This window comes from Notamacropus eugenii, chromosome 1 (assembly GCF_028372415.1).
Source record: "Notamacropus eugenii isolate mMacEug1 chromosome 1, mMacEug1.pri_v2, whole genome shotgun sequence".
Lineage (NCBI taxonomy): Eukaryota > Metazoa > Chordata > Mammalia > Diprotodontia > Macropodidae > Notamacropus > Notamacropus eugenii.
The window spans coordinates 741,449,520-741,521,608 of NC_092872.1; positions in this window are offsets into that span (position 1 = coordinate 741,449,520).

Consider the following 72,089-nt stretch of genomic DNA (forward strand, 5'->3'; position numbering starts at 1 on the left):
TCTAGTTTTAATTTTTAAAAATTGCACACCCAATTCATCAGTCACCTCTTCACTGAGGTAAATGTTTAAAGACATAAATTTTTCTCTAATCTCTGTTTTGTTGTATCCTTTAGGTTTGATATGTTGTCTCATTATTGTCGTTCTCTTTAAAGAAATTGTTGATTGTTTCTATGATTTATTCTTTAACTCACATATTCTTTAAGATTAGGTTGTTTAATCTCTACTTTATTTTTAATGTTTCCTTGTTCTCTGATTTAATATAATTTTTATTGCTTTACAATCTGGAAAAGGATACTTTCAATATTTCTGCTTTTAACTGCACTTGAGCCTATTGTAAAGATGATTCTTGTTCATATATTCACTGAGATTCTTTCCCATCCTGAAATTCTGTGATTCTATGTTTCTTATTTTCTATCAATGGAGGTCATGAATTGGAAGGATGGTTGGTCACTTGTAGGGTTCACTGTAGAAAGGATTTGTATTCAACTTGAGACTGAAATAGACTGCCTCAGAAGTATGAGGACTCAATGTAAAGTCCAAAAACCTAGGCTGGAATCCTGTTTCTTTTGTCCACTCCCCATCTGTCCTTGGTCATCTACCTCTTTGAGTTTCTACTTTTTTCCTGTAATATGTATGCTACATTTGGAATTGATAATAATTTGAAGGAAATGAAGATGATGAATACAAGTCTGGTGGGTGGGCACTTTATCCAGATTTTAGTGTTTTCCAAACAATCCAGTCGAAGAAAATTAGGTAAGTTCTACTTTGCCCCAGAGCACAGAACTAGTAGTAAAGGAAGGAGGTTTAGCAGTACCAAATATTCAACTATATTATAAACCATGGATGGAATTTTCAGCAAAAGAGTTTTAAGAAAAATTTCCTAATAATGAAAGTTATTAAAAGTGGAAGGGGCTGCCTCAAGATGAATTGACTTCCCTATCTCCTTGGAGGCCTTTCAGCAGAGATTGATCGATGACTTGTCAGATAAACTATAGTGGGAATTATTTTTTCAAACATGTGTTTGAATAGAAGGCTTCTTTCTGGAATCATAGAAAAACACACAAAACTGCCCTATAGATTTTGAGGTGGAAGAGGCCTTAGAGGTGATCAAGTCCGTTTTACAGATGAGAAAAGTGAGACTCAAAGAGGTTAAGGGACTTGCCCAAACTCATACCATTAGTCAATGGTCAATATGGTATTTAGTGACAGTCCTCTGATTCTCTATATCTTTATCTTTTATCACCACTGTCTCAAAATTCTGCGTTCTGTGATCTCTAACTTCTTTTCAGCTTTGAATTCCTCCAACTCTGAGATGCTTGTACTATGTCAAAAGTCAAGTTATCTGATCCATAAAGCCATAATAGAAATTGAAGCCTCCTCCCAGAATATGATGCCAATGTTATACCAAATGATATAATCCTAATGTAATCTTTTTTCTTTTGGACTGAGATAGACATGTAAAAACTGCTAGAGGGAGAGGAGGAAGAAAACATCCATTTTGGAGTTACCTGGAATATAAATGTGAAGACTGACTCCTTGAGACTAAGAGATTCTAGAAAAGAACGGCAACATTTGAGAAAGACTTGTGACCCAGAGAAATGGAATTTTCAGGGTCACTAACTTTTATGGCTTCTTTGTGTTGGCAATACCAATCATTTTTACTCTTAAATTTACAATGTCATTTCTCTCCCAAAGCCAGGTTCAAATGCATCCCAAAAGATGGCTGATGTGTCCTTTTTTCCCTAGAAGGTTCTCCTAGAATAAGATCCAGTTGTCAACTTCCTTAATACCAACCTATCAATCATTGCCCTTGATGGGAAATGTAATTTATTTTCCTAAAAAAAAAAAACCCAAAGCCAATAGAATTCTAAAGCAATAAGGAGCTCTCTTAAGACAAGCGCTATACTTCTGATCTCATTAGCATCATTAATATTCCAAGGTGAGAAAACTCCCTCCACCAATGCAGGTTGGCACCTTCTCTGCAACTTATAGTCAAAGCTGGTAGCCTAGAATATTGAGAAATTAGGTAACTTCCCCTATGTTTCAGAAAAGGAACTTGAACCCAGGTCTATCTTGGGTTCAAGGCTGACTCTATCCACTACACCAGGCTGCCTTTCTCTTAATTGAAAGGACATGAAAAGTAATCAAGAAAGCAAAACAAATGCAGTTAATAAATGACTTTCTTAAGCAAGGAGTGAAGAATCTTCTTCTGTAATTAGAAACATGTCTGTGATTAAATGTTTTTATTCCCCTCTCCTTTCTCAAGAGAGATATTTCCCACCAAACTAACTTTATTCGGGGGAGACAAGGTGATGACAGTGTGGGAGTCATCATGGTAGAATATAAAACTGCTAAGAGAAAGCTGTTTCTAGCATCTTTCCCAAATATTGTTGATTGACTGATTTAGTGGAGAGCTGGACTTGGCATCAGAAGATCTAAAGATAAATCTCAGTAGTCCCACATAGCTACCTTTATTACCTCTGAATATGTCCCTTAATCTACCGATGCCTCAGTTTCCTTTTTCATAACCTGAGAAGGTTCTATTAGATGACCTTTGATGTCCCTTCCAGCTCTCACCTGTCATCCTATGACAGTTGCCTTCAGCTTCGACAACAGCAGTGTATCTTTCTCCAGCACTTTAAGCTTTCATGAAGGTAGTTAATAAAAGAATAAGGTAAGAGAACAAGCATTTATTAGGCACCTACTACCTGCCAGGCACTGTGATTTACAAATAAAATCTCCTTTTATGTAATTAAAGCATCATTATGTCCTTTTGCTGAGGAGGAAACTATCTTCTCCTTCATCCATTTCACATGAAAAGGTGCACTAGCAATCCCATTCCACCCTGTCTATTCCAGTAAATTGCCTCCTCTATCACTGCTACTCTTTCACAAATCTCTACACACTGTTCAATTTCTCCCTATCTACTGGCTATTTCCTTGACGCCTGTAAACATGTACAAATCTCCCTCATCTCCCTTGAAACATCACTTGATCCATCCACTCCCTCTAGATATTACCCAATGTCTTTCTTCCCTAAACTCTTTGAGAAAGCTGGTGATGAGAAGGTATGCAAAGAAGATGTCTCCATTTCATACCCCCCCTTCTAAATCCTTTATAAACTATCTTTTTACCTTATTGTTCAGCTAGCAGTATTCTTTCCCAAGTTACCAATGACAAATTGACCAACTGACAAATGAAATAGCCTCTTCTCAGTTCTCATCTGTCTTGACTTCTCTGCTACCTTTGACCTTGTTGACCACCCTCTTCTCCTTTACATACTCTTCTCTCTATATTTTCGGTGGTATTTCTATGTCTCAGTTGTCCTCCTACCAGTATGACAACTCTTTCTTAGCCTATTTTGCTGGATTTTCATCCTGGTTGAGACCAATAACCATGAGTTTCTCCCAAGAATTTGTACTTGACTTCCTTCTCTTTTCCTTCTATATTATCTCTCTTGGTGATCTCATTGTTTCCCATGGATTCAATTACCAAGGCTATGAAGATGATTCTCAGATCTGTTTTTCTATCCTAACCTTTCTCCTGACCTCCACTATCATCTCACCAGCTTCCCATTGGACATCTTGAATTGAATGTCTTGTAGACATTTTAAAGCTCAGCATGTACAAATATGAACTCATTATATGTCTCACCCAAACCCTCCTGTCTACATTTTCCCTATTATTATTGAGGACATTACCATTTCCCCAGTTATCCATCTTTGTAATCTAGTGGCTATACCTTACTCCTCAGTCTCTCATTCTCCATACTGAATCTGTTGTAAAGTGCTGTAAATTTCACCTTCATAATGTCACCTTTCATGTATGCTCCTTTTTCCCTCTGACACTGCAAACACCTTGGTGCAGACTCTCACCTCATAACTGGGCTATTGTAATTTGGCTTATGGTTGGTGTCCTTGCCTCAGGTCCCTCCTTACTCAAGTGACAAAATAATGTTCTTGAAGCTCAGATCTGACCTTGACACCCCATCCATCCCATTCAATAAACTGCAGTGCTTCTCTATTATGCCCAAAAACAAATGGAAAATCACCTTTTTGGTTTTCAAAGTCCTCCATAACCCAGTTCCTTTCCAGGTTTCCATTCTTCTTATATCCTATGCCCTTCACTTCCCTCTTCCCTTACTCTGTGATTCAGTGACACTGACCTCCTGACTGTTCTTTACATACCAAATCCCATTTTGTGCCTACATTTTCACTCATCCCTTCCTCCTCACTTTCCTGGTTTCCTTCAAATTTCAGCTAAAATTTCACATTCTGTAAGAAGCCTTTTCCCATTTTCCCTAATGCTAGATAGTGCCTTTTGTCTGAGATTGACTCCACTTTATCCTGTACATTTCTTGTTTATATATAATTGTTAGCATGCTTTCTCTCCCACTATACTGTGCTGTCCTTGAGGGCACAGCATGTTTTTGCCTTCCATCATATCCCCAGCACTTACCACAATGTCTGGCACATAGTAAGTGTCCAATATCTGCTTGTTGACTTGACTTTCCCCTGTATTGTAACATCCTGGGATATCATATTATACTGTCATTTTTTATTCAGAGTTACACAGCAGGATAGGATTCAAAAGAAACTAAACCCCATGAGAGCGGCTGATCGGTGAACTTGGCTTGACAAAGTAGCTCCTTTGGCAATAAAGATAGTTGGATGGAGACATGAGCCATAAGTGACTGGTGCAAAGAGATGATTTAAGATTTGATAGGAGGGAAAAATAAAGAAACCCATACACCCATTTACAATTGGACGTAGCAAACAGAGATATCTGGGATGATTCCTACCTCTTACATATACTGTGTGACCTGGGGGGTCACCTCACCTCTTAATGCCCCAGGAAGCTATGAATTTAAGTTGCAGAGGAAGTACTGATGATATACATGGTAAAGGGAACTTATCATCCAGAATTTCCCTTGATCATGAAAGCTCAGGTGCTGTTCTGTCCCAACAATTAGATCTATCCAAATGTGAAAGTTGATACCCTAGGACAGGGGTGCAGCTTTTTGACTGAGTCTAAGTTTTACAGAACAAATCCTTTTATTAAGGAGATTTGTTCTGTGAAGTTTGGATTCAGTCAAAGGGACACATGTGAGGACCTAGAAGGCCACATGTGGCCTTCGGGCTTCAGATTCCCCACCCCTGACTTAGGAGGTAATCAACTCCCATTCACTAGAGGTCTTGAGGCAAAGCATGGTTGGTAAAGATCACAGTTAGATAGCCTCTACCATTCTGGGATTCTGGAGCCATGACATCTGCTTTTAAGAGACTGAAAGGCTGCCATGTGAATGAAGGATTCTATTTTGTTTCCAGGTGGGACAACTGTGAGCAGTGTGGGAAGGTTGATTTCTGGTTCCGAGATTCTGGGATTCAGTGATAATATGAATGCAGCTCCTCTCTCCCCCAGATTTTTCATCTTTATCTTAATTTGCCTATCTTTCCCCATAGATCCCTTGCACTGGAGGCCTTCTTTTAGGTATTTTTACATTCTCTAGTGGCCAGGGCAGGCCTGAGTCACTCTTGTCCGTACTTTGTGGCAAGTCCATTTCCTTTTTCCAGAAATATATGCATGCCATGGACATCTTTTTTTTTCTTCTTCTGCTATTTCTTGCCTCTAAGTCATTTGCAGTTGTCAGTGGAGATGAAGGAGAAACATCCCAGAATGACCTTCCTGATGGAAATGATAGCAGGTTATTTTTAGACAATTTCTATTCAACAAGCCTTTATTAAACACTGACTACACTCAGGTCCTGTGCTATGTGCCATCTTGCTATGTTAATTGTTCAGACTCAGTCTGCTTTGTCTTCTGGAAATGAAAGCTATTTTTAATGTATTGGCGTAGAAACCTGATGATTTATGACATCCCCACTGCCCCTAGTCATGTTCTTGGAAAACTCACTCATATGCTCTGAAAAGAAGGTTAGGGTTCAGCAAACAAGTCATTGCCCTCCATGAGGTATTGATTGGTTTCTTGTGTATTTGACATGAGCTCTCCCTAAGGCATATCCAATTGTTCTTGGTCTGATGCTCTGGGGACCCTGCACCTCCTAGAATGAACCAGAGAGCTTAGCAATGATTGAGGAAGGCAGCCTTTGGGCTATGAGGAAGTGGTTTTGAGGATGGTCTTGGCTGTTTTCTTTGACTTTTCCTCCCTCTCTAGGGATGGCCCCGTGTGTGATTTTAATAGAGGTTGGTGGGAGGTCAAAACCAAACTCCTAGGCCTGACTTACACCTTCATCTGAAACTTCTGCCAGCATACCCCTACCCTCCTATATAGCCCAGAGCCTGGTATAGAATGTTGTTGTTCAATAATTTCAGTTATGTCCAACTCTTTGTAGCCCCATTTGGAGTTTTCTTGGCAAAGATACTGGAGAGGTTTGCTGTTTCCTTCTCCAGGTCATTTTACAGATGAGGAAAACACGATCAAGTGACTTACCCAGGGTCATACAGCTAATAAGTGTCTGAGGCTAGATTTAAACTTAGGTCTTTCTTATTCCAGACCCAGTGCTCTACCCTCTGTGCCATCAAACTGCCCCCTGGATTAGAGCAGATGCTTAATATTTGTTATTTGATTAACTGCTAAACTCCCCATCCAAACTGAACTACTCACCTATGAATGTCTTCCTCTCCTCACTTCGTCCGTATCATTGCTCACATCTTTTTCAAATATTCTACCAAATTCTTTCTACTGAAGTGCTATCCATATTTCAAAACCAAACTAAAATGCTGCCTCCCTCAGGAAACTCTCCAATAGAAGAATAACAGACTTGATATTGTGACCCCCATCCAAAATGACCTTTGCTTCCTCTCCAACCAGTTGCCAAGTCTTATGATTTTTCACAATTGTTTTCTTCCTTCCACTCGTACCGCAACTCCCCTAGTCTAGTCCCCAGGAATCAAGGAATTCCTAGAAAGGAATCAAGTATGGATTCCTACTTTGAGGCAAAATCTTAAGGGAGGAAATGGACAAGAGCTGCCCATGATTGATAGACATAGATGGCTTTTAATCTACATCATGATGATAATCTATATCAAAGAGCTCCCAGATTCATTTGGCTATCTCAATACTCCTGATATTAAAGTCAATGTGGTACAGAAGTTAGAATTCTGGGCTTAGAGTCAAGAAGACCGAGTTTTAAACCTGACCTTGAATATAGGAACTGTGAGACCCTTGTCACTTTACCCCATGCGTCTCAGGCTATAGCACTTGTTTACTATGTCACAAATGGGTTGCGATCTGCCTTGGTGGAAGGGGTCTCCACACTGGGAATTATTAGATACCCTCACAGGTCCATGATGTATTTGCATGTCATTGCAAATGGCCTTTCCTGCCAGGGTTTTCCACTCCCTTTGAAACTGAAGTTAACTCGGGTCCTCCTTTGCCCTGAGACATTGAGCTGAGATGACAAGGTTTTCCCAATCTGGAGTTCAAATCAGGGGAATTACACAAGACTTTCCAGGTTGACCCAAGTGAGTTTCTGAATTGGAATTTGGTTAGGAATGCCAAGGCCAAGTCAGGGTTTCTTTCTTTCTTTCTTTCTTTTTTTTTTTGCTGCAAATATTTTCCATTTTCTCTAATCCTGATACAAATTCCACAACTAGATTCCTCGGTTTCCCTAGAAGGAGGACTAATCTGTAGGGTGCTTGCTCTCTGATTGCTCCCACAATCAGACTTATTTTTAGGTCAAGTTGAGAAGCAACCTGGTGGTGTTCCTGATGCTTCCAATTTGCCCTTGAGGCACCCTTCCTCCTCCCCACTTGCCCCATTGCAGCTCCCTCCACCACCCATCCAGCTGCTCTAGTCTTTTGGCAGGGAGAACAATCAACTCATTCACACTAAGGTGTTTGTGACTAAATGCTTTCTCATCCTAGGGCTTTGGAATGTTCAAATATGGGAACAGATGAGGTCAATCTTTAGTTTAGAGGAATACAAACTCAAGTGATCACAGTTCTAGAATAGAGTAGTACCTCAGCAGCTAACTACTCCAGCCCCTTCATTTTACAAATGAGGAAACTGAGACCCAAGGAAGTTAGATGACTTACCAAATGTCACACATGTAAGAAAAATCAGAAGCAGGTCTTCAACCCATGGACTGACAATGGTGTAATTTCAGGTATTAGTAGAAAAGAATTTGTTTTCCGTTCTATCTAACCATCTGCCAGGTCTTAGTAATTCTGCTTTCACAACAACTTTTATATCTACTCACATAGAACAAGCATTAATCCAGGTTCTCATTAAATCCTATCTAATCGTCTACACAGCCAACAAATTGATATTTCTAAACACAGGCATGACCATGTTACCCTTGTGCTTAAGAAGTCTCAGTGTTTTGTTTCCCTTGATTTGACTTTTAATCCACTTTATAATCTGGTTCCAGTCTATGAACACACATTATAGTTCCTTAAAACATCTGTAATTCAACCAAAGTGACCTATTTCTTGTTTCATCTACAAGAAATTGTATCCCCCACCTCCACATCTTTGCCCCAGTATTTGGAATGTACTCCCTCTTTATTTTTATGTCTTGGAAGCCTTAGATCCCTAAAAAGTCCACATTCCTTCATTCTCCCAATAGTTATGCTCATCTCTACATCAAAATAAGCTTTTCAAAATATTGACTTATTTGTGCCTATGTTGTGCCTATACCTCATCCAATCCCAAGAGAATATAAACTCCCTGAGGGCAAGGAGTTTTGTCTTTGTTCTTTGTGTATTCAATTCATAGCCTGGGGGGTTGTGGGTTTTTCTTTTTTGTTTTTGTTTGCTCTTTTTAGAGAAGCAGGGGATCCAGATTTGTTATTTCTTTGCTTTAAGGAATTGGCAATGAAGAAACTCCTACAAATTGAGTACCTACTCTACAAGTTAATTTGAATGAGTTCCCTGAGGGAGTGCATTGAAAGGATAAGTGACTTTCCTAGGGTCATGTCACTAGGATGAATCAAATGAGGAGTCTTCCTGACTGAAGTCAGTTCCCTATCTTTAATGTCCTAGGTGTCTGACACTTGGCAGGCTTTCAAGATTCTCCTTGATGAATTGGATGGAATTGGTTTCTTCCAAGGATATAAATGGCACCTCACACATACTCATTTGAATTAATACTTGGATCAGATTGTCTTTGTCTTCCAGTACTGTTGTGGGTTGTTGTTCAGCAATGAGTGACTAAACAAAGATTAGAGCTTGGGGTTAATACCATTTCATCCAGGAAAAAGTCACAGGTGAACCTCTAGAGCCCCAGTTTGACTTGGCTGATCTTTTCTGAAAGAAGGACAATGGACTTTATTTATTTGGAAATGCTATAGCCAAGGGTTAAGCCTTTGATGTCTCTCCAGAAAAGTCTGGGAGTCCAATTCTTGTCTTCTGGGTGGCTTGATCTCTCTGTCTCTTGGCGTATCTTCTCAGTGTCTCTCCTGGGTACTCACACATGCTGGATGTTTGATCTCTCTCTCTGCTGATTACCATGGGTGTGGTTGTGCAATTTTCTTGTAGCCTTTTATACTGTCTTTTAATTACTTCAGTGATTTATTTCACAGTCAAGAAATGGGGCTGAGGATAATAAAGATCATTCACATTTCTCTAGGATTTTATCAGAAGTGCAAATTCTCCATTTTACAGACCTGTAAATTGAAATCTAGGTAAAGACTTGACTTGGCCACAGTCATGCAACTAATAAATGTTAAAGCTGAGTTTTGAGCCTAGGTTTTCTGTTTCTAAGACCAAAGTTTGATGGCAATGCAACTCAAGCACTATAGGGAGAATCCCCACCGGGAACCTTAGTCTAGGGACTCAGCTTTGCCCACATGAATTTGAGCTGAAACAACCAGCAGGTTTTCATAACTGGAAGGTTCATTGGAGTACATTTCCTCCTACCCCTTCCTGTATAGGGTTCCTCACAGGTCATCATCCAGCTTCTGCTCAAAAATCTTCGTGAGGTCAGTTTCCTGGCCTCCTGAAGCAGCCCCTTCCACTCCTGGACAGCTCTCACTATTAAGAAGTCCGTCATCCCTCCAACTTTAATTCTTCACTTAGGCTACCCTTCCTTCTCCTGTATATCTGACTTCTTTCTGGTTCCCTGAAGTCTAAAGTACCGTATTCTGTCTGTCCTCTAGGTTAATTCTGTGCTGCAAATTCACAGAGAAGTGGTTTTCTGGGATGATTAAATAGTATATTTAGTACAGACTCATCCATCCATCCATCAATCCATTCATTCATTCAAACAAAAATTTATTAAGCAACAGATGTTTGCTAGATGCTGGAGATAAAGTCAAAAACCACAACTGTCACTGCTTTCAGAAACTCACACTCTATTATAAGAAAACCTGTGCACAAATAAGGTTATATGCAATATAAAGCAGAAATAGGAACAGAACCTGTGGTTTCATTAGTGTAGGGAATTGCCAGTGAGGAAACTGCCTCTCCTGATAGAGATGTGTAACTTCTCTGCAATTAATAATCCTCCAGAGTTGTTTGGGGACACTGAGAGGATCTAGTCTAGGGTCACACAGTCAGTACATGAAAAGTATAGGACTTGAATCCAAGCATTCCTGATCACAAGGCCACCTTCATATACACTGAGTAACACTGTCTCTTTGATAAAATATATACAAAGTAATTTCCAGCTGGGGAGAAGGGCACTAGTTTATAGGATCATAGATTTATAGCCGGAAGGGCAAGTGGAGTTCATTTAATCCAACTCCTCCATCCCATAGATACAGAAACTGAGGTGTAATAACTTGGGTGATCAGGGAGATCTTTTGCAGGAGGTGATCTTTCAGCTGAGAGCCATAATGGAAGCTGGCAATTGCAATCTATCAGTTGGTCAACAAGCATTTGTTAAGTACCTACTATGTGTTAGTCACTGAGATAAGTGCTAAGGATACATAGAAAGGCAAAAAATAGGTTCTGCCTTGAAGGAGCATCTAATGTCCATCTAATGAAAGAGATAGCAGTTAACCAACTATATACATTCTCTGTCTCTGTCTCTGTCTGTCTGTCTCTCTCCACACATACACACACACATATATACACACACACACATACATGCATGTATACATACATATATTTTTATATACATGTGTACATAGGTATACACATATACATACATGTGTGTATATATGCATATGTGTATGTATATGTGTATGTGTGTGTGTGTATATATACACATATATATATACACACACACACACACACACACACACACATACCCACACATATACAGGGGAGATGGAAAGTTATTTCATATTCAGTCAGTCAACAAACATTTACTAAATATTATGTGCCAGGCACTGTGTTAAGTGCTAGAAATACAAAGAAAGGTAAGAAAGAAAAAGAAAAAGACCACAAATAAATTCCTACTGTCAAGGATTTCACAGTATAATGTGGGAGAGAACATGCAAACAATTATGTACAAATGAGATGTAGACAAGATAAACTGGAGATAACCAAGAGGGGAAGGCATGAGTATTAGGGGAGATAGGGAAAGGCTTTGTGCAGAGCTTGAGCTTTTAGCAGAGATTAGAAGGAAAGTGGGAAAGTCAGCAGGAGGAGAGGGGGAAGGAGAGAACTTCAGACCTTTGGGCTAGCCAGGAAAAATGCTCAGAATTGGGAGTCTGGTGCTAGTGTAGTGGCAGACAACAGGGAAGCTGGTATCACTGATCATGGAAGTAACATGGAGGTCAAGGGAGATGGGAGAGTATTCTAGGCAGGGAGAACAGCCTGGGCCAAGTCACGGATGATGGGGATGTTTGAAATGGGAAACAACAAGCGCTTAGCTTGTGCACAAGAGTTTGGGATGGGAAGTAATGAGCAGTGGGCCTGGAAGGCTAGGCTGCAGCCAAGAGAAGGCCTCCCCTCCCCAAATAGCTGTTGATGCAAGCAGATAATAAGCACTGATGAAGTGCTTGCTATGTGCCAGGCACTGTGCAGAATCATAGCAATACATAAATTTAGCAAATTTAATAGAAAAAGACTCACTTTTCTCCAGTTTTTCAGTCACCTCTGCTTACTTTGACTATACATGTATGTGCATGTATATATACACAATATTTATAGATAAACATACATACATATAATGCATATAAACACATACAAGCATGTGTATATATATGTGCATACACACATATGCATGTATATGTATATATATGTACATGCACATGCATATATGCATATATGTATATAGCAGTCAGGTGGTGCATTGGCTAGAGTGCCTGGAGTCAGGAGAACCTCCAAATACAGCCTCAGACACTTACTAGTTGTGTGATCCTGGGTAAGTCATTAATCTTTGTTTGCCTCAGCTTCTTCAACTGTAAAATGGGGATTCTGGGAAAGGAAATGGCAGACTACTCTAATATCTTTGCCAAAGAAAGCCCCATAATAATGGGATTATATGTAATGATACAGGCATGCATACACAGATACATATGTGTCTATACACACATATATCTCCAATATAGATACACCCATATATGTATTTTTCTCTCTCTATATCCAATATAGGCACAAGCATATCCATATGTATATGTATGCATATCTATGTATCCAATATATATATATCTCCATAGATATACATCCAAAATAAATACATATAACCATAAGTGTGTGTCTCCATATATATAGCCACATGCGTGTGTATTCTGTTACTCATCCATATATAAAATCAGGTTATTTCTTATATATGAATTTCTTAATTGGCTTTACAAAGCTCTTCTCATTTGATTTCCTAGGAGGAGAGATTTAAATTCGAAAGGGCTCTAAGAAGTTATGTAAGTTAACTCCATTATTCTATAGATGGAGAAACATGGACTCAAAACTCTCCCAAGATTGTACAAATTATACAAGGTAGAGACAGGTTTAAAATTCAGGTCCTCTAACTTTGAACCCAGTATTTCTTCTGGGGTGCCACACTGCTTCCCTTAGCTAGAGTCCAAATCAATGAAATAAGTAACCAGGTCTCATTTATTCTCCCATCTCCCAAGTGCGTAACATGGGACTCTGAATGTATATACTTGATGCACATATGTTAAATTGTATTTACTGTCTTTTCATGGGTTGCTTTTTGACCTGAAATGCTCTCTCTCTCTTAACTTTCCTTCTTGAACACCAAAGGCCTGTCTGATGTGAATGACCTTCCTTTCTGATGGCAGTCCTTCCTTCAAATTATGAATATCTACATAGCTGTGTGCATGTTAAATTTCTTCAGTAGAAAAAAAGTTCCTTGAAGACAGGGACTAGTTTGTTTTGTCCTTGTATCCCCAGCACCTAGGATGGCACCTGTAATAGAAGAGACACTCAATAACTTCTTGCTGGATTGGATTGAATAAATTATAAATGGATGGCTGACTTCCATGTGCTGGCCAGCTTTGACAGTTTCTAGTGCAGATATAGACCAAAAAGAAAAAAAAAAGGAAGAAAAAGAAAAAAGATTCAATGAGTCATCTTAGGAGGGAGACGATTTCCATTTTCTGTAAGCCTTTAGAGTTTTTGTGGATCATTTTTGAGCATATTGTAATAGGAATTATTTTTCAGGTTTGAGTAGGCCAGATAGCCCCTCCCAAGTCTGAGATTCTGGGATTCCATGTTTCCAGAGCCATTTCATTCATTGTAAAGGTTGATGTACTGAAAAGCATAGGATATTTCCTTCCCAGAACTTGTCAAATTTTTAAATAATAGCATGACACATCATGGGGTTTTAAGGTTTGCAAATGACTTCCCATACATTTTTTCATTCATTCCTCTTATTATAATTTCCATTCACCACCACCTCTTAGAATCCCAAGCGTTTTTCAAAGTGCAGCTCACACGCTTCCTCCTATGGGGCCTGGGCATTACACCAAGTTGCCACTCAGGAATTGCTTCCATCCTCCACTTAATTCTGCCTGAGCAAATATGCCCCATGCCCAGTATGGATTAAATCTCAATGGCCACATCCGTCTCATTCAACAGGCCAAGTTTTTCCTACACACATTTATTCTACTGTCCATACTGGCTAGACTAAAAAACTAAGGGTTTTCTTTTCTTTTTTTTAAGGCTGTGTGCAAATTTACTTTTCCCATTCTATTTCTAGTGGAAAAAAATATCACTTTCTTAAATGGGAAAGTCATTTAATCATGCTCTTCCTGAAGTCTGAATACACTAACTGTATAGACCAGACCACAACATAAGGATTTTGCACTCAGAGTTTTCCACCTTCTACCATCCATGATCAAGAGAGTTCCATTGTTTGGCCTCTTTTTGTTTGAAGTTGAGATTGGAGGAGACTCGTTTGGGTGGAGGATGTGGTGTTTCTGGTGTTCTAGAGAAGAGAACTGTGTGCCAGGAAACCCTGCCAACTGAAAGCAAAATGAACATGGAGTATTACGGAAGTTTCATTTCCTGCTAAATTATTCTCTGCAAGCTGTGTAAACTTCTCTCCACTGAACAAATACTCAGAATTTAAAAAAAGAGATGCTCTCGTCCTTTAGCAAGGAAATATTCACATCATTAGGGGGCCAAGCCAAGGGCAGGAGCACCAGCATTTTTTAATGGAGTTTGTACAAGTTATCAAAGACTTTCGGAACTTGGATGAGTGGGCAAACAAGTCTCAAAGTGAGGTTTGTTCTGGAGGATCTCGACTCATGGACTGGACTGTTAAGTTTATTAAATAATAGTATCTATTTGACTCCATTCAACAAATGCTTAGGTGTTAGATGTGAGCTCCATGAAAACAAAATGCAACAAAAGAACCTTGAACCTTCCCTCAAGAGACTTACATTCTACTTGTGGGGTAGAACACATACACAAGTAAATAAATGCAAATTGAGCACAAAATAACACAAATGTAGCGGGGGTATGGGAAGACCAGCCCCTTTAAACAAAGCAATTTCTGAAATACAAGAGTGTTAATAACTGGGGATCAGAGATCAGGACAGGCTGTATGTATGAAGGAGGTAGCTCTTAAACTGTGCTTTGTATGCAGCTAGGGACTCTTTGAGGTAAATGTGAATGAGTGTATACCAAGTATAGATAGGGTGCCATCTTGCTCAAAGTCACTGAGGTGGGAGGTGGAATGTTGGGTTGATTAGAATGGATGATGTACAAAGGGGAATTATATGAAATAAGACTGGAAAGATAGATGAGAGTCAGGCCATAGAGAGCTTTAAATGTTCACATAAAGAGCTTCTATTATGTCATGGAGGTCAAGTCCAGTTATCACTTTCCGATTTTTGTTTGGTTTGCTTGTAAGTATGCCATTTCCTAAATAGACTCTAAAGTCCCTGTGGTGAGGAATCCTATCTTATCAAAATGTTGTATCTTGCCCAGAGTTTAGTGAGCCCTACTGATTCGGAAACAGTTATAGGGGCACAGTGAAAATAGCCCTGAATTTGAAGTCAAAGACCCCAGGTTTGGATTCTGCTTCTATGCATTCATATCTGTATACCCTTAGGCAAGGCCTTCTGTACTTCTGGTTCTCAATTTCCTTCTCTATAAAATGAAGTTGTAGGAACAGATGATGCCTGGCATCCTTAAGCTTTTGTTTTTGACATGGAAACTTGAGCATACTTTGTGAGCCCATTGGTCTGTTAGATTTCATGAATCCTTTCTTTTCCTACTACAATCCCAGAGCTTTACCTACTTGAGGTGGCAGCAAGCCCCCAAAAGGGATATCAATAAGGGAAATCTTGGAATTTTCTGATGGAACTGGAGGCGTGTATATTTGTGAGTACATGGGTGGATGCATATGTGTGTGTGTGCATGCATGTGTATATGGGAGTGGGGTCACAGAGTAAGAGGGTGTTGCCCCACCCTATTTATTAGAAATAAGCATTTCCATCCATGTCAGAGAAAGGGATTTGGCGTCTTTCTCATGAGTCTCTGTTGTCAGGATAAAACACAAAATTTGCCTTTTGTAATTTAAATATCTTTGTAATCTAGGCCCACCCCAACCTCCTGTTCATATTACTTCCCTTTGAAAATTTCACATTCATGTGTAAGTAGCCCTGTTAGTGTTCTATCACCTTCATACAGTTTCATAGACAGTACCCAATACTTGGAAAGCTCCTGTTTCATCCCTTCTGCCTCTTAGACTGTTCCTCCTTCTTATATTGGCTCCTAGCTCATGGCCTGTTAGTTCAACTTTTCACTTTGCTCACTAGTAATGAAAAGTTCTCATCAAGAGAAAGACCGTTTCTATTTTCTAATTTTCCTTTCTTGTCCCCAATCCCAGGTAAATGAGAATAAGATAGCTCAGTATCTCCTATTTTGTTGAAGTGACCCTCATATCCTGATATTTAAGAACCACTGGGCCAGGCCCTCTTGAAAAGGGAGAGAGGATATGCAAAATGGTCAGAAACAAGTGTAAAATTAGTTATAAAAACACTTTTTGTTATAGCAAAGAATTAGACAAATGTCTGTCCCTTAGCTGGGGAAAGGATGGGATCATGGAATATTATTTTTTAAGAAATGACAGGTATGACAGATGTAGAAAATCTGAGAATATTTCCATGAGGAGCAGTTGGCCATGGATGATAGGGGTAAGGAGAAAAAGAAAATAAATATTTTAATGGAAATATATATTTAAGAAAGGACATAAGAGGAGATACAAATAAGCAGGGCAGTTATATTACTAGCATGTAAAATGATAATCATATCTAGAATACATATAGTGCTTTAAGGCTTGCAAAGAACTTTACAAGTATCTCATTTTATCAACAACTCTGAGATTTAGTACTATTACTATTTTTAGCTTACGTATAAGGAAACTGAGGCAAATGGAGTATAAGTGACTTGACTGGGGTCACGTAGGTAGGGTATGAAGCTGGATTTGAAATCAGGTCTTTCTGATAGGTCCAAGGTTTCATCCTCTGCACTATTTAATTGCCTGAAAAAAAACGCGTTTGTATGAGAAGTTTGTACTTTCGTATGTAACCATCTTTTCTGTTCTTTGTATATTGAAGTGTTCATGTTTGTTGATGTCTGTAAAGTTTATAAAAAATAAAATTTGAAGGTTTCCTCCCATAGCTTCCCAATTTATAAACCTAGAAAGGAAAAAAAAAGACAGACTATACAGTGAAGGTATAATTAAAAAAAAGAACACAAGACAAGAAGGTAGAAACACTGAAGAGAAATTTTGATCTCCTACCATATGCACATTTTCAGGCTTGATAAATGTTTTGCTAGCCTTAGTCTCACCACACCCATGGTAATGACCCTGTTTGAGTCTCTTTTTCCTGTTCCCCGTCCCCTGTAGCCCACAAGAGGCAGAAGAAATTCACTTTGTCTAGTCATATGAAACAAAGGTTATGGGACAGGGAGGCTGAAGATGAAATGATGAGAAATAGCTAGAGGAGAAGGGACTTTTGTGTTCAAAGGAAGGGTGGCTGGAAACTTAGCTGCAGTCTATCCTTTCATCATGCAGTTTGCTCCATGAAGGGAATCTGGACAACCCTTCTCTCAATTGGGGGCATCTACGAGGCCAGCTATGAAAAATGTGATGTATATGACACAGCAATGGAAAGAGGAGGGATCAAGAAGTCAGATGGGAATCCAGAGAGGTTTCCAGGGGTACAAGAAAGTGTCTGAAATACAAAAGGGCCAAGAGAAAAAGGTTGGCTCCAAGTCTGGCTCCCAATCAGAAGAACCAACAGAGAGAGCCATGGATAAAAAGAAATAAAAGGCATGTCAAAAAATTGAAAAGGCCACATAACACATCAAGTATCATATTATGAAAGAAAATGAACCAATATTCCCCAAATGAAAAAGAGAAACCTAAGAATCCCAGAGATCAGAAAACAAGAAGAAGAAACTTCAGTATAAGAGAGAGGTGAAATAAAACTCAGAAAATCAGTTTTATAATGGAAAGTCGACTGGGAATCAGAGATCTAAAAAACAGAGTCAATGAAGACCAACAGTTTAGATTGAAAGATGGAGAATGACAGATTTGGAATTTAAAAATATAGAAGTAGATGAAATTTTGGGGGTAGAGAAGCAAAAGACAATAATTTTCAAAGTATGTATGATTAAAATAGACGATAAAGACAAGATGGTGGACATAACGTAAGGATCACAGACATCTCTCCCCAGTAAAATGATGAAACATTTGAAAACTTGAATTATAGATGGTACAAAATAATACAAGAAAACTTCCCAGAACTTTTGATTAGGACAGCAGAAACAGTTATGCTTGAATGTCCAAGATGTTCATTTGTGAAATTCAGAATATCAAATGGCGACTTCTCCTCCAATCTCCCACGTGAGCTGCCAGGAGAAGCCTTCAAGAATGAAGGTACTTTAATTTCAATAGCCCAGGACAACTATGCAGTCATGCATAATCAGAGAAAAGAATGAAATGGTATATTCCATATGCAATCTGTTGCCAAGGGCTGGCAATTTCATCTTTGCAACCAACATCTTGAATCTACCCTTTCACTCCTCTGCTGCTGCCCTTATCTGGTGTAGGCCCTCATCACCTCATATCTGGAATACTATAGTAGCTTGTTTTGGGGAGGGGTGTTGGTGGTTGACTGCCTCAAGTTTCTCCCCACTCCAGTCCATTCTCTATTCAGCCACTAAAACAATTTTCCTAAAGCACAGATCTGATCATGTCAATCTACTCCAGACTCCCATTCAATAAGCTCCAGTGTCTTCCTATTCAGTCTAGAATCAAGTACAAAATGTTCTGTTTGACAAAGCCCTTCATAATCTAGTACCCCCCTACCTTCCCAGTTTCCTTACACTTTATTCTCTGCCCTTTATTCTATGTTCCAGTGACACTGGTCTCCTGTCTGTTCCATAAATAAGACACTCCATCCTCTCAGTTCAGGGCATTTTCTCTGGCTGTCTCTATGCCTGAAATGCTTTCTCTCCTCTACTCTAACATTACTGACCTCCCTGTCTTCCTGTAACACCCAACTAAAATCCCATCTTTTACTGGAAGCTTCCAAGTCCTCTTAATTCTAGCATCTTCCCTCTGTTTATTATCTCCTATTTGTCCTGTCCGTACCTTTCTTTGTATATATTTGTACTATTTCTCTCATTAGATTATAAACTTCTTGAAGTAATAAGATGCTATTTTTAACCTCTTTTTGTATCTTCAGAGCTTAATACTGTGCTTGGCACCTAATGGCTGTTTAATAAATTTTTATTGATAGATGGATTTCAGAAAGCAAAGGAACCCAAATAGAATAACAGAACAGTATGTCCTATAAAGCTGAGCCTCTTCATCAGGGGAAAAGAACGGATCTCCTATGAAAGAGAGGTGTCTTAGGCATTTCAGCACACAAAGCAAAAACAATGAGATATTACTAAGCTATTTGTAAACCCTCTAAAGAAGATAAGAGCAAACATAAAAAAGGACAATTATGAAGAAAAAAATAACCTATGCAATCAATTCTCTTATGTTTCTAGCCTATTATTTAGTGTTGTAGAGATTCTGGCCTTACTTACCTATGTTCCGCTTGTCCTGGCAGACTAGGTCGTCAGAAGGTGGTTATTACATTTTCCCTTCAAGGTTGTTGGGGTAACTTTGTTGATTAGGGGACTTTTCTAGTATGATAACTCATCATCTCCCATCAGTATGATTCTCTATTAATTATAAGTTGATGTTGATTAACTAGCTAGAGAAAATTAGCTTTTAATTAGGAGTATTTACTAAAATAATTTATTACAACAGTTGATACAAAAATTCCTCAAAACCAGGGACGTGCTCCCGCAGAAGTTCACTTAGCATCTAGGAGAAAGGGAGGCTCAAACTAAGAGAACACAATGACAAAATACTATTTCATAGCCCTTGTTTTCAGCAAGTCGTTTCCCCAGTTCACAGGGTCCTTATGACATTCACCTTAGATACAGCTCTCCCTTGGACTCCTTGCAGAGTCCTGAAAGTGTCTTTCCTCAGAGTGTCTAGACTGGCCTCAGCCATTGATGTTCCAGGAATGCTGCTACCAGTTCCTAAGGGAATCCATCCTTCTGAATTTCAGAAGTACTCAAGGTCTTCCTCTGATCAATGGCAGGGGAGACAGATGCTCCCTTCTTCTCCCCTCCCCCAGTCAATCATCCTTGGCAGCAGGTGCTCTTCCACTAGGCTGGTCCACCATGGGACTTCTGGATCCTGAACTCGCTTGTTTCTTTTATCCCAACTCCATGTGTGACTAGTGCTTTAACCACTCCCAATGTATTTCCTGTAGAGGCATCTCAATTTCATCCAATGACTCAAAATATGCCATTCCTTCCCAATGTGATTAATTGAGTTTTTTGAATAAACTTGATTTACTGATTAAGAAGAGATGCCTAAGTCTTGTTTGCACCTGGTTTATACCTTTCATTGATGTATTCAATCATAAGTGTTGACTTTCTCTATTAAATTGGAGTGGGATAGATTAAGGGGTTAAGAAAAAGGAATCCTCAAATTACCATTATTTGGATGGAGAAACATTTTAAATCTCTCAATAATACAGTGTAAGAATAAATATATTTTCTCTCCTCACTGTTACTTGGCATTGTTTTAGAAATGCTACCTGAAGCAATAAAAGACAGATATTAAAGGAGTAAACATTAGTGAAGAGGAAATGAAAATTATCCTGTTTCCATGTTACATCATGGTTTACTTAGAAATCCCTAGAATCAGTAAAGAAGTCCTGGGGATTGACTATTAGATATCTGTCTTTTTTTCCTTCTGTAAAATTAATTTATGAATAAATTCAAGTCAAATTTTAGGTATAGCTAATGATGAGGAATTGTGTGTGTGTTTGTCCTTTGTTGTCAAAGAAGACCATGCCATCAGAGAAATAATGACATGACTTGCACTTGACTTTGTTTTGAGTGAGGAAGGGCTGTGCAGGTCACCAACCTCACTTCTCCTCCAGAGCCATCTGAATCCAGTGACCAGATATTCATCAGGTTGACTGGAGATGATCCAGGATGAGGCAATTGGGGTTAAGTGACTTGCCCAAGGTCACACAGTTAGTGAGTGTCAAGTGTCTGAGGTGAGATTTGAACTCAGGTCTTCCTGACTCCTGCACTGGTGCTGTATCCACTGCACCACCTAGCTGCCAATGATGAGGAATATGGGCTAAAGGGATGGTACAGACTTTATTGTATCGATCATAGAAAATGCACAGGATTCAAGAATTATGTAAAAAGCTTCTAAGTAGGTCAAGGGGTTCTTCTAGGAAGATGATGACATTTTGGGGATCTGCTTAGACATTTTCCATCCTCTCTGACCTCACTAATTAATGAGTTATAGTTAGCTCATAACAATAGAATATTTTGCAGGTTGTTGCTCTCTTATCCCATTTGGCATTACATAAGTTCTTTTATTCCAGCGTGATTTTTTTCTTCTCTAAGAATCACAGTGTTGAGGACACATTCTCCCTCTGAGATGCCTGAACACTTGAACTTGGGAACTCTTAATTTAAACCCTTGGAAACTTTAGAATTTGGGATTATCCAGTGGTAATCCCCTGCTCCCTTCCCTGGCCCTAAATCAGGGAAAGCCCATTCTCAAGATCTCTCATCTCACTTTGTATGTAGGTACAAACAATTCGGCCACGTAATTCTACAGGGACTATAGTCTCTGACCTATGCTTAAAACAGGAAATAGCTCGTTTTGTGTGCCAGCACATACAATTCTGCCTTGTAATTCTACAATGACTTTAGTCTCAAAACTGTGCTTAGAAGGTGGCAAGAGGAGGCCAAGAACTTGAGTTCTAAAATTCTCTCAGGCCACTTAAGCAAGCCCATGCCTGCTTTATCCAGGTTCTTCTTTTGCACGTAACTGGTACTGCTCTTAGAGGTAGAAATGATCTCCCTTCTCCCATTTCTGCATTTCAGTCTGGAGGTGAGAGGATGATAGAGCATGAAAATAGTAAATTTGTGTTACAGTTTGTCTTTCTATATATCATGAAGACCTTGTGATTTATCCTTCATTTTCAAAGCAGACCAGTGGCATCACAGATGATGTCTAGACTTGTATGTGAATTGGATTTAAGTGAGGCAGAGTTGCACAAAATTCTCATTCTCACTCTCTTATCTTGAATCATTGAAATCCACTGGCAGGACAAAGGTCAAGATGACTGGCAATGGCCTAGGATGCACTGAATGACCTTGGTGTTTTTGATGCTCTAAGTATTAACTGCCTTCATGACCATTGAAACAAGTTGTTCCTATCCTCCCATTCTGCCAGGGATAGTCTTCTCATGCTTGGGGTAGACACTGTCTCATTAGCAGCTTCCGCGCCTATTGGTTATCCACAACCTCATAGAGCTTATCTGCTAAGATAGTTTTATTGGGGTATGACTGCTGCACATACTACAGTTTCTTGAAGGTACAGGTGAGAGTTGGGTGACAGAGAGGTAGACACCAAAGATGGATGAGCCATGGAGGTTGGGGTGGCGCAGAAGTGTCTTTTTTGACATCTTCCCTAATTCTCCCTTACCGGTTATCTTGGACGCAGCAGTAGTAGTAATAAATCAGTTACTAACTAACAAAATGGCTGAGGGGATGCTTGCTCAATCCCAAATACTCTATTGCAAGGGAGAGTTCAATTCCTGGGGACAGAGAGTGTCAGGGTTGGGAGACAAATCCAGAAAGTATTATGATGTATAACCTTTTTTTAAAAATTAAGACCACCAGTAAAATTGATGTGAAGGTAGAGAGTTTCAGTTGCATATCATACAATGTTGCTCCTTCTTTGGTTACCTCCCCAAACTTGGCATTCAAAGACTTACAGACTGAGTCTTCAGACTCTAGGGGAATAGTCTGTGATCCAGATCTAAAACTCATTCAAGCCCTATCCCTAACATACTAACATGTCAAGCATCTGTGAGAACCCTCTACACCAGCATAGATGGTAAGTTGGCCAGATATTTGCAAGAAGGTGTAAGAGAGTGACCCATGTTTCATAGAGGGAGACAGCTTACAGCTAGTGAGCTTTTAAAACTGGATTTGAGTCTGACCTTGACTCCAAACTCAACACTTGCTTTGCTACACTGTGATGTTTCTCTAACTTTTGTATTTACAGGTAGTAAATTTATTGATAGTTTCTTGTTGAGTCATTTTAATCATTTCTGCCTTTGTGATAACCCAAGGCCAGATTATGACTTGCCCATGTTATTACCAGGTAGGTGAACAGAGAACTAATGATTGTGATCTATATTTAGTTGGGACATTAAAATAGATAAATAACCTTTCAAGTTGGGTTGTAAGTAAGGTTTTCCTTAGTGTAACCAAAGCTTTCCCCCAAGGAGTTGACATTTGAGGGTACTAACAGAAACATAGAAACATGAACACAGTGCACTAGAAAGAACACTAGTTTTATGATAAGAATATCTGGGTTTAATTAAATCTCACTTCTGATGCTTATTATCTATGTGATAACCTTCATTTTTGTCATCCATAACACGAGGAGATTAGAATGAATGACTCCTTCTCAATTTCGACTCTGGGTGCTCCAGAGCTTATTACCTAGTAAGCAAGAATGATTAGTTAGGTACCATATGATCTTGGTGACTGCCCCCTAGATAAATTGTCAGTCTGGACCTGTTCTTTACCAGTCAACATATTCCCCAATTGTTCTTATGCTTTTTGAGGAGACTTTATTGAAGTGTCTTTCCATGGTGGCTTTTTGAAATTTCATTTCATATCAATTGCTGTGAACACAAGAATTTCTGTTTGTGGCTATTGTGATGCGTTTCATATGACATGAATATCCCTTGTGTTATTAACACCATGCTGATCTCAGCAATTTAGGTGACTTTCTATGACTGTAAGATGGAGAGTTAATGCAGACCTGCATTGGTGGAGGGACTTTCTTCATCTGAGAGTTCTCTATACTAAGCACTTCAAAGACAGAACTTCTTCACCTTTGTCTATGGATGAAGAAGTTAGATCTCAGAGAGTTCAAATGAGTTGCTCATGATCACATAGATCATCAAATATTACCAGTGGGACTAGGGGTTGACTCTCCTGACTCTAAAGCATTATAGTGGGATATTTTGGCTAGACACCTGTGAAGAATCACCTCTCCCTGCCTTTTGATTTTATGATAGATGAATCTGAATGATTTCTTATACTCAATCTTCAAACACAGAGATATTCAGCCATTGTACTTTCCCTAGCTGACCTCATTAGCCTTCTGATTTTTATTCTCGTTGTTTCTAATGTGGTATAGCAGTTGGACAGATAAACTCAAAGTCCAGATCTGGGTCCAAATGCCCCTTTTGGCACTTCCTAGCTATAAGCTGCATAAGTTGTGTGAGTCTTGGGGAGTCAGGAGATCCGGTCCCAAGTCCCAGCTATAAGACACAACAGACTAAGTGTTCATGAACAAGTCATTGAGAGTCTCTACTTAACATGCTATTGTGAGTTTCACATGAGATAATCTAGATAAATGCCTTTGTAAACTGTAAGATATTATGTAAATATCAGCTATTATTATTGTTAATATTAATAATAATAACAGCAATAAGAATAAATACTGTGAAAATCCATTGAGAGTAGGAGGGTAGTGATCACCCAGGAAAATTTCTATCTGAACTGCCTTAAAAAAGATGAGAAGATGAAACTAATAGTTACCAAGACAGTTTCCCATGGATGTAATCATCTGAGTTTCCCTATGAGTCATCTGTTTCTTTGTGATTCAGAATACTTCCCTGTAAACTGTTCTCTTCTGGGGCAGACCCTCTAGGGAGAAACAGCTAGCTGTCTTACAGGAATAGCCTTTGATCTCAATACTGTAAGGAACTATAGAGACATGTTTTACATGCACAGACTGGAGTCAGTGAAGCTCAGGGACCATCACGTTGAGCACTGGTGGCAAACCACAGCTGACAGTGATGGATGACTGGCATGAGATGGTGCTTCTGTAAAAACATGGCTACCAGCAATAAAAAGGAGGAGGGAAAGATGTTTTCAGCCAGTCATTGATGCATTTAATTATATTTTAAGTGCACAGACATGTTCAGTACAGGTAGAACCCAAGCTCTTTGTCCCTTTTCTCCTGAATAGCAAGAATCATTTATGGGAAGAGACCTGTGTAAGAGATTAGAAGAGTGGGGGTAGGAGAAAAGAGGGTGTGGTGCCATGGAAAGAGACATGATACCTAAATGGAAAGAGATTGATGTAGGTTTCAAGTGGGCCCATACATTTGCTTTCTGCACTTTAAAATTCTCATCTCGGAAATGAGGAGGATGGAGTCGGATACTTCTATGGTTGCCAAATCATCTGTGACTTAAATGTCTGCCACAGTGGACTCGAGGAAATCTGCCATCCCTCTCCCCTCTTCTATATGTTGTTGATTTGGAGATTTGTTCACCAAATATGAATTTTTAAAAATTTTATTTTGAATTTATGCAATAAAACAAGCATCTCCATAACATAATACAATAAAAAAAAGATGATGGCATTTGAAAATAACAAACATATATTAAGTGACTTCTCCAGCCTCCATCCTCTTTCCTCTTCAGGTCATCCTGCACAGAACTACCAGTAGATATTCCAAAAGCGTAGATCTGATCATTCTTATGAAACTCCCAGGACTTTCTATTGCCTATAGAATTAAATACAAGCTCTTCTGTCTATCAGCACTTAGCATAGTGCCTGCTCTTTCCTTCCTTCCTTCCTTTCTTCCTTCCTTCCTTCCTTCCTTCCTTCCTTCCTTCCTTCCTTCCTTCCTTCCTTCCTTCCTTCCTTCCTTCCTTCCTTCTCTTCCTTCCTTCCTTCTCTTCCTCTATCCACATGGGAAATCATACCCTTGGATGTGAGTGTTTCATGTAAAAGAATATAAATTTTGATCGCTTACAATTTGCAAAATATCTTGTAGTTGGGGACTAGATTTTTTCCTTACCTACTGAATTATTCTATTATCGTTTTGTTTTTCTCTGAAAAACTGGGGCAATTAATCCTTTTTGTCATTTATTTTTTCATTTATGATTTCTGGAAAACCAGGCTTTGATAAAGTCAATTGAGATTCAAATGGAACTACTTGACTGTGCCTTTAAACCCAAATCAGTCTGTCTCTCACTGATTGGCCAATAATAGGGCTCCATACCAAGCCTCCTTTGATCATTGTTTAGATTTTGATGGCTCAGAGTAAGTGTAAATAGCAATTGCTTCTGTTCTGGCCAGAAACCCTGAGGGTCTGCCCTGCCCACTTTTATTTATTTATTTTTTGAGAAAACAAACTAAGCCACCTTTTGCCTCAATTTTTACCTATCCTTAATTCACTGAATGGGTGTTGCCTCAGACGAACTGGGACTTGGGAAAGACCTTAGCTAAAAAAGGCTAAGGTCTCTCACTGCATCTGGGGCCATCTCCAGTCATCCCAACCTATGTTTTGCCACTGGACCCCGATGGATCTGGAGGAGAGATGATGACCTTTCCCAGCTCTGCCTCTCATGTCCAATTCACTTGCAAGTCAAGACATCATCTTCCTGATGTCACTGGTCCTCTTAGGGAACATAAGAGCTAACAGTAAGAACAGCAGCATGGTACCTGGCACAGAGTAGGCACTTAATAATTGATTATTCCTGGCTGTTACTGCTATTTCATGATCTTAACAATTTGACCCCACCCTGCTCTTCTAGGTTTATTTCCCATTACTACTCTTTGCACAAACTCTATCACAATCAAACTGGTCTCTTTGCTATTCCTTGCCCAGAACAATTTCCTCTTCTGTCTTGCCCTTTATTGTCTCTGGCTTCTTAGATGCATCAAATGTGATATCAAGATCTTTCCTGGTTCCCTCAATTGTTAGTGCCCCCTCCCACAAATATTACTCAATTTTTATTTATCTCTGTACATTTTCCCAAAGTAATTATAATAGTTATATTTACATAGCACTTTAAAGTTTTCAAAGTGATTTGTAAATATTATCTCATAGTAAATGCCATTATTGCTCCCATTTTAAATATAGGGAAACTGAGGCTGAGGGGTTAAGTGACTTGCCAAGAGCCATACAACTAGAAAATATGAGGTTGGATTTGAACTGAGTCCACTGAGTTCACATCCAGCATTCTAGCAACTGCTCCACCCAGCTAAGCTCCTTTTGGGCAGGGACTGCTTTGTCTTTGCCTTTGTATTTCCAGATCCCCCGACTGCACCTGGCACATAGCAGGCACAAGGGAAAAGGGAAAGAGATACTAGAGATGATTCTAAGTTTAGAGATCTGTGTATCTGGAAGAAAGGCAAAATAACATTATGGGAGTCTTGAATTTGGCTTAAATTTTTAGAAAATGAAGAAATTCTGAGATTTTTTTTTCCATTTTCCTTTTTTTAATCAAATACAATATAATGTGGTTCCAGACTTTTTAGTGATGTTATTCCTCAGTATTTAAACCTTGAAAAATCAATGGGTTATTGTATTGTTGATGCATTTTTAATGGTATGAGAAGATTTTTGCCATCCCTTAATAGGCCTATGTGACCAGCTTATGTCACATGGAAGCCTAAGTCACATAAGTTGTCACATGAAGCCTGTGGTGGGAGGAGCTTTCTGAACAGCTGGAATGGGAATGGGTGGAACAGGAAGAAGCATGACTGGAGCAGAGCTGAGAGGAAGTTGGTCTGACTGGTCAGAGCTGGGAAGGACAGAAGAAGCAGGCAGCTGGCTGTGAGTGAGAGAACGAGGCTGTTTGTGGGAAGGCTTGATAATGTGTATAGACTTCTTGGTTACTATGATGAATTTCTTTGTTACTATGATGAATTTGGCTTTCTGGTGTTTGAATAAATGTTTTAGTTCTGCCTTCCATGTGGAGAGTCTATTGTGTTTTGTGATTCGGAACTGTGCTGACATATTCATGGCTGCCATAGGCACTGTGAATATCGCATTGGCTCTACATTGAGCTGTGGAGTGTGGAAGTCAGCCCTGAGTCAAGATGAAAGAAGACTTTACTTGGACATTGTGTGTTGATTAAGGAGACTGTTCTTACAGTGACCTAGGAGTGAATGGTATGATATTCTCTGCTACCCCTTATGGATGCATCATGCTAGGAATGGAACCCACAGGACAGTATTAAAAAAGTTAGAGACTAGGATGTATTCAGCCCCTATCTTCTGTCATTACATACATGATAGGGAGGAACCATGGTATAGTGGATAGAATACTGGAGCAGGACTCCAAAGACCTGGATTGAAATTCTGGTCCTTGAAACCATCCCGCCTCTCTTTTAGTTTTAGTTTCTCCCTATCTCCTGGCCACTTTGTACAGCCCACAAATATGCTCATGCCTCCCCCATCATCAAAAAACCTTCACTTAATCCATTCATCCCTGCTTGCTATCATCCCATGCCTCGTCTCCCTTGTTCTGTTAAACTCTTTGAAGAGGCTATCTACAACATCTGCTTCCACTTCCTTTCCTATCAGTTTGTTAATCCTCTATAGTCTTTGATCATCATCACTCTTCTCTTCAAAATCACTATCTCTTAATGGCTAAACATGTAGTCTTTTCTCAGTCCTCATACTTTTCGAACTCTCTACAGGTTCTCATATTATTAATCACCCTTTTGTCCTCGATACTTTGTTTTCTGTAGATTTTTATGGCATTATAAAAATAATAATCCTATTACTATTATTAATCCTCCCTATCTCCCTGACCACTCCTTCTCAGTTTCCTTTGCTGGGTCTTTATCCACATCACTTCTGCTATCAGTGGGGGCATCCCCTAAAACTCTATCCTGGATTGCCTTCTACTCTCTGTCAATACTATTTCATTACGTGATCTCATCATCTCTTACAGATTAAATTATCTTCTCTAAGTAAATGATTCACACATATGTTTATTCAGCCTTAACTCCAGTCATATATATTCACCTGCCTACTGGAGAATTTGAACTAGACGTTCTCTAGACATCTTAAATTCAACAGGTGCAAAATTGGTCTCATTATCTACCTACTGGATAAGCCCTCTCTTCCTTGATTGCCAGTACTGTTGAGGGTACCACCATCCATCCTCCCAGTCACCTAGGCTATCCACCTTGGGACCATCCTCTGTTCATTCTTTTTTATCCACCACATCCAATCCACTGCCAAATTCTCTCATGCCTTTTCTACCATTATAATATCTCTCATAAATGCTTACTACTTTGACCCTAATACCATTCTAGCACAGATTTTCATCATACCTATATTAATCTTCTAATTGCTTTCCCCGCATCATCTTTCCCCACTCGAGTACTTGCTCCACTCATCTATGAAACTGATCTTCCTGAAATGCAGGTCTGATCATGTCAGCTCACTCTTGAAAAAAACCCCGTTATTGTTCAGTCACATCCAACTCTTCGTGACCAATCCGGGGCTTTCACTAATGTAAAAAGAGATGACATTTGTGTGTACACACACGTACACACACACAAATATTGACCTATACGGGAATCCTTAACTTCCTTCAAGCATGTCTTACAAGTAGCTATTTCTGTTCCCCTGAATTACTACTATGTTTCATTTTCTTTGTTTTTTTTTTAATTAATTTATTTTTTTAATTAATTTATTTAACTTTTAACATTCATTTTCACAAAATTTTGGGTTCCACATTTTCTCCCCTTTTGTCCCCTCCCCCCACCCCAAAACACCGAGCATTCTAATTGCCCCTGTCTGCCAATCTGCCCTCCCTCCCTCCCCACCCCTTCCCTTTGGAAGGCAAGCAATTCAATATAGGCCAGATCTGTGTAGTTTTGCAAATGACTTCCATAATAATAGTGTTGTGTAAGAACTAATTACATTTCCCTCCATCCTATCCTGTCCCCCATTACTTCTGTTCTCTCTTTTGATCCTGACCCTCCCCATGAGTGTTGACCTCAAATTGCTCCCTCCTCCCCGTGCCCTCCCTTCCATAATCCCCCCCCCCCGCTATCCCCTTATCCCCCACTTTCCTGTATTGTAAGATAGGTTTTCATACCAAAATGACTGTGCATTTTATTCCTTCCTTTAGTGGAATGTGATGGGAGTAAACTTCATGTTTTTCTCTCACCTCCCCTCTTTTTCCCTTCACTAAAAAGTCTTTTGCTTGCCTCTTTTATGAGAGATAATTTGCCCCATTCCATTTCTCCCTTTCTCCTCCCAGTATATTTCTCTCTCACTGCTTGATTTCATTTTTTTTTTAAGATATGATCCCCTTCTCTTCAGTTCACTCTGTGCACTCTGTCTCTATGTGTGTGTGCGTGTGCATGTGCATGTGTGTGTGTTATCCCACCCTGTACCCAGATGCTGAATAGTTTCAAGAGTTACAAATATTGTCTTTCCATGTAGGAATATAAACAGTTCAACTTTTGTAAAGTCCCTTATGACTTCTCTTTGCTGTTTACTTTTTCATGCTTCTCTTCATTCTTGTGTTTGAAAGTCAAATTTTCTTTTCAGCTCTGGTCTTTTCATCAAGAATGCTTGAAAGTCCTCTATTTCATTGAAAGACCAATTTTTCCCCTGAAGTATTATATTCAGTTTTGCTGGGTAGGTGATTCTTGGTTTTAGTCCTAGTTCCTTTGACTTCTAGAATATCCTGTTCCATGCCCTTCGATCCCTTAATGTGGAAGCAGCTAGATCTTGTGTTATCCTCCACAATACTTGAATTGTTTCTTTCTAGCTGCTTGCAATATTTTCTTCTTGATCTGGGAACTCTGGAATTTGGCCACAATGTTCCTAGGAGTTTCTCTTTTTGGATCTCTTTCAGGTGGTGATCTGTGGATTCCTTGAATACTTATTTTGCCCTCTGGTTCTAGAATCTCAGGGCAGTTTTCCTTGATAATTTCATGAAAGATGATGTCTAGGCTCTTTTTTTGATCCTGGCTTTCAGGTAGGCCCATAATTTTTAAATTGTCTCTCCTGGATCTATTCTCCAGGTCAGTTGTTTTTCCAATGAGATATTTCAAATTATCTTCCATTTTTTCATTCTTTTGGTTTTGTTTTGTGATTTCTTGGTTTCTCATAAAGTCATTAGCCTCCATCTGTTTCATTCTAATTTTGAAAGAATTATTTTCTTCAGTGAGCTTTTGAATCTCCTTTTCCATCTGGCTAATTCTGCTTTTGAAAGCATTCTTCTCCTCATTGGCTTCTTGAACCTCTTTTGCCAGTTGAGTTAGCCTATTTTTCAAGGTGTTATTTTCTTCAGTGTTTTTTTGGGTCTCCTTTAGCAGGGAGCTGATCTGCTATTCATGCTTTGACTGCATGTCTCTCATTTCTCTTCCCAGCTTTTCTTCCACCTCTCTAACCTGATTTTCTATGAGCTCTTCCATGGCCTGAGCCCATTGAGTGGGCTGGGATACAGAAGCCTTGACTTCTGTGTCTTTGCCTGATGGTAAGCATTGTTCTTCCTCATCAGAAAGGAAGGGAGGAAATGCCTGTTCCCCAAGAAAGTAACCTTCTATAGTCTTATTTCTTTTCCCTTTTCTGGGCATTTTCCCAGCCAGTGATTTGACTTCTGAATATTCTCTTCACACCCACTTTGCCTCCGGATCCTCCCAGCCAGTGCTTGGGGTTTGAGATTCAAATGCTACTTGCCAGCCTCAGGGCTTTTGGTGGGGGCAGGGCTGCTATTCAGTGTGTGATTAAGTTCAGGTGCTCAGGTTGGGGCAGAGCCACCTCACGGGCTCAGTTCCCTCAGGGGGTTTGTGCAGAGACCTTCAACAATGCATCCAGGGCTCCTGCCTGCTTGGGGAGCCCCGGTCTGCTCCCGTCTCTGCTGTTGCCTCCCGAGGGGGCCTGAGTTATGGGGGCACCCCACTTCCCTCTCGACCCACCGAAGAGACCCTCTCACCGACCCCCATCACCTGTGGGTGGAGGGACCCACGTGGCCGCTGGAGATCCCGTCCCTGAAGCCCGCTCGGATCTTTTCCTCTCGGTGCCGCAGCCGCGGCAGGGCTGTACTCAGCTCCCAGTCCTGGCACCTAGTCCGCAGTGTGAGGGACCTTTTGCGAGAGGTTTGCAGGTCTCTCTGGAACAGAAATCTCCCTCACTCCAATGTTCTGTGGCCTCTGGGTGCAGAATTCACCGTGAGTTACTTTTTTGGAGATGCTCTATGGGTTGTGGGTTCGGAGCTATGTGTATGTGCATCTTTCTACTCCACCATCTTGGCTCCACCCCTCATTTTCTTTATAAGCTACCTTTATTACACTGTACATACTCAGTGTCAACTTCACTGTCTTACATACATATTCCTCAATTAAAATGAGAACTGTTCATTGGAAAGAATTAATTTTTTTTTTTGCAGGGACAGGAAAAGGGGGAAGAGGTTACTAGCACCTAGCACAATGCCCAGAAGGTAGTAGAAGCTTAAGATATACTGACTGAATCCCATGCAAAGCTGAATATCATAGAAACAGAGGGAAGAGTCAAATGAAGGTCTTTCAGAGAAGCTGAGGAGGAAAGTGAACCCTCTTTAGACCGTGGGCAGCAGGGAAGGCATCATGATGGAGGCAGCCTGTGAGCTGGGCTGTGACAGAAGGATTTTCTCAGGTCATGAGATGGAAAAACCTGAGGGAATGTTTGGATTTAAACCTTAGCTCAAAGCACAAAGCTGAAGTATGGAATACTTGGGATTAAATCTAGCTTCAAATGCTCCTTGGTAATACAACCCTTAGGAAGTCCCTTCAACACTCTCTGCCTCAGTTTCCTCATCTGTAAAATGAGAATCTTAGTACCTACTTCATGGAGTTGTAGTGAAGGTCAAAGGAGAAAGCATATTTAAAGTACTATAGAAATCCAAGCTTTTATGAGTAGAGAAGAGAGTACTGGGCCCCAGATAGCCAGGGGAATCCAAATTAAGTAAGTATGTGAGCCCTCAAAAAGCTTTGGCTTATTTTCACAGCTGGATCAGCCAGCTGTGCTCTCCTTTCAGTCACTTTTGAACATTGACAAGTTAGCTAGGACTGTGACCCTGTGAGAGATGTCCTGATCTGCAGCTGGGGATGCTCATCTGATCCCAGATTTAGGGATGGAAAACACCTTAGAAATCACCAAGCCCCAACCCCCAATTTTAGAGGCGAGGAAAAAAAGGCAAAAAGAGCTTATGCTATGGGGCGGTTGGTGAACTTCCTGCTCATTTCCCTTATCTATGAATGCCAGCATGTATCCCCAGGTCCCTCCCCATCGTTGCTAATTTTCTGGTTACCAGAGATCAAGAGATTATAGGGGAATCTAAAAAAACACCTTGTTGCTCTTATTTGTCCAACCAGTGCTGTTTTCAGGGCTCTTGGAGTTTGCCCTTGGCATAGGGTGAGACCCATACCAGCCAGTTCCCTGGGCTGGCCTGTTTCCTACACTAGCAGCCCATTCCTGCTCAGACATTCCAGCAGAAACAAAGTATGGCTCAGTGCGCCTGCCCAAGGATAGATTCCCAGCCACCCTAGCTCCTAAATGGTCTAGTGCTTAGCCACAGGGTACAGTTAGCACTTCATCAAAGACCACCTGCCTCAGGTTCCAGATTTGGCAGAGGCTGATTCTACCTTCACATGTTCATAGCAAATCCTTTGGAAGAGAAAAATCCCTGTTACTCAAAGCATCCTTCTTCTCTCTGGGTCATAGATGACACAGCCCTTGTCACAGCCTCTCTGGGCATTTTAGTTGACAAACCTTGTGACAGCTGCTGCTTCCATCCATCTCCTCCCTTCGTTTTGAAAAGGGGGCACAGTCATTATATCTGACGACTTTGCTAAGTGCATAGGGTAAGAGCTGTTTGGTGTCACTTCCAATTTCATAATGCTTGCTTCATGTTCCATCCAGCATCCATTCAGGTCATCTTGCCAGCTGTCCTGCTTCTCCTAATTGAGGCCAATCCATTGCATACTGGACTTAGGTTTCTGAGTACTACACTTCTGGAATCCATGCCTCCAAATCCGTGGGGGAGTTAATTCACTCACCTTTGAAACTCTCCTCTAAGTCTGTGTTTTCTTAATTTGTCACTGAATGAAAACAAATTAGTCAATTATATCTACTAGGTGGCTATAGATCCCAGAGCCCAGATTACATTTTACCTTCACACCTTATTCAGTCATGTAGCTGTCCACTAAGCTCATCTCATTATCTGTCAATCACTACACACATCTCCTTTCCATTCTTTCCCCCAAAACATTTCTACCATTTTTTTTTTTTTTGCTCTGGGCATAGTAACCAAATCAAAAGTACCTTTCCTTTGAAATCCCCTATCTGGGCCATGAATCCCCATATGTTTTGTCTTCCTCATTGAAAAGTGAACTCTGAGGACAAGGATTATATCTCTATGTGTATTCATGGCATTGCTGCTTAATTCAATCTCTGTCAGGTAGTAAGTACTTCATAATTTTTATCTATCCATTCATCTCTTTGCAAAAGGTTGTGTTTTGTAGCTTTAAGGTAGATGAAAATAGTGTGGAAATGGGGGAAGGGAGCCTCAGAATTCTATTCTAAAATGTGTGCATAGACAGACTAGTCTGGTATGAGGTCTCCTCTGACTTCTCAACCCAGAACAGTTGTTTGATTCTACCTGGCCATAGATAGAGACAACAGTCTCCAGAGAGGTTCATGCACTGTCAGAACACAGAATATGTAATGGATTTATCTCCATTGAACCAGTGTTTCAGTTGCTGATACAACAGCTTCACTAGGAGGGAGCAGATCCTCTTTTGGGCAAGTGCCAGAAAATAAATTTAACCAGCAAGTGAAGCTGTGAGCCACTAGCCTGATCCTACTTAACAGAGAAGTTAAGAAGTTGGGTGAATCTCATGCTTATGAACATGTACATTCACATAACTGAATAGAACAGTTCTCTGGTTCTCGGAGAATGAACAAACTTTTCTCTCCCAGCTTTGCCTCTCTCTCTGGATGGCTGTATCACCTGATCTGCTTTGGAAATATACTTAATGGATTTACCCAATAAACATCAAGTCCTTTTCCTCTTCCCAACTTTAGTCATGTTGTGAAAGAAAAAAAAAAAGCAAGAAAAATGAAGTAAAAGAAAATATGCTTCAGTCTGTACTCAGAATTTATTAATTCTGTCCTGGGAAGTAGATAGTGTTTTTCATCATAAATCCTTTGGAATTGTTATGGATCATTGTGTTCAGAGAAGCTAATACTTTCACCGTGTATTGTCATTACATTATTGCTGTTACTGCGTATGATATTCTTCTAATTCCACTCATTTCATTTGGCATAAGATCATATGTCTGCCCAGTTTTTTCCTACAACCATCCATATTGTTAGTTCTTATAGAACAATAGTATTCTATCCCACAACTTGTTCAGCCTTTCCCAAACTGATGGACATCCCCTCAGTTTCCAGTTCTTTTTTTAATCACAAAAGAACTACTATGAATATTTTTGTACATATGAGTCCTTTTCCTTTTTCTTCGATCTCTTGCAGGTACAGACCTAGTAGAGGTATTGCTGGGTCAAAGGGCAAGTTTACTTTTTATAGCCCTTTGGTCATAGTTCGAAATTACTCTCCAGAGTGGTTGAATCAGTTCTCAATTCTACCAACAGTGTATTGGCACAACTATTTATTCTATAGCCCCTGCAATATTTGTCATTTTCCTTTTCAATCATGGTAACACATCTGAGGGGTGTGAGGTGGTACCTCAGAGTTGTTTCAATTTGCATTTCTCTAATCACTAGAGAGTTAAAACATTTTTGTATAACTATTGATAGATTTGATTTCTTATTCTGAAAATTCTTGTTCATATACTTTGACCATTTATTGACTGGAGAATAGCTCTTATGTTTACAAATATGGCTTAGTACTCTCTCTCCATATATATGTATGTGTGTGTGTATGTATGTGCGCATGTATGTATGTTTACATCTCTATATACAAACACACACATACACACACACATATATATATATATATATATATATATATATATATATATATATGGAGAGAAAGAGAGAGAGAGAGAGAGAGAGAGAGAGAGAGTCCTATACTTATATAGATATGGAAAAATGAGACCTTATGGAACACTGTAGCTTCCCCCTCCATTTCTTGCTTTTCTTCTAGTTGTAGCTGCACTCATTTTGTTTATGCAAAATCTTTTTACTTTAATGTAATAGAATTTATCCATTTTCCCTCCTGGGATCTTCTCTGACAATAGTCTGGTCATAAAGTCTTCTGTTCCATAGATCTGACAGGTATTTTTTTCCCCATGCTCCCAGAATTTGTTTATGATATCACCCTTTATGTCTAAATCATGTACCCATTTTGAGTTATCTTGGTATATAGCGCAATGTGTTGATCTTTGTCTAGTTTCTTTGCCAGACTGCTATCGAGTTTTCCCAGCAGTTTTTATTGAATATTAGTTTTTTCCCCAATAATTTGGACCTTTGGGTTTATTAAACTTTAGTACTGTGGTCATTTACTTCTGTATGTTGTGTGCTTGATCTATCCAACTGATCACCATGAACATCTGCTCTTGAGACTCCCATAGTGGCCTTGCCCTGCTTCTCCCTGACCTTACTATGGTTTATTAAACCTTAATTGCCACAATGAAATTCCTCCCACAAAGAACAGACATCATTTGAGACTGTGTATATCAGTGTTGTCAAACCGAAATAGAAGTGGATCCCTTCAGATTTCATTTTCACTTAGAGAACCACAAATTAATATTATCTTTGTTGCATTATACCTTTATTTGTTTTGCTAAACATTTTCCAATTACATTTTAGTCTGGTTCTGACCCGCTTAGGGCCATTTGTGGCCCTGGCCATGAGTTCAACATCTCTGGTTACAGACTTTCACTCTTGACAGGAGAACAAGAAAGAAAATAGACAGCAAATCAGAAACACTTGACTGCATGTCTTTGTGCCTTCAGCCTTTCCCAGATCCATGGATACTGTAGGCACTTCACAGACTACTCTGAACTCAGGAGTTCTAGGGAGCAGACAACTTGCTTTATTTAGATTCCTATGGCTTCATTGCCAGCAAGTGAGAAAAAAAAGAGTATAGGGTAAACAGCTCAGAGGTACAACCTCACACGCATCAGATTGGTTAACATGATAGAAAAGGAAAATGACAATCCTCAACCAGTGCTCTACTCTTGCTTCTACTACAGACTGTCTAAAGATAAAGATTCAGGCATTTGGAACCTGACAGTCAGCTTCTCACTGCACAGGGAAAAAGTTCTTGGATCTATGGCACAGAAATTCCTATAATCTGTGCTTTTCTATTTAGTCTACAGTGGCTGGTAAAGTCCTTCCAATCCAGAAAAAGGCAAGCTGGGCATGGAGAGGAACTTTCTTTGTACCACTCACAACCTGGCCTCCTCAACATCTGTCTCTGACCTTGAGACCTTCAGTTAAAATTTTGAATGGCTGAGATGTCTGCCATATTCCCTATGCTCCTTCCATTCTTTAGTTGAGTTTGACTGTTTCTTCCTCCTCCTTTTATCCTTTTGTCTTGGGAGAGGGAGGGGAAAGGAGAAGGAAGAGCACTGCATCATGATAATTCTCACTTCTGAAGTTCTTCTGAGATTTCGACTACCTCCCTGAAGTAGGTTCCACAAAGATGAGTTTATCCAATTTTATGGATGAGGAGAAGCAAATGATATCTGAGGTGAAATAGAATAGGGCATCTCTGCTAGGATGAGAGCAAGTTTCACCAGTAGCTTAGTGTAATGAACCTAAATTAATGAATGAGGCTAAAGAGATTGTCATTGTGTCTCCTCAGATTATTCTATGTCAGTTTCCAGAGGGAACAAGAGATGTCATATTTGTCACTGTCACAATTCTGAGTGTCCTAGAAGACAGTAAAGAAGTCCAAAACCCAGGCCCTGCTCTCAAAGGCACTATAATCTAAATGTGTAAAAGAGATTGGCACCTGTGAAATCATTGTACACCAGACAGAATATAGCCAAGTGCCCAAGGGCAACTTTCTACAATTCTAGGCTGTGGAGCAGAGATGGCAAGATGAATGAGAACTGAAATGATCAAAATGACAGGGTCATCTTTCAGACTGGGCTTTGCAAGTAATATATCCTTAGACAAATCTCTATACCTGTGCAAGCTTCAGTTTCTTCATTCTTCACCATTAAAATGGATGTGTTCACATCTGTACTCTCTACCTCCCAGACATGGGGGTGGGTGTGGGAAACATTAATGTACTACATATTAACTGTTTTATTGTTTATGTTCTATGAACAGCAATAGCAAAAGCACGAATTTCTTCCATTTTTGTAGCACTGTCCAGTCGGGAAGGGGCTCTTCCATACACTATGTTGTGCAGTGATGTCTATGATCCATTCCTTTCCCTTTGTTTATTTCATACCTGAGGGTTTTGTACATTGTCTGACTGTGTCTCCACTTTCTTGTGTGTATCCTTATTAATATTGACAAATAGTGTTCTTCTGGCCCAATCTTCCTTTTCAACATTATTTGGCAAAGGCACAGAGAAGGGAGATGGAGAGTCCTGTGTGAGGACTGCAAGAGGGTCAGTTTAATTGGACCACAGAGTGCATAAAGTGGATTCAGACATGAAAAGGTGTTACTGGAAGCCTTTTGTGCTTCCAGTCATCTCTCTATAACCAGAGGTGGGGATGAAGGGATTATGATAAAGCTGCATGGTGTGAGGGGGCAGGATAAAGATTTTGGGAAGTACATATATACATATATATATATATATACACATACGTATATATACGTATACACATATATGTATATATACACACACATATACGTGTATGTATATATATGCATATATATGTGTATATATATATATATATATGTATATATATTTGTAGATCTGACCAAGGCCTTTGACACTGTTGGGCTTATGGAAAATTAAGTCAAAATTTGGTTGCCTGGAGAATTTCATCAGTATTGTACATCAGTTTCACGATGGCATGTTTGCCTGGGTTCTGGACAGTGGACAATGCTCTTGTGCCTTCTTAGTCACCAATGGAGTGAAACAAGGCTGTGTGCTTGCTCCCATGCTTTTTAGCATGATGTTTTCAGCCATGTTGTCAAATGCTTTCAATGAGGATGAACATGGCATAAAGGTCAACTACCATACTGATGGTAAGTTCTTCAATTTGAAAAGGTTACAAACCAAGATCAAAGTGAAGGGAGTGTGGGTGCATGATTTTCTGTTTGCAGATGATTGTGCACTCAATGCAGCCTCTGGAGATGAGATGCAACAAAACACAGATCAATTCTGTGCTGTATGTGCTAATTTTGACCTAATAATTAACACCAAGAAAACACAGGTATTCCATCAGCCACCACCACACCATCCATATGTGGAACCATTGATTAAAAAAAATGGAAAAGTTTTGAATGCTGTGGATATGTTCACTTACCTGGGTACTGTACTTTCCAGGGATGTACATGTTGACAATGAATTTGATGCACGCATTACCAGAGCTAGCTCAGTGTTTGGGAGGCTCCAAAGACAAATTTGGGAGAGAAGAGGTATTAGACTGACTATCAGACTGAAGGTCTACAGAGTTGTTGTGCTGACCTCCTTGTTGTACATCCGTGAAACATGGACAGTCTACCAGCTCCATGGCAGGAAACTGAATCGTTTCCTTTTGAACTGTCTTAGAAAGATTCTGAGGATCACCTGGCAGAATAAGGTACCAGACACTGAAGTCCTTGTTCAAGCTGAACTGCCAAGTATTCTAACAGTGCTTCAGAGAGCACAACTCTGATGGGCTGGTCACATTGTTCAAATGCAAAATGTATGCTTTCCAAAAAGACTATTTTATGGAGAATTCACATGGGACTGGAGATCACATGGTGGCCATAAGAAGAAAAACAAGGACACTCTCAAGGTCCCTCTCAAGAACTTTGGATTTGACTGTGCAACATGGGAGACACTGGCACAGGACTGCTCAGCATGGCGTGCCCATATCAGAAAGGGTGCTGTGCTCTATGAGCAAAGCAGAATTAAGACAGCACAAAATAAATGTACTATGAATAAATTTGGAGTATCCACCCCCAAAATTGATATGGACTATGTACCCGATCTGTGGTAGAGCATTCTGAGTTCATACTGGTCTGATCAGCCACACTGAAATTTACTTCATCATAGTGATGTCATTTTGGTCCTCTTTGAGAACAAAGGACAGCAACCAACCAATATGTATATATGTATGTTTATATATGTATATACTTAGGTATATATGTGTGTGCATATATATATGTGTGTGTATGTGTGTGTGTGTGTGTGTGTATATATACATATAGGCATATCTAGAAAGAAGCACAGTGGGTCTGTGTCCAAAGAAGATAAATATCCCGTTGAGCTATGATTTTTCATTTAACTGTACTTCATAATCTGAGCCATCTTACTGCATTTACTCTGCATGGGGGTGAACAGGTGACACTCTTTGGAGTGACTACAAAGGCTCTGTTGTGTTCTGCAAACAGTGCTATCTGCAAAGCAGAAGGTGCTCATCAGTTAGAGGACGTCCCTCTGTGACTGAAGTTCAAAGTTGAATTTTCTCCATGATGCAGGGAATACTTTTGTTGAGCACCTCTCTGCTTATTTACTCAGGTAACATGAATTATTGGAGAGCTGCTGAAAGTAGTTAACTCTGCCATTAAAACCTTAAAAAATCATAAATATGTTTATATAGGTGTATTATATCATACACAATTTTAGTATAAATATGGAAGACATTAGTGAAGGAGAGTATTTAGGTAGAGGTATACTCAAATAATCAAAAGCTTTTTGTTGTTAACTAATAGAATGTACAAAAATATTTATAGCAGCTCTTTATGTGGTGGGGAAAATAAATCTTAAAACTAAGAGAATGTCCAGCAGTTGAAGAATGTCTGAATAGGTTGTGGTATGTGAATGAGATGGGAATATATATTGAGGGAAAAATGAGGAAATGCATTACTTCAAAAAACATTCAAATATCTATTTGATCTGATGCAGAGTAAAGCAGAATTAGAAGAAAAATGAATATTTTAACATCAATGTTATAAAAATGAACATTCTTGAAAACTTTTATAAAGTTTTGGAAAAGAATGAAAGAGAATAATTTAAAAAGTAACAACTGAAAAAACCAACAACTTTGAAATCGATATGAGCTATGATCAGTACAATAGCTATTCATGATTCCAGAAGACTGATGGTGACCCATGTTCTCCAAGACAGAGAGGTGATGGATTTAGGGTGCAGAATGAAACATTTTTATTTTAGTATTTAGCTACTAAGGAAATTGGTTTTGTCTGACTATACATATTTGTTATAAGAAATTGATTTTTTAATGAGGTGGGGAGTGAGAAAGAGAAAGAGAAAACACATTTTTCTCCTTTTTTATTTTAAGTAGAGAGGTAGGGGGTATTAAGTCTGTGAAATATTGCATGTTGTTATGTGTTTGTTCTTCGTTGCCAAAGAAGACCATGGCGTCAGAGAAGTAATGACATGACTTGCACTTGACTTTGTTTTGAGTGAGGAAGGGCTGTGCAGGTCACCAGCCTCACTTCTCCTCCAGAGCCATCTGAATCCAGTGACCAGATATTCAGCAGGATGACTGGAGATGACCCAGGATAAGGCATTTGGGGTTAAGTGACTTGCCCAAGGTCACGTAGCTAGTGAGTGTCAAGTGTCTGAGATGAGATTTGAACTCAGGTCCTCCAGACTCCTACACAGGTTCTCTATCCACTGCACCACCTAGCTGTACATTCAGATAAAATTACTATCACCAGTGTTACTTAACTGGTTCAATTTGTTATAACAAGTTTCTCACAAAAAGTAGACGCTATCTACAAATATTTGTAATGTAAATTTAAAACATTGCTAAAAACACAGAGGATTCGAGTTCTCTACATCTTTCAGTCAATTATATTATTATAAAGATGTGCTATTCTGTGAGATATCACCTGCAAAAGCCTTCATATTCCTTTTGAATATTGTTCTCAAATGTGCTCTCTCTACACAGACGTATATCTATCTATCTATCTATCTATCTATCTATCTATCTATCTATCTATCTATCTATCTATCTATCTATCTATATCTATATATAGAGAGAATGCTTATAACAATTACATAGAAAGGAAATAGTCATATAGATAAATAAATTTTGTATTGCTTGAGGTTGGAATATATTTTCCACATCTTTGGATGATCACTCTTCATTTGCAATAACAACCACCACCAATAATTAAGAAGAAGAATTTTAGTAATAAAGCAGCTACGTGGTACAGTGGATAGAGTTCTGGACTTGGAGTCAGGAAGTAACATCTTCCTGACTTCAGATCTGACCTCTGACACTTAATAAGTGTGTGATCCTGGGCAAGAGACTCACCCTTCTTGCCTCAGTTTCCTTATCCATAAAACGATCTGGAGAAGGAAATGGCAAACCACTCCAGTATCTTTGCAAAAGAACTCTAAATTGGTTCACAAAAAATCAGACACGACTGAAAATGAATGACAAAAATACCAATAACTAACACTGAGTATTGGTACCTCTGTGTCATCACTATTATGTTGCCTACAGCACAGACCTCCTCAACATACACTTGGTCTACTACAACTTCTTTCTCCATCTTTTTCCCCCTCTCCAATGTCTCTGGGACTACAATATTAGACTCTTAAGTGTAATGCCGAAACTGAAATAGATCAAGAGAAAAAGTGTTATAAAACCCTTTGTAGATCTTTTCCATCCTTTATTTGCTTACTGTTCTCATTTCATCTTTCAATATGCTCAGGATGATTTTGCTTAGTTGGGTCTCTTGCCAAGCTTTCTTTAACCTAGTTTTCCCTTCCATTGCTTTTCTTTGTTTTATGAGGTGATATTGCTCATGATCTTCCAATCTCCTTTCCCATAATATTTTTGCAAAAGAGTTTATATTCGAAACTGCTGTTGTCTTTGGCTACCATATTTCTGTTTGGCAAGGAAGTCAAATATTTGCTGACGAAGGTACATTTTTAGGCTCTTTGAGTCTCTTTGTTATATATTTGGGTTAAATAGGTTAACCATATGAAATTATTGCAGTTAGTGCTGACATAATTGACTTTGTCTTTCATCTACATCCCAGTTTCAGCTTCTAATATCTCATTTGAATAGGTCAATTTTGATTTATTTTACTTACATTTCTATGTTTTTTTCTTTTCGATTTTCTGTCTTCCAGGTTTCCATCAATTTTGATCGTTTCTTGAACATGTTGGCTGTCTGATTATTCTCATACAACTGAAGCATAAATAACTTCCTCACTAATGAATCATTTCCTGTTTCACAAAATACAATCAATTTCATTTTAATTTTGTTTGTTGACGCCATTTTGTGCTTGACACATTAAGAAACTATTCACGGTTGATAGCGTGTCCCCAAAGTCCCAAGTGCAGTTTAAAGCTTTAAAAACTTTAAGTTGTACTAAGACTTTTGGGGCATCTTGTGTGGATAGGAAGTTACTGTGTAGTCTACCAGTTGCTGCTCTACATCAGTCCTTACTTCTGATCAGCATTTTCCAGTATGCATGGCATCATGGACAATAAGTAATCCTGGAGCTACTAGCGACTGGGTGTAGGTCTTGCCTTTGTCTAATCCTGGGCAAATCAGTTAACCTCTCCATGCTCTAGGCAGACTTCTGAAACCTATGTTGGTAGAGTGTTGCATCATCTTAGAGTTTCCTATATCAATGAAACTACAGGTTCAGACCTTCTCCTTCTCCTTTTTTCCCCCAAAGTTCTTTCATCATTTTTTCTTTTCAATTTTGCATTTAATTTACTAGAATCAAAACATATGATGCTTTATTGGAAGCTTTTACTGTATTCTTTACAGAAATCCTTTACCTCATCATTATTTACAACTGATGTTCCATAAACTGTAATTGTTTTCACTGTAGCTTTTCTACTAATAGCTATCAAACTTTGAGATGACCAAATGTCCCATGAAATGATGTTTCTCACTGCAGTCAAATGTATGGTGAAAAGAACTCTTTTTTTTCTTCTCTAAGGAGAACCTATAAGTCATCTTTCCGGTTCTCTGGAACATCTGGAACAACCAAAGTATCTTCTGGTTGTGTTTATAGCATGAGTGTCAAAGTCTGTACTATTCACTTTCTCCATCCGTAGGATCATCCATAAGGATATCAGATTTAGAATGTTATCAGTTAAATTAAAATTTATATTCAGTCAAGAAACTGATGTGGTTCTTAGCATCTCCCACTCCATTTCCACCACTCTGCAACCTTACTACACAATTAGAAAGGGGCAAAGAGACCTCACAAGAGCTGAGAGTTGAGCCCATGCCTTCCCACTCCAATGCTACTGTTTTCTAGTTTAGAATTCAAATATAGTGATGAATTGAGTCCACCCAGATGATAATTCATCACTATGAGATATTGGCCACAGCAACTTATGTGCTAAATTACATCATTCCTTCCCCCATCATTTGCTGTCAGGTATAAAATAGAAATATTATTATACTCATTGTGAAGATGAACAAATTGAAAGACAATCAAACTTTTTTTAAATCACACAGCTGGGAAGTGGCAAAGCCAGGACTAGGTCCCAGACTTTCCCACTCCAAATTTGATCCTCTTTCTATTATATTTCATTGAATTTTAGAGACAATTAATAGAATCATAGAATTTGGGAATTGGAAAGGATGTCACAGACCTTTGATTTCCTTCTGTACCTTAAAAAGAAATGGTTCCACAGCAGACTCATAAGTGGTCAATAGATGTTGTTTCAAGCCTTCTTATGGCCGTTAGATTGTGAACTCCTCATTAGACTGAGAACACCTGAAGAGTAGGGATTTTTTTTCTTTTTTTTCTTTTTTTTTTGCCTTTTCAATATAGCCCCAACCCTCAGTACAGTTTCTGGCATTTAGTAGGTACTTAATAAATGCTTCCTAACTTGTCTAATGATAAAGTTTTTTGAGCCTTCTTCTTATCATTTCCCAGCCTGCTGACTTCATGATCTTCAGAAATTCACAATTCTGCAAGATGAAAGAAACTCTGAAACTCTCACCTTCCTTAAATCATACTTATCCACAGTGTGTAGCACTTCATCATTTCCTTCTACTTTGTACACTCCTTGCTTTTCATCTTTTTTCTCCCTCATTAAACTAGGAGCTCCTTTAAGGCAAGGGCTATCTTTTGTCTTTTCTTTTCTTTTCTTTTTTTCTTTTTGTATCCCCAGTGCTTAGCAAACTACTTGACACATAGTAAGTGCCTAACACACATTTCTTGATTCTGACTCTGATCACCCCAATATAGTCCATTTCATTTTTTGGTAGGGCTGATTGTTTGAAAGTTTTCCCTTCTTACTTTCTGTGGTTGTTCTTCATTCATTTCTCTGGAAGGAAATAGAACCTGTTTATTCATTCTTCCATATGGAAAACCTTTAAATACTTGAACAGAGTTATTATTTTCCACCTCCCGGTCTTTGTCTTCATGTTAGATACCCTAATTCCTTCATTTAGTGTGAAGGACACCAACTCCAGGCATTTTCCCTTCCTAGTTGCTCTACTTCAGACATTATTTTAAAAAATGAAATCAATAAATATTAAAAAAGATTTCTACATATAAATGTACATAAATAGGTGGTTATGTGTAAAATGGAATATTTATTATGTACAACTAATGTTTTAAAGTAAATGTTAAATTTACCATGGCACTACCCACAATACCCGGCACCTCTTTGCCTCTTTCTGAACTTCCTTCACTTCTGTGCATTTTTTCAATGTTTCATTGATGTTCATTTCTTTCTTTGAAGACACTCTCCATCTTATCAATGCCCTTTCTAATATGTGCCTCTCAGAACTGAATACATTCCTCCAGTTTTGGTATGACCAGGGCGGAATATAACTTGCTGAGCTCACAACCCATTCAAATGCCTATGTAATACAACCTGTTCTTTAAAAGATCACATTTTGAATTTGACCCTATAGACATCATATCATTAATTCCTCATAACTCTGTGATCCATGAGATTGCAAGTTCCATGAAGGCAGGGACTGTCTTTTGACTCTTTTTGTATCTCTAGAGGTTAGCACAATGTGTTGTTTAGTTGTTTTCAGTTGTGTCTCACTCTTTGTGAGACTTTTTGGGGTTTTCTTGGCAAAGGTACTAGAGTAGTTGGCCATTTCATTCTGCAGCTCATATTACAGATGAGGAAACTGAGGCAAAAATGGGTAAATGACTTCCTCGTGGTCACACAACTACTTAACGTCTGAGGCTGAATTTGAACTCAGGTCTACTTGACTCCAGGTCTGCCACTCTATCCACTGTGCCACTTAGCTGATACCCAGCACACAGTAGGTCATAAATAAATGCGTATTGGATTGGATCAAAAGGTGAACAGGGCAAGATTTATTACAACTATTTTGTATATCAGGAAATGGGTTCATAGTGGCTTAAATAATTTGTCCAAGATCAAATAGGCAATAAATCATACATTTGAGAATCAAATTCAAGTTTTGGGACTCAAAATTCACTTTCTACTTTGGACACTGAGGGGGAAGAGTTGATTTTTCAGGAAATTTGCAGAGAAGTGAGGGTATGAAGAGTAAGAAATTTGAAAGAACAAATTTTACATAAGACCAAAAAATCCCTTTGGTGCAAATCTCTAACTTCTCTCTCTATACATCAAGTTACCCTTTACTCTCTTGAGGGCAGAGTCAAAATGGAAGAAGTATATGGATAGTGAACATGTCTCTACATATTAAATATTCACTATGTTGATCCTATCATGGTTATGTTTACACAAGGCCAAATCACCCATTTAATTCAGACAATTCAACTCTAGATCATTTTCAAGTCCTGCTGTAATCTTATTCTAGCTTTTATCTTATAACACTCTCTTCTGTATATCATATGTTCCTGAGAAATTGGCCTGTGTGCCCCAAACATGCCCTGAACTTTCCTACCCCAAACCTTTGGTTGCATTTGTCCTTATACCTGGAATAGCCCTCCTTCTGTCTTTTTCTGTGGAATGTCTACCTATCCTTCAAGGCTAAGGTCATGCTACCTCCTTGGAAGATTTTCCCCATCCTATCCCAGTTATTGGAAGTTCACTGTCACTCATCTAACTTCATAACATTTCTATTTGTCTTATGTTCATATCATATACTAAAATGCATTGAAGTTTAGGGAGTCTGAGATGCAAAAAAAGGCAAGATCATGAAGGGCTTTAAAAGTCAAGCAGATAATTTTCTGTTTGGTCCTGGAGGTACTAGGCAGCCACTCCATTTTATGTGGTAGGGAGGGTGACATGGTCAGACCTGCACTTTAGGAAGATTATTTTGACAGTTGATGAGAAGATGGGCTGGGATGGGAAGAAATACCAACTAAGAGACTATTGTCATAATCTAGGGGTGAGGTGATGGGGTCCGTACCAGGTGATTACAGTGTGAAAGGAGGGAGACATTTACATTGGCGGTTTGAATCTCTGTCCTAAAATGAATTTATAATTCCTGGTCTCTTTATGTTTAAGAGAAAAATCAAGATAAAGGAAGCATTTAGGTAAAAGAAGTAAGTAGATTGGTAGACTGGCTATTCTAGTCAGGCAAAGGGGAGATTTGGAGAAAGAACAGACTTTATGCTTTTTCCCTTTGGAAATTTCCCAAGTCCTTGAAGTGGTGGAGACAATTGATAGCTTCAGCCTGTCTTCTGCTTTATAATTCCCAGGGTGTTCTTGACCTATTTCCTCTATGTCATTGATTCTTTCTAGCTCAGCTTGATAAAAGCATTGAAACTGCATCCCAATTCTTAGATCTCTTCTCTTTTCTCTTGGTCTCTTTCTTGTAGACTATTTCTTACTGAACTTCCAGACATGACTTGTCTACTTTCTGGTTTAAAGACTGATCATGCTAGATTGCTCTCAGGTTTAGAGAGAGAATGTTTGACCTTCTGAGCTAAAAATTTCAGATGGTCTCAAGCACCTGTTCCATTTGGTTAAAAGTGTAAATGTTTTGCCCATTAAAATTTGTACATAATGCAAAGATGAGGAGTGCAACTATCATAGAGATTGACAGTCAGAATTCAAAGTATCTTGGCAAGCTAGAGCTTTGGGTTGAATTTAAAAAATTAAACTCTGCAGGAATTATTGTGAAATCTTGCAGTTGGGCAAAAAAATCAATTTCAAAAGCACAATATGGAAGAGATAGGGATAGATGGCATTCCTTCTGAAAAAAAAATCTTGAAAGTGATAATCAGATTCAAACTCAATAAGAATCAGCAGTCATGAGGCAGCTGAAAAGACAAAAATAATGATTCCATCTTCAGCTTCATTAAGAGTCACATAGCTTCCAGGAGTAGAGGAGTGATAGTTCCACTTCACTTTGCCATAGTTACATTTTACCTAGAGTATAATATTTAGTTCTGGGTACTAAAGTTTAAGATGAACTTTGATAAGCTGAAGAGTGCCTGGAACAAGGTAACTATGATGATTAAAGGTTTGAATCTCTGAGGGATATTTAGACTTGATATCAGGGAAAAGAAATAAATGCTTTTTTTAACCAGTTAAACTTATCAAAAAGTAGTATGGGATGCCTGGAGGAATAGTGGTTTCCCACTTATTAGAAGTCTCCAAGTAGAAGGCAAACAACAACTTGTCAGGAATGCTACAATCAGGATTCCTTTGTTATATTGTTGGACTAGATCAATGATTCCCATTTAATGGTTCAAACCCCTCTCCTCCCCCCAAATTGTATGATAATGATCCAGGGAGGTCATGCAAAAGTTTCTTTAATGGTGCTTTAAGAAGTAAATAATTGCCCAATGATCTTACAAATATATCTTTCGTCTATGCCAACAAGCATGTGAATATTAGAACCATTATAGGTTTGTTTCTGTGTTGGTCTGACACCATCTTGATCATATACAGAATGAATTAGATATTCGTGCAGCAATTACATCAAATTCCAACTGCTACTCATTGAGCTGTGATGTGTCCTTGCAGTTTCTCAACCTGTCATCAAATTGTTTCCAAACCACCACAAATATTTGACATTTGAGTGCAAACCAATTCCCAACAGATGTTCAGACACATGCACATACCCTCATTTGCCTTCTGTGTACTACACCAGAGCAGCTTCCTTGATTCTCCTCTGTTATTCTGTGAGTATACCTCACCAGCTGTGTAATCATGTGATAGATATGTTAGAGGCTTGTGTTCTTGGAGTGCAAATGTCAGGCTATTTGAAAATCATGATCACTGGGCATGAACATTACAAGCCATATTGAAACCATCATGGACAGTCAGAAATGTTTTGGAAAAACAAACTTAATATTTTCTCTCATTGCATTATTTAGGCTGATTTCTAGTTTAAACTCATCTTTTATTTATGCTATTCTATTTTATTATTCTGTTTGGTTTATTTTCAAATGAACTGACTGGAAACACTAGTTAGTTGTTCAGTGAAGTGTTTTAGGGAGTTTAACTGGTACGTCAGCGGTAGAATTGAAGATGGTTTGAAGAGATTTTTTTTCTTTATAAATGGTAATTTATTTATGAAGTTTCATAGGTAACATAGTAAGCATATGAGGTTTTAATGATCTCTCTTAATTCTTACAGAATATTCCCCAAAATATTTGTAAGTATTCTGCAATTAGAGTTTTATAATTTTATGTTAGGTTTTATAAGTATAGGAAGAATAAAAGTTTATATGTTACAATTATGATTATATAATGTAAATTTTAATTAACTTAATCAATTGAAGTTTTTAAGAGGTGAAAGTTATTGCTGTCATAATAATAACTTAATGAATAAATTAAAAGAATGTCATTAGTTGCATATTAAATAACACTAGGCTTCAAAACACAGTTTTTTAATGAAAGATTCACAAAACAAAAAATGTCAAGAACAACTGGACTGGATGGCTGCTGGTGTCCCTTGAAACTTTAGATGACTAGACAGATAGACAGGTATATAGGTAGATAGGGAGTATGGGATGCTCAGAAGAATTACCAGCTCTGATAAAAGGGCTTGCTTAGCCCTTTTCTAGGTTGCTTATCTATCTTTGGGGTGCGCTCAATTCACCCAGTTCTCAGCTGTGTCTCCAAGAAGCTTTAGCATGTGCAGTGTCCACAACCTAGTAAACCCTCTTGGAAGATGGGCTAACCCAGACTGAGGGTAACTGATGGGCCTCAGACTTGTCAACAAATTTTGGAGATGCCTACCCCATGCACCTGAAGACTTCCCCCAGCAAAATGGGTGGATGAGAACAACTTGTTCTGATGACCATGGAGATGGTTGAAACAGATGCTGTGGAGAACTTAGAGCTTGGCCAGACATTGAAGATGCCATGCTCATTTACTCTATACTGGGTCATTGACAGTTGTCTTAACTTTTGTCCTACCCCAAGACCTCCACAACACTGGAAGAGAGAGTGAAGTTGATGACTTTGCACAACTTTGCCTCACTTAAATTCAATTCATGCCCAGTTCAGAACATCAACCGATGATACCACTGATCTTCAAAAATGAAGGACAAACATTAATGAAAATAGGGTAGATGGACAGATAGATTGATAGATGAATATAGATAAATTATCATAGTGCTGTGTGTATTTATAGTCCATCCACACCTCAGCCAATTTTCCCACTAGGAAATATCTGACCAGTTGTCATTCAGTCTCTACTTTAAGAGTACTAGCAACTGAGAGCACATTACCCCATGAAGTAGCATATTACATTTTTAGATGAGGAATTTTTTTCCCTTTTCATTAAGCCTAAATCTACCCCTCTGCAACTTTCATTCCTTATCTCTAGTCTTTAATTCTGGGGTCAAGGAAAACAAATTTTATCCTTCTTTCATGTGATAGCCCTAGATATACTTAAATATAACAGTCAGGTTCCCCATAATTCTTCTTTTTTTAATATTCAAAATCTCCAATTATATTAAATAACTTTTACACATAGGATCATATTGTATGGATTTCTTTCTGCTTACCAGGGAAGGCTGATTTCTTAAACATGCCCAAGGTTCTATATTTAAAGGGCAAAAAGGAAGATCTTTGTCATCATTATCATTAGAATTTTATTCTTTTTTCCTCCTCCTCCTCCTCCTCCTCCTCCTCTGTCTCCTCCTTCTCGTCTTTTTGTGCTTCTTCTTCCACTTCCCTCTCTCCTTTCATCCTCCTCCTTCTCTTGTCATCTAAATATTATTTAGCTGGCAGAAGCTTTTTAAGGAGAATGGCAACTTTTAAAATGGAAGTGAACTTATTCCTGAAAGCACTTTTGCCTTTTATGGATTCCAAATGTCATAAAGAAATTGCAGGGTCATCATTAATTTTGGTTTATTTGCTGTCATCTTAAATGATCTTGTTATTTGTAGCCACTGAAGAGAATATTTGGATCCCCTGTGGATGCACTGTCCAGTGGGTTGAACTTCCTCCATCACAGCTGTTAAACAGATCTGTTCCCTTTCCAATGGTTCTCTCACCTTTCAGACTATTACTGGAAGAAGACTAGGTTCATTGTTCTATGGAATGAGATGGTGGCTATTTATCTTTTGACCAGTCAGCTGGAACTTTACAGAAGAATCAGGTCATTGATTCCCTCTGGTTTTATTCTAGTTCAGGTAATTATTTTCTATCTTTCCACTGTTTATTCTCCAATTTTTATCCTATTTCTTGAGTTAACAAGATTCAAACCCTGAAGTCAATGAAATAAAAAGCAAAAACAATAATTGTGTAATAACTTGTATAAAAGTCCTGGTTGTCAGAGACTTATAGGGAAATGCCCTAACACCTTTCAGAGAAACAGAGATATAGGAAATTTCTAAAGATGCTTGGAAGAAAGTAGCATGAATTCACAGGTGTTTTTGGAAATCTATCTGATAACACCTCTGTTTGAAGGCTGTCAGCCTAATCTAGACAAGTCCACCAAAAGAACCACCTGGTGCTGATGGCCTGACTTTGTTCTCACTGATTTAATGTCAACATGAGACCAAGTCATTTTAACAGTGAGGATGCATGAGTTTATTGCCAAAAGTTTGAAAAGTGGGTAACTCTGGAAACTTTGCACTTACGATAAGATGATTATCTTTCTTTTCCTTTGGGATGCATTTCTATGCCTTCCAAGGGGCAGCCTAGTTTGGTTCATTTCCAGGAAGGTGGGTTCCTGGGTAAGAGAGAAACATGCTCCACACCATTTACTTTTGCTTTTTATATAAAGACAGAAGGAATTAGATATCTGCTTTCAGTTGGTTGGATTTTTTAAAGAGGCAGTTATGGATGAATTTTGGCTACACACTCAGGTAATGAAAATTATATTTAAGAATTCATCCTTCAGCTTCCCCTTCCTTTTATTGCCAGGAAACTATACCCAGGAAAGGAAATGTTTTTTCTACATTATGACAAGCTGCCTCTTCAGCAGGTGCATTATCAACACAATTACTTAACCTTAGCATGTGTCACTGTCCCTATGTATAAATGGCACTCCATATCCCTGTGTCAAAAAGACACTGGTGAAATAGACAAGACCAAGTATGTAGAGAACTTAATGGCCAATGGAGATGCATAGTGTGAATGCCAATTAGATACTTGTTAACGAAAAGCTAATATTAACCATGGCCACTGGCCTAAGTCAATGGAACTGTAACTTAATGCTGGTGATTATATGCTTCTGAAATGTCATTGTGCCCACACATTAGAAGGGATAAATGTACATCTGCTGCTGGGACTGGTCTTGCTATCAAAGAAAGTGCTGTCCTCTTATTTTATAGTGGCATCACTTTAAGAGTTGGCAGCTTGAACTATTCTCATTCAGTTATGATCTCCATATATTCTGTTTTCTTGTTTCTTTAAAGGTAGAGACTGTGAGTCTGGACTCCTTCCACAGAGCCCTGCAGTATTGAGATGGTCAAACTAACCCATCCTAGAAGTTGTTAGTGATACAGCTTTCCTTCTGAAGATTATCCAGGAGTTTTGCTAACTGGTTCTTAGAATTTTGGAGTTAGAAGAGATCTGCGGCCCATCTAATGTGATTTTATATGATTAAGAACCCTCTGTAAGATATACCTGATAAGTGTGTCTAACTTTTACTTAAAGATCTCCAATGAGGGTGAACTCATTACTACCCAAGGCAGTCAATTTCACTTTTGAATATTATGAATAGTTAGGAAGTTTTCCCTTATTGTGAGTCTAACTTTTCTATTTGATAACTTCTGCCCTCCTTTTCCCTTTTCCACATGACAGTCTTCAAATACTATATGATACCTATCATGTCTCCATGAGTTGGTTTGATTACTATTGTCTCCATATCGATGTTTTCATCTACTCTTGAACAATATGTAAAGAAATCAGTAAGCATTTAGTAAGCATCTATTGTATTTCAAATTGGACAATCACTGGAAATACAAAGAAAAAAGTGAAACAGTCCCATATGTAAATGCACAAAGTGAACACAATATAATCTTGGAGGGGAAGTCACTAACATTTTGGGGTAGGTCTAAGTAATGCCTTTTGCAGAAGGGAGTCCTTGAGATGAGTCTTGACAGAAACCAAGGATTTCATTTGTGTGTGTAAACATTTCTGTTCCCAAATAGCCTGTTTGAAAATGTCTCAGCTCATCTACAAAGTAGCATAGGGTATTTATCCAAGGACAGAGAAAAGATTGATTTGGACAAGAAAAAAACAACAACACTTTTTATCAATTTCAGTCAAACAAACAATTGGTTTAATAATACTTTAACTAAAAAATTTTAATGTAATCTGCTCAAAAACAAAAACTATCCAAAATAAACTTTTCCTTTTTGTAGGAAGATAACTCAATTCCAGTGACTTTTTCTGATAAACAGAAAGAATAGATTTACATGGCCCTTCACTTTTGTGTTAATTCTCCCTTCTCTATCATCAGCTATTTTAATTCAGGAAGAAAACTGATGCTTCTGAATTATCCCACTTTCACCAGAAAATAGCAAGTGTTGAAGGTAAAGTTGTTTATGATTCAGGTGGATAAGATTTGTCCCTACTGAAGGGAGTTACAAAATTATAGATTTTAAAAATGTATGTTAACAGCCACCTACAGGTCATTTTTAGAGAAAGTCATTAGAGCCAAATCAGTAAGCATTTGGTGTTTTGATCTCATAGTTCAGTGAATGGAGTGTTGGGTTGGGAAAGAAAAAGATTTGAAGCTTCTGGGTCACCTGACCAATAATGTGGAAGATTAAACATCTCTGATCATCATAAGCTTTCAGACCTCCATGAGACAGGAATTAATTTTTAAAAATTTATTCTAATCTTAAGAATTAAAACAGGCATTCCTATAATACAGAACTGAAGCAAGTGATGTAGATGAACCTATAAATTTATTGTATACAACATGTTATTCTTTTTAAATAATAATAAATTAATCATATACTTTCCACTATTTTACCCTCCTCCCTGCGCTAGAGATGGCTAGCATACAAATATGTATGTATGTAAAACTATTCTATTCAAACTTATATTTATCAGGTTTCTTTCTTTTTCTGGAAGTTGAGCGTGTCTTCCTTCATATGTCCTGTAGAGTTAATTTGGGTATTTATAATATCTAACATGACCTCGTCCCTCGAACTTGTCCACAAAACAATATTGTTGTTGCCGTATACAACATTGACTAAGTTCTGCTCATTTCACTCTTTACTGTTTCATGCAAGTCTATCCATGTTTGTTTCTGAGATCACTGAGTTCATCATTTCTTATAGCACAGTAGTGTTCCATCACAATCCTATTACATACAAGAGATAAAGCAGTTTCATATATCTCACCAGTCTAGGACAATGAGAACCCAATCAAGGTAAAGGACCAATGAAGTAAAATCAGATAATTCAACTGTGTTCCCTAATGAGCTCCCTTGAACATCCCCTTCCTCATTCTACAATACCCTATCAGGACTGTACAAGCTGAACCATGGGCTTGTTACAAAACTCAACTCTACCCATTCATCCTTCCAGTTCCAGGGAAAACCAAAAGGCAGAGACTTATTCTAGATTGTCCTAGCTCTATCCCCCCAGCTGGGATAGCAGCATGACGCTGTTCTATACTACAATAGAGATCAGCCATAGAGAACTGGGGTAGAGCATGTCAGTGACTGTGTGACACTTCTATAAACTTGAGTGGCAATGTATAGCATCCACCTGGGGCAAGTTCTATCCCCACCCCAAGTCACATGGTACAGAGAATGAGTATGATAAAATGTGTATATTTCATAATGGGAAGAGGACAAGACAGCTACGGGGTCTAGTCTCTTGGGAAATCTCCACCAAAAAGAAAAGTATTAAAAGGTAAATGATGGTGGGAAATAAGGAAGAAAAAATGTAAAATTACCAAAGATATCAGAAGAAAGAAAACTCAGTTAAAGACTTTTAGCATAAACAGATAAACCAACAAAGATGATATCAAAACCAGGAAGGAATACAGACTCCATATCAGTTAAAAGAATCCAGATATTTATGAATAATTATTTCAAGACAAAAGAAAATAAACCAACGCCTGATGAAGGTTCTCAAGGGATCTTGGAATCACACCAGGATATTCCTTAATGACCTAAAAGATAAATAAGAATTGTGAAAGCAGAGTTGATGCCCTTTACTGAAGAAATAATTGGCAGATGGGAAAAAACAAAACAACTTGAATCTATATTGGAAAGTTCCATCAATGAAACAAACGACAAGTGCTTTTGGGGAATACTGGTTCTTGGAAGTGAAGGGCAATCTGGACAAAAAAGAGAAGCAAAAAACCAGTGATGTAAAAAGGAAACAAAACAACATAACCTCCATATAAGTAAAACACTCATCTCTGAGACAGGCTATGTAGAGTCAGTTTAATGGCTATAAATCTTCCAGAAACACACGATAAGTACAAAAATGTGCAAGTACAAATTTCATAATGCAAGAAAGGCTTAAATCAGGTATGGGATGAGCCTTTACATCTTCTCCTCCTCTCTCCCACAAATGCTAATACATAAGAGACTCATAAATATACACTCACACTAAGCCTTAAATTAAGTGGCAATGCCAATTAAAATTATACCTAAATAGGCAGTTGATAGTTAAAACCTCATAAAATTTGGAGCAATTTGAAGGGCAAAGTATTTTACATTTCCTCTCACCTGTACACTGTTTCCGTTAAATCTCAAATCACACAGCCAGCCAGACCAGAGACCTGAGTTTGTCCTCATAATGATGTTTGATTTTTCTGATGCTAAAGCACCCTTTCTTACCAGTCAGCTTCACTCATTGGACCTAGAACCATGGGAACTCTTAAACTTACAATTCATCTCCAAAGATGAATGGAGAAAGATGTTTGACTCAGGAAAGGAAATATAAAGTGGAAAAGGTGCCTAGGTAACCAACTGCCAGTGTGCTTAGTTAAGTGAATGTTTTATATAACACGGTCAATAGGATAAGAGAAAGAACTCAGCCCTCCACCTCCATTCTTTCTATAGGAAATCTAAAGACAGAACATATTTCTTGCCCCACAGGAAATTAGGAATCAACACTTCAGCCAAAAATGATCACTCCTTTTAAAGGTTCCACTGAACTATTAGCTCCTCTAGCTCACAAGCCAATGAGGGCATGGCTTTCCCATTTCAAAGTGCCTACATCCGTTATCATGGAGCATCCATATTTCCAAAAGCAGACATTTCTAACTAGCCTATATATTGATTCACCATACACATATCTTTGATTCTCACAAATCTGTGGGACAGATAGGACTCATGATACTTCCTCTCTTCTACTTTTATAATGAGGAAATTGAGATTCAGAGAGTTTAAGTAATTTTCCCAAGACTGCACTGGAACAGGAAATGTCTGATTTTTAATGTACTGTTTTCCAGTCACCACTCCTCCAACACACATTCCTCTTGCATCTAAAAAGTACAGAATCTCAAAGGATCCCAGGTCCTGATATCAAGAAGAAAGAGCAGACAATATTTTTTCAGCTGGTCTAGAGTGGGTGGAGAAGGTGGGGGAGATTGGGGGCACTTCTATTAAAGTAGAAAAAAAAATCTCCCAAGCATGACATTATAGTCCTTACAAGTCAACGTTGTACAATTGTACAACTGTACAATTGTACTTTAAATTTAAAGTCGATGGATGTCACTGAATCACACAATGTTAGAGACAAGTGGGCATATAAATCATCAGCTTGTTGAATTGAATTGATCTCATTTGGCAGATTGAGAAACCAAGGCCCAGAGAGGTGAAGGGGATTGCACAGAGTCACACAGCTAATTAATGCAGGGTTGGGATTCAAACCCAATCTCTTGGCTTCTGGGCCACTTTCCACTAACTCGCAGCTGGGCCTCCCTATTTTATTGGTCTGCTTCTCTTTTCATGTGTAGCCAAAAGGCTCAGTGGCCCATTGCAGAGAATGTGAGATGTAGAGTCAGAGGATGGTGTTCTGCTTAACTCTTTCTTCCTCCTGTGAACTACGTGACCTTGGGCAAGTCAGCCTCGCTTTTCTTCCCAGAAGCTAAGCTCCTTGAAGGCAAGGACTGTTTTATCTTTGTGTTTCAAATCTCAGCGAGGAGCACAGGGCTTGGTACATAGTGGGTGTTTAAAAAATTCTCATTATAAATAAGAGGGTTGAATTAAATGGCCTTCAAAGTCTCAGTCTACCCTCTATCCCCAGGATGAGCAAAGGTTGGGGCATGTGTCAACGGAGTCTAGGCAGCATTTACTGTTTATCTTCTTTGAATTTCAGTAACCCATAGTTAATTAACCAGTAAGCACTTAAAAACATCTACTATGTATTGCAGGTACTGCGCTGGGGAATGGAGTTAAAAAGACAAACAATTAGACAATCTTCCCCTCATGTTGTCATTGTAGTCAAAGCCATCATCCTATCATTCTTATTGAAAAGATGAGAACAAGGTAATCTTAGTAATCCATGTAAAGCCCTCACATTGACGCAATGCATTAAGGTTTGCCAAGCGCTCTACAGACATTACGTCTTTTTGCTCCCTAAAATACCCATAAACATAACGAGAAAGTAGATAAGGAGTAGAATTTAGAAGACATTGGAATCCCACATCCATCCTGTCCTTTCTGTGATGGGGAAACCTGAGAAAATCCCGTCTTCAGTGTTCTTCTCTGATAAAAACAGGCAGTCAGCATGAATAATCTGCAAGGATTTTTCCAGCTCTGAAGAACTTTGATTAATTTCTTATGACATGTTGGCCCTCAGGTCTGCCCAACTTTAGGTCATCTTTAGGCAAGGACTTGGACTGGGGCTGGGGAGTATCATCTCAGTCATGCCTCACCTTTACTCACTAATACTCCCTGTGGGAAGCAGAGAATATGTGCAGACTTACATTCAGTCAGAGCTATGGGGTTGTGAAAAACACAATTTTCTCTTCATTTTCCAATATCATTTTTCATTTGTTCCCAGAAATGTATTTTGACAAAAAGAAGGAATTATTACAATAACCCTGAGTCAGAAAGAAACCCTGAGACTTCTAGCTGAGGAGTTGATTGAGTTTGAGAAAACAATGTTCATTTCAATGTTTTTCCATTAAACACTGCAAAGTTCTGTGTCAGTTCAAGAGAAGGAAATACACATTTATTAAGTGCCTATTATGTTCCAGGCATTTGCTAAACACTTTTTACAAATATTGTCTTAGTTGATCTTCACAACAACCCTATGAGGTAAGCAATGTTGTGATTCCTATTTTACAGTTGGGGAAACTGAGACAGATAGAGGTTAAGTGACTTGGTTAAGATCACACAGCTAGTAAGTAACTGAGGCTGGATTTGAACTCAGTTCTTCCTGTATCCAGGTCTAGTGCTCTATCCATTGTGCCACCTAGCTGCCAGGACCCTGCTGAAGGGTCCCAGGAAAGCAGGGTCATATAATGGATAGGGCACTCAACTTGAAGTCAAGAAGACCTGAGTTCTAATTCAGCCTTAGTCATTTACTACCTATGTAACTCTCAACAACTTACTTGATCACTCTTATTTATCATACTTTTAAAAATTTATTTATTTGTTTTTAGTTTTCAATATTCATTTCCACAAGATTTTGAATTCCAAATTTTCTCCCCATCTCTCCTCTCCCCCACCCCAAAATGGCATGCATACTGATTACCTCTTCCCCCAGTCTGCCCTCCCTTTAATCATCCCCCTGACTTATTCCTTTCCCCTTTACTTTCTTGAAGGGAAAGATAGATTTCTATACCCCATTGCCTTTATATCCGATTTCCCAGTTGCATGTAAAAACAATTTTTTAACATTTGTTTTTAAAACTTTAAGTTCCAAATTCTCTCCTTTCTTTACTCCCTCCCTACCATCATTGAGAAGGCAAGCAGTTCAATATAGGTTATACATGTGTAGTTTTGCCAAATACTTCCATAATAGTCATGTTGTGAAAGACTAACTATATTTCCCCCATTCTATCCTGCTCCCAATTATTCTATTTTCTCCTTTGATGCTGTCCCTTTTAAAAAATGTTTGTTTCTGACTATCTCTCCCCAATCTGCCCTCCCTTCTAGCATCACCCCTCTCTTATCCACTTCCCCCTTATTTTCCTGTAGGGTAAGATACTCAATTGAGTGTTTATATTATTCCCTCCTTGAACCAAATCCAATAAGAGTAAGATTCATTCATTCCTTCTGACCTCCCTCCTCTTCCCCTCCATTATGAAACCTTTTTCTTGCCTCTTTTATGTGAGATAATTTACCCCATTCTACCTCTCTCTTTCTCCTTCTTCCTATATATACGTCTCTCACCCCTTAATTTTATTTTTTTAGATATCATCCTTTCATATTCAACTCACCCTGTGCCATCCATCCATCTATCTATCTATCTATCTATCTATCTATCTATCTATCTATCTATCTATCTATCTATCTATCTATCTATCTATCTATCTATCTGTCTGTCTGTCTGTCTGTCTGTCTGTCTGTCTGTCTGTCTGTCTGTCTATCTATCTATCTATCTATCTATCTATCTATCTATCTATCTATCTATCTATCTATCATCTCTCCAACTAATACTGAGAAAGGTCTCATGATTTACAAATATCTTTCCATACAGGAATGTAAATAGTTCAACTTTAATAAGTCACATGATTTCTCTTTCCTGTTTACATTTTCATGCTTCTCTTGATTCTTGTATCTGAAAGTCAAAATTTCTATTCAACTGTAGTCTTTTCATCAAGAATGCTCAAAAGTCCTCTATTTCATTGAGTGTCCACTTTTTCCCCTGAAGCATTATACTCAGTATCGATGGGTAGGTGATTCTTGGTTTTAATCCTAACTCCTTTGACCTCCAGAATATTGTATTCCAAGCCCTTTGATCCCTTAAAGTAGAAGCTGCTAGATTTTGTGTTATCCTGACTGTATTTCCACAATACTCAATACTCAAATACACAATCTTTCTGGCTGCTTGCAATATTTTCTCCTTGACCTGGGAACTCTGGCATTTGGCTACAATATTCCTGGGAGTTTTCCTTTTAGGATCTCTTTCAGAAGGTGATGAGTGGATTATTTCAATTTCTATTTTACCTTCTGGTTCTAGAATATCAGGGCAGTTTTCCTTGATAATTTCTTAAAAGATGATGTCTAGGTTTTTTTTTTTTGATCATTGGTTTCAAGTAGCCCAATAATTTTAAAATTATCTCTCCTGGATCTGTTTTCCAGGTCAGTTGTTTTTCCAATGAATATTTGTCTTCTATTTTTTCATTTGTTTGGTTCTGTTTTATAATTTCTTGATCTCTCATAAAGCCATTAGCTTACATTTGCTCCATTAAATTTTTAAGTAATTATTTTCTTCAGTGAGCTTTTGGACCTTCTTTTCCATTTGGACAGTTTTGCTTTTTAAGGCATTCTTTTCCTCATTGACTTTTTTGGACCTCTTTTGCCATCTGGGTTAGTCTATTTTTTAAGGTATTATTTTCTTTAGTATTTTTTCAGTCTCCTTTAGCAAGCTGTTGACTTGATTGTCATGATTTTCTTTCATCATTCTCATTTCTCTTTCCAATTTTTCTCTACTTCTCTTAATTGATTTTCTAAATCCTTTTTGAGCTCTTCCATGACATGTGATCAATTCAGATTTTTCTTCATGGTTTTTGATGCAGGAGCTTATGAGTTTGTTGCCTTCTCCTGGATGTATATTTTTTTATCTTTTTTGTCACCAAAGTAATAATCTTTAGCCTGAGTTCTTTTATGATATTTATTCATCTTCCCAGCCAAATACTTGACTTTCTAAATCTTTACCAAGGTACAATTCTGCTTCCAGTGGGTGTGGGTGTGGGTGTACTGGCCCATCCTTTAGGGATTTTGTATCAGCCACTTGATCCCCCAACATCTGTGGATCCAGAGCTCCAGGAATAAACCTCTTCCACTGTTGCTGTGTAATGCCAATATGATATTCACAGCACCTATGGTGGCCATGAATATCCTGGTGCAATTCTGAATCATGAAATATAACAGACTCTCCACATGGAAGACAGAACCAAAACATTTATTTAGACAGAAACCCAAATCCATTCAGAACCAAAAATCTATACACAATAACAATGCAGAGAATAGCACCATCCCCAACCCTCCCCCTGCTAGGCTTCAAATAAGCCAGCTCCATTAAACAAAATTGCAAACAAGCTCTTTTACTCATGCTAGACAGCTGCCTGCTTGCCTTCATCCTTCTTAGCTCTGACTGCGCTCTGATCAAATTTCCTCTAAGCTCTGCTCTAGCTCTGCTTCTTCTTGTTCCACTCTTCCTGTTCCAAATATTCAGCAAACTCCTCCCACCACAGGCTCCGTGTGACTCAGACTTCCATATGACCCAGGCAAGTTCTATAGGCCTATTAATGAACGGGAAAGGTTTTCCCATTTAAATTACCTTTTCATATTGCTGCCAGCACTGCTGCTTCCACTGCCCTGGGGCTGGGGCCAAACAGGCCAGAACTTTTGCTTCTCTTTCACCCAGACCCCACAGAGTTTTCCCCTTGACCTTATTGGTGTTTGTGGTTTGAGAAGTCTGTAAACTGCCACAGCTGCCAATGACATAGTCTTCTGAGGCCTCTGACCATCTGTGCTGGTGTGGCCCAAGCCAGACTGTGCTCCACTCCTTGCCTGGTGCAATAGACCCTTCTTACCAACTCCATGTAATCTTGGGCTGGCGATATGTTTCATTCTGTCATTTTGTGTGTTCTGAAGCTCTAGAACTTATTTAGAGTCATTTTTTACAGGTATTTGGAGGGCTTTGGGGGAGAGATCTTGGAAGTCCTTGCTTTTACTCCACCATATTGTCTCTGCCCTGTTCTTTGCTATTTAACCACTCTTGACCTCAGTTTCTTCACCTGTAAAGTAAAGGGGCTAGACTTCATAGTCTCCAGCTCTAAATCTCTGATCCTCCAATCAGTTGTCCACAAAGCTATTATCATTGTAGCAGGATAGATTAAGGAACTTTAGAGTTCATCTACTCCAACCCCTTCATTTTTCAAGCTTGTTGCACATGAGCCATCTACATTTAGGGGTCCAGCCATGCTGGATGATTTAATGTTTCATACACATGGCATTCCATCTCACATCTTGAGAGTTTTGTACTGACTGCCTAGGATGCATTTCCTCCTCAATTGGATCTCTTCAACTCCGCCTTGTATAACAGGCATGTCCAGTACCCCCCAGCTGCTAATAATAGCAAACATTTATAAACCCCTTTAAAATTTGCAAAGCACTTTCTAAGTAGTTTTTTTATCTTATTTGATCCTCATAGCACCTCTGGAAAGTAGGTGTAATTATTGTCCTTAGTATTTAGATGAGGAAACTAAGGCAGACCAACATTAAGTGACTTCCCCAGGGTAACACACCAAGTAAGTATCTGAGATGGGACTTGAATAGATTCTAGGTTGTCTTCTGTCCACTCCATTACCTGCTTAAGTTTCCTCAAGTAGTTAGCAGAACTTGACTTGGTCCTGAATCCTCTGTCTCCAAATCCAAGGCTCCCTTTCTTCATCCAATTCTTGGACTCGGAGTCAGATAATGATCTTTGGATCCTGTCTTTGTCACTTATTACCTGTGTGACTTTGAATAAGTTCCTGAGACTCAACAATGCCTTTAATGACTTTTCTTGGGCTCAGAATATCAATACTACAAAACTATTTTCTTACAGCCATAATATATCCTTACATTGTCTTTTGGGTCATGTGAAATGTCAATTTTTAAAATTATGAGATGGATAGATAGCATACACTATGAACTATATTACCATAGTATTTAGAAATATTTTGAGAGCCTAGAACCCTGGGCTGAATTGAATACACTGAAATTAAATATGGAGCAATGAAGTTTAATACTTGACTTCAAAAATTAGCTTCACAACTGTAAATGGGGTAGAGATAGGACTAGATAGTATGACTGAAAAAACCTAAGGATTTTAGTGGATTACAAGCTAAATGTGAATCAATTAGAGACCACCTTCTTCTCTTAGATACTCTCTTCTCCCTGGGTTTTTGTGACCCTGATATCCATCTATTCCTGGTTCTGCTTTTATCTTTTAGACCACTCCTTTTTAGTCTTCTTTGCTGCTTCTTTATTTCCACCATGCCTGATAGCTTTGGCTGTCTCTCAAGGCTCTCCCATGGGTCCTCTTTTGTTCTAGCTTTTCTCACTTGTTTTTCACATCAGCTTCCACTCTCTACGAAGATGATTCCTAGGTCAATGTATCCAACTGTAGTCTCTCTTTTGAAGTACAGTCCTGCATTGTTAGCAGCTGCCTTTTAGACATTTTGAATTAGACATACCATAGGCATCTCAAATTGAATCTATGCAGAACAGAATACATTGCCATTTCCCCCAAACCCTTCCCTCTTCTGATCTTACTCTTACTACCTAGAGTACCACCATCCTCTAAGTTAGGAAAGTGGGAAACTTTGGGGCCAGCCATCCTTGTCTGCTCACTCTCACTCACCCCACATATCCAGTACATTACTAAATCTTGATATTTTTACACAACATCCCTTTCTCTTTGTTCACACAATCACTACCTTATTTAAAACCTTTAATGAGACTTCTCACCTTGACTATTGCATCAACCTTCTAATTGTTTGTTCTGGCTCATTTTTCTCCGATCTTATCCACCCGGCTTTCAGCTGCCAAAGAGATTTTTTCTAAAATATAGGCCTGGCCCAGTGCCTGGCAAACTCATAAATGCTTGTTGACTGACTTACCATGTAACCCTTTCACCTTTGCTCTACTCAGTAATCTCCATGGCTCTGTATTACATCAAGGATCAAATATAAACTTCTTTGTGTTGAACTTAAAGCCACACATTAAAGGCAGGAAAGGTTTCCCTTTTGTCTTCATACTGGCCAATAGTTAGATCTTAATAGACTCTTGCCTGTTGATTGGCTTGATGTCATGTCACATCACCAAACAATATTGCACAGGCATCATAGTCAGGCAATATGCTAATAGAGATAATGGGTATGGATGAGGAGAAAAATGATTTTGGATTGTTTCATATAGATCTTAAGCTGCTCACTGCTACAAAAGTTGATCTTTTTAAAAACAAGATTGTTCTGTCAATTGTTCTGACTGGTCAGGTCAAGTTACTCCATTTGATCTTAAATTGCAGAACATCATTTCCACTTCTGTGTGGAACCCACTGGATATAGAAAGGTTGGAGCCTAGTTGCATAGTTCCGCTGCCATTAATGACAAGAGTGAGCATTTATCAAAAAAGCCAGCCCATCTGTTCATTTTCTGTCCATTTATTTTCCTTTGGATTTCTTATCAAGATTCAGTTAACATGATCCAACTTTACTAGACCAAATACAAAGATCTCTGAAGGTTATTTTTTTTAAAAAAGTTATATTTAGTCTTTAGATTTTTACTTTATCTCAAATCATTCTCAAACTACCCTATGTCCTTCCTTGAGAGGTGTCTAGGTGATATTGTGGATAGAACAGTGGGCCTGTGATCAAGAAGACTTGAGTTCAAGTCTGGTCTCAGGCACTCACTGGATGTGTGACACTGGGTAAGACTTTTAACCTCTGTCTACCTCAGTTTAGTCAATTGTAAAATAGGAATATCAACAGCACCTACATCCTAGAGTTATTATGAGGAACAAATGAGATAATATTTATAAAATATTTAGCACAGTTTCTGCCGCATAGTAGACCCTTAATAAATGTTTGTTGATTGATTGATCTCCTTCTCTTCACAGTGTTATAATTATTTTGCATTTAGTTCTTCTGATTTTGATAAGGCTATTATTTATCAGATCATTTAAATATTTCCATATTTATATGAATTTTGTATATTTTTATATCTAATACTCCAGTGCATTCATTTGTCACAATTTATACAATCATTCACAGATTGAAGATCAACAAATTTTTGTTTGCTTTTTTTTTGGTATTATAACTACAGAAAAAGTGCTGCTATGAATATCTTGTATATGGAAGACTTGTCCTTCTATCTTTGACTTCACTAGGGTATGTATTTAACTCTGGAACTTCTGGGTTAGAATATGAAAATATTATTATGTCTTTTATAATCGGAAATCATTTTGAGTGTGGTCAGAAATTTAGAATGTTAGCAATATTCCTGTCTTTCCCTAGTCCTTCTAACACACAGTATTTCTATTTTTTAATCATCTTTTCTAACTGGAAGGATATGCAGAGAAGCTTAAGAGTTATTTAAATTTAATTGTTTTAGTGAATTGGAGTTATCTTTCATATGATATTTGTTATTCTCCTTTTAAAAACTGTTCATATTTTTAACTATATCCCTAATAGGGAATGTTTTTTTGGATTTATATATTTTATATCAATACCCTGTATACTTGGAATGTCATATTCTTTATGAGAAATCTGTAACATACCTGTACCATTTCCACATTTATTACCTTCTCTTCTTATTTTAGCTGCATTGATTTTATTTAAGAAAAGTTTTTTTGATTTTATATAACCTAAGTAGTCTATCCTGTCTTTATGATTACCTCCACCCCTTCTTTGGTTAAGAATTTTTCTTAGTCATTGTCACAAGAAGGTATCTCCTATTGCTCCCTAATGTTAATGAAGATGATGATGATAATGTAGTATTTCTGTGCTAAATATTTGTACAAGTATTATCTAATTTGATATTCACAATGACTTTGGGAGGTAGGTACTATTATTGTCCTCAATTTACAGTTGAGGAAACTAAGGCACACACGGATTGAGTGACTTGCCAAAACTTATACAGATTGTAAATATCTGAGGCTGAATTTGAACTCAGGTTTTCCTAATTTCAGGTCCAGTAATCTATGCACTGCACTGCTTAAGTAGACCCTGGAGATTCTTTTTTTTTTTTTTTATTATTAAATTTATTTATTTAACTTTTAACATTCATTTTCACAAAATTTTGGGTTACAAATTTTCTCCCCTTTTATCCCCTCCCCCCCCAAACACCAAGCATTCTAATTGCCCCTATGACCAATCTGCTCTCTCTTCTATCATCCCTCTCTGCCCTTGTCTCCATCTTCTCTTTTGTCCTGTAGGGGCAGATAGCTTTCTATACCCCTTTACCTGTTTTTCTTATTTCCTAGTGGCAAGAACATTACTCGACAGTTGATCCGAACACTTTGAGTTCCAACTTCTCTTCCTCCCTCCCTCCCCACCCCTTCCCTTTGGAAGGCAAGCAATTCAATATAGGCCATATCTGTGTAGTTTTGCAAATGACTTCCATAATAGTTGTGTTGTATAGGACTAACTATATTTCCCTCCATCCTATCCTGTCCCCCATTACTTCTATTCTCTTTTGATCCTATCCCTCCCCATGAGTGTCGACCTCGAATTGCACTCTCCTCCTCATGCCCTGCCTTCTATCATCCCCCCCACCCTGCTTGTCCCCTTATCCCCCACTTTCTTGTATTGTGAGATAGGTTTTCCTACCAAAATGAGTGTGCACTTTATTCTTTTCTTTAGTGGAATGTGATGAGAGTAGACTTCATGTTTTTCTCTCACCTCCTCTCTTTATCCCTCCACTAATGAGTCTTTCGATTGCCTCTTTTATGAGAGATAATTTGCCCCATTCAATTTCTCCCTTTCTCTTCCCAATATATTTCTCTCTCACTGCTTGATTTCATTTTGTTTTAAAGATATGATCCCATCCTATTCAATTCACTCTGTGCATTCTGTCTCTATGTATGTGAGCGTGTGTGCATGTGTAATCCCACCCAGTACCCAGATACTGAAATGTTTCAAGAGTTACAAATATTGTCTTTCCATGTAGGAATGTAAACAGTTCAGCTTTAGTAAGTCCCTTATGACTTCACTTTGCTGTTCACCTTTTCATGGTTCTCTTCATTCTTGTGTTTGAAAGTCAAATTTTCTTTTCAGCTCTGGTCTTTTCATCAAGAATACTTGAAAATCCTCTATTTCATTGAAAGACCATTTTTTCCCCTGAAGTATTATAGTCAGTTTTGCTGGGTAGGTGATTCTTGGTTTTATTCCTAGTTCCTTTGACTTCTGGAATATACTGTTCCATGCCCTTCGATCCCTTAATGTAGAGGCTGCTAGATCTTGTGTTATCCTGATTGTATTTCCACAATACTTGAATTGTTTCTTTCTAGCTGCCTGCAGTATTTTCTCCTTGACCTGGGAACTCTGGAATTTGGCCACAATGTTCCTAGGAGTTTCTCTTTTTGGATCTCTTTCAGGCGGTGTTCTGTGGATTCCTTGAATATTTATTTTGCCCTCTGGTTCTAGAATCTCAGGGCAGTTTTCCTTGATAATTTCATGAAGGATGATGTCTAGGCTCTTCTTTTGATCATGGCTTTCAGGTAGTCCCATAATTTTTAAATTGTCTCTCCTGGATCTATTTTCCAGGTCTGTTGTTTTTCCAATGAGATATTTCACATTATCTTCCATTTTTCCATTCTTCTCTCTTTGTTCTGTGATTTCTTGGTTTTGCATAAAGTCATTAGCCTCCATCTGTGCCATTCTAATTTTGAAAGAACTATTTTCTTCAGTGAGCTTTTGAATCTCCTTTTCCATTTGGCTAATTCTGCTTTTGAAAGCATTCTTCTCCTCATTGGCTTTTTGAACCTCTTTTGCCAATTGAGTTAGGCTAGTTTTTAAGGTGTTAATTTCTTCAACATTTTTTTGGGTCTCCCTTAGCAGGGAGCTGATCTGCTGTTCATGCTTTGACTTCATGTCTCTCATTTCTCTTCCCAGCTTTTCCTCCACCTCTCTAACTTGATTTTCAAAATTCTTTTTGAGCTCTTCCATGGCCTGAGCCCATTGGGTGGGCTGGGACACAGAAGCCTTGATTTCTGTGTCTTTGCCTGATGGTAAGCATTGTTCTTCCTCATCAGAAGGGAAGGGAGGAGATGCCTGTTCGCCAAGAAAGTAACCTTCTATAGTCTTATTTCTTTTCCCTTTTCTGGGCATTTTCCCAGCCAGTGACTTGACCTCTGAATATTTTCCTCACACCCACCTCACCTCCTGATCCTCCCAGCCCGTGTTTGTGGTCTGAGATTCAAATGCTGCTTCCAGCCTCAGGGCTTTTGGCGGGGGCAGGGCTGCTATTCAGTATGAGATTATGTTCTGGTGCTGAGGTCGGGGCAGGGCCACCTCTCAGGCTCAGTTCCCTCAGGGGGTTTATGCACAGACCTTCCGCAATGGATTCAGGCTCCCGCCCGCTTGGGGAGCCCCTGTCTGCAGCCGCCTCTCAGCTTCTACCTCCCGGGGGGGGCCTGAATTATGGGGGCACCCCACTCCCCTCTCGACCCGCCAAAGAGACTCTCTCACCCACCCCTGTCACCTGTGGGTGGAGGGACTTGTGCGGCCGCTGGAGATCCTGTCCCTGAAGCCTGCTCGGATCTGTTTCTCTCGGTGCCGCAGCTGTGGCCGCAGCAGGTCTGGGCTGGGCTTTGCGTCTGCAGCGCGATGGACCTTTTGCGAGAGGTTTGCAGATCCCTCTGTGGGTGGGGGGACCCGCGTGGCCGCTGGAGATCCTGTCTGTGAAGCCTGCTCGGATCTTTTCCTCTTGGTGCCGCGGCCGCGGCAGGGCTGCACTCAGCTCCCAGTCCCGGCGCCCAGTCCGCAGCGCGAAGGACCCCCCCGCGAGAGGTTTGCAGGTCCCTCTGGAACAGAAATCTCCCTCGCTCCAATGTTCCGTGGCCTCTGGGTGCGGAATTCGCCGTGAGTTACTTCCCTGTAGCCATTCTATGGGTTGTGGGTTCAGAGCTATGTGTATGTGCGTCTTTCTACTCCGCCATCTTGGCTCCGCCCCCGACCCTGGAGATTCTTAACACAACTGTCACATGCATTGGAAAGTTAAGTCCCCAGAGTAAGGCTGACTGTATTTTCCCTTGCAGGTATCCCCTAAAGGTTTTATTTTTGTGAGTGGTTCTAGAGATTGGGTCACCTTCTATTACCCAGTTTGGAAGTATAGTGTCCACTCATTATCTGATCCCATTATCTGATCTTCAAGGAAGCCATAATCTGCTTAGGTTTTTCCATCTTGGTTTACCCCTTCTCAGGGATCCTGGTGGCCATTTGCTTCTGGATGTTAAACTATATTGATACCAGACATAGGAAGGACATCTTTATCTATAGCTCTACTGCAGCTCAGAACTCTTGAACTCAAGTGATCTATCAGCTTCATCTTCCTGTGCAATAGGGTCTACAGGAATGATGACGATGATGAAGGTAGTAATGGTGATAGTGATAATGGTGATGACAGGTAGTATTTATATAGTGTTTCAAAGTTTCCAAAATAAATTATAAATATCCCACTTTATCTTCATCTTTGCCACAACTCTGAGAGATAGGTGGTGTTATCATCCCCATTTTGTATGGGAGGACACTGAGGAAGATTGAGGTTAAGTGCTTTTCCCAGGAACTGGGGCTGGAAACTTCCTGACACTCAATCCACTGTGACATCTAGATTGGTTCTGTCTTTTTTAACACAGTAACTCAAGAGCCCCCACTGGTATGCTTCCCCTAGTGATTATAAGACTACATCTATAAATTGGCCAGATTTAATTAGCTTCTACAAAGGCATATTTACTAAGGATTACATCATTTTCAATGTTTATTATACACTCTCTGATAAGTACAGAGTGTCCAGGGGAAAGTGGATTTAACCTTAAAAGGCACATGTGGTAAAGGAATAATTCAGCTTCTCAATGTCTTTTTTTACTGGACTTATTGAGGTTTGCCACTCAGGTACGGTAAAGATTTTCTTCTGTGTTCTTTGTAGATCCTTGGATCTCCTTTCCTCATTGTATCAAGTCTATCCCTGGGTCCTGATGAAGGCACTGTAGCCAGAAATTCCAGGGATGCTGCTAGGATGCTATTGAGAAAGTTCAAATTCTTTGAAGTCCATGAAGCCAAAGCCTTGGTTCCTGCTCTTCTTCCTTCCCCTCAGTTGATTCCTTTTCAAAAATGTTACTCTCTAGGTTGCCAGACTGATTGAATTTTGTGGGTTCCATCTAGTTTGGGGACTTTCTACAGGCCCCTGAGGGCATGACCACATTCTTTGGCCAATCCAAACAGACTTTCTCTTGTACTCAGAAAGGCATCCAGTCCATACTCACATTTAATCATGACTTGATGAATGTATCAGAACTTAATGTCACATCTCATTCTTTAAGTGGCATGGGGGCTAATTTTCTTTTTTTTAAATTTATTTTATTTTTGATTTATGGAATAAAAAAACATTTCTATAACAGTACAATAAAAAGGACAGTTGTGCGTGAAACTAAAAATCTACTGTGTTCAGCTTTCTATTACTTCCAAATATGTAATAAAATTATCATGTATTTTTTTCTTCCCTCTCCCCCATCCTTTTCCTAGAGATGGCTACCATTAGATACACATATTATATCCATATATATCCATATACATGCATATATGTATATGTTTATACATATATGTACATACATGTAAAACTATTCTATACATATTTTTATTTATCATTTCTATTTCTGGATCAAAATACGTCCTTTAAAGTTAATTTGGCTATTTATAATAGTCAAAATAACATATTCACTCAAAGAAGTTCTTAAAGCAATACTGCTGTTACTGTAGATAATGACCTCCTGGTTGTGCTCACCTCACTTTGCATCAGGTCATATACGTTTTCCAGGTTTTTCTGAAGTTATCCTGCTTGTCTTTTCTTGTAGAACAATAATATTCCATTGGAATCATATACCACAACTTGTTCAGCCATTTCCCAATTGATAGGCATTTCTCAGTTTCCAGTTCTTTGCTGCTACAAAGAGTAATTTTCTGAGGGAGTGGGGTAATTTTCTAAGCTAACCCTGCCTGCCCTTACCCTGTGACATAGCCATTCTAATTTGGTATATATCCATTTGGAAATGATTTTGCCACGAGGTGAAATGCTAGTATATAAATTCTTTTCAACTTATTTCCTGTTTCTGAGGTGATATCAGTTGTAATTTTTTTGTTACTCTTCTCCTATTGTGTTTTAGAAATCTACTCTAAAGCCATGTTATGTTTGGCTCTCCCAAATGTCCTGCTGATAAGTAGAAGAAATGTTTGCTGGGCTAGATTGATTTCTAGGCCTTTTTACTCTCCTCATTATTTTTTGGTTTTATATAAATTAAACATTTCCAAGAAGGGAATAAGCATTTACATAGTCCCTACTATGCGCCAGGTACTGTGCTAAGCACTTTTACAAATATTATCTCATTTAATCCTCACAACCACTCTGTGAGGCAGGTGCGATTATTTTTCCCATTTGAAGTTGAGGAAACTGAGGCAAACAGAAGTGACTTGTCCAGGGTAACATAGCTACTAAATATCCAACACTGAATTTGAATTCAGGTCTTCTTGATGTCTGACCCAGTGCCCCACTGTGCCTCCAGCTGCCTCTAAGAAATGACAGTTGAGGCATTATCTCTATTTTTATCTACTACTTCACCCAAGGGGTTACGTATTCCAGTGAAACAGCAATTCTAGTCCCTATCGTTTATCCTTCTGTTAAGGATGGTTTGTTTAATACAGTTAGAAAGAATTGGGAAAATTTCAACTAATATACTCTCATTTTTATCCTTTTTTAAAATTTGCTATTTCTTTTGACTTTGCTCTTCCTAGTCAGTGGTCTGAATTCATAAGATATGGATTCTAGAGTGCTGTGGTCAGGCTGGGTGTCTGGCTTCCAGAAGGATTATCTGGAGAATATTCATGGAGGATCATCCAGTATGCCATATGAGGCACTGAAGGAACTGGGGTATTTAGCATGGAGAAAGCAAGACTGGGGGAAACAGGTCTGATAGACACATTTATGTATTCGAAGAACTAAAAAGTGGAAGA